Source organism: Haemaphysalis longicornis, unplaced genomic scaffold (assembly GCF_048455015.1).
Source record: "Haemaphysalis longicornis isolate Haplotype H1 unplaced genomic scaffold, Haemaphysalis longicornis Haplotype H1 scaffold_5, whole genome shotgun sequence".
NCBI classification, from domain to species: domain Eukaryota; kingdom Metazoa; phylum Arthropoda; class Arachnida; order Ixodida; family Ixodidae; genus Haemaphysalis; species Haemaphysalis longicornis.
In genome coordinates, this window is record NW_027526385.1 from 205,597,738 (window position 1) to 205,669,826 (window position 72,089).

Here is a 72,089-nt window from a genome sequence, read left to right on the forward strand (position 1 = left end):
GTCTCTGTGCCACCGCAGCGGGTTTAGGGCTAAAGTCGCACACCCCGATTAAGTGCCAGGAGGTTCCTACTTCTGAGGGAATTTACAATCAGCGTAGTAGCCATTCTGGTGCAATGAGTGAAGACGCATCGGGTGTGAGAAGAAGTCGGATTCTATCACCCGTAGAGTAGATAGTTGTTCTATAGAAATGTCAGGGTAAGAAAAAGATATGGTCTGTCTTAGAAGTGGAAAATTTGTGGTTATGTCCCTGAACGCGGCAAGCGGTTGACTGTCCTCGTGAAGCTCCAAAGCACGAGGGGTGAAAATGCAGGCTTGGTGGGCGTATTCGCTGACCTTCATGGAAGCGTAAGCGGGTGTTAAGACGAGCGGAATAGAACGATTTTGGGAGTGGTTTTTAGCACACGCAGTGCAGGTCGGGACACCAAACCCGACTTGTAATTTTGGTAGGCTTGTTGGGAATTGGTGACTATCTTACGAAACCCTGGTGGAGTGAAAGGCAAGGTGATGTCTCGCTCTGCTGCTTACATCATGTCTTGGCTCTTCAGTGAGGCACAAGTAAGCAGGTTGGTTCGGAAGGTAGCCACGATGATGGCGTACAGCTGCCCTCGGTATTGGGAGGCCTCTGTGTAGATAACTCCAATGCCACACCGAGCCTGGTGTTGAGCGCTTGATCACGTGCTTGTCAGAAACAGTCGTTGTCTGAGGGGTACGGAGCATCTTCATTTCTTTTCACCAAAAGTCCAGGAGTACATCAAGCGGAGTGGACTTCGGTGCTGCCTGCTCAGTCAATGTGTTGAAAGATGCGGTGACGTACCTCAATTCTGCTTATTCGGAGCTTCTGGGTAGATAGATGTACCTCTATGCACTCTTTCACCGTGTTGTAGAGCCCTGTGCTAAGCAGGCTTTCTGTGGACGCAGTCATGGGAAGACGAATGGCTTGCTGAACCACCTTTCTAAACATTATATAAATCATGTTTATGTACTCGTTGCCGAGAAGGAGACATAGTGTTGACGTAAGTGATTCTCGTGAGAGAAAAAGCGTAACTAATTGAATGGTATCGGGTTCCTTGAGGCCACGCTTCTTCCTATCAACTCGCCTGATTATGTGTATGATTTATTCAGGCTGTGTATAAGACGCTGCAAGGATACATTACTCTTGGTGTTGGCCTGAAGACGTAGGCCCAGGATCTTGATGCTGCGGCTTGGAGTGATGGCCTGGCCATCAAGGAGTATTATAATATGTTCTTGAGTTATCGTCTGGCGTGACGGCCTACGACAAAGAGCTGAGATTTTTTAGGTGAAGATGAAATCCACAGGCCCATTGGCATACTAGAAGTGAGATGCCAACTGTGGGGTGAGATTTGTTTATTCGCTAACGCGTTGTAGTTAGCGACAATTAAGGCGTTAAACCCGTAGATGTGCTTCATGAGGGCACCACTTGTCTCCTCCGTCTTCACGTGGGCTCGTAGTAAATCGGTAAGACAATGCGCTCTTGCTTTGTTACACGGTTGGTTCCAGGGTCGATTCCTGGCGGTGCAGTAATTTTTTTTATTTGTTCGAGGAAGTTTTCTGGTCACCAACGGTCGCGAAAAAATCCTTACGGGGTAGAGGTACAAAGCTTTCTTTTATAAAATATTTAAACCGAAAATGTGTACGCACGCCCCCCGTTAACGCCCCCCCGGTGTCAAGCAGTCTGGCAGCCGCGGTAACGAGCAGCGGACGTCGATCTGAATCACCCATACCGTTTTCAGAGTTTTTTCACGAAGTTATGATCACTTACCTTTTCTATCCTTTTTTCGCTCACGTCACTGTTGCTGCCAGACTTGTCACTTCTTTGAACTGTGCATGAATTGTGATGTCATGCTGAAGCAGAAATCTGTCTTGCCTGCAATAAGCCCATAGACGAAACCAACAGTTTGATAACGTGCAAAGAATGCAAGTACCCATACCATCTAGCAGGCTTTTCCGGTCTGCCAGATCACTGGGGAAAAGAAGTGCAGGCGCTCGCAAAGCATATACGTGCCCTTCGTGTAAAGTGGCGTCTTCCCGCCCAGGCTCAATGTCCGAGGCCAAGGATACCTTCAATGTAGCTGCGGCATTTGCGGAATTGAGTAATATGGTGGACTACTTGTTGCCCCTGAGAGAGCAAGTAAATAACATTGAATTACCTGTGCAGACCATGTCCGACCACTTCGATCAAATAATGAGGCGTCTCGACAGCCAGGACAAAGAAATTGCACAGCTTTGCAAACGGGTTGAAAAAATTGAAACCGCGTGACCAAGCGAACAGATTCTTGAGTTGAACGCTGACTTGGATGCGCTTGAATTTCAGAGCCGGAAAAAACCTAGAAATTCATAGCGTGTTTTCTCGGAAAAAGAAGACTTCATTACCAAGGCTAATGAATTGGCCCACGTGATTGGCGTAGACGAGGGCAGTGACTGTGACATCGCGGCTTGTCACAGGCTGCCGGCAAAGCCTAACAAAGTTCCAGGTATCCTAATTCGGTTCCAAAGGCAGGCGGTGAGAGACGGATGGCTCCGTAAGAAAAGCGTACGCAAAGAAAATAAAACGGATACATATATCTGTAAAAATCTGACCCGCGGAGCGAAATACCTGTTGTACAAGACTAAAGAATGGGCCCAAGTCAATGGCTGGAAATACGCCTGGCGTGCAAACGGAAAGGTTTGGCTTTGCAAGAAGCAAGGTGACCGTGCGTGTGTGATTAAAGACGTGAGCGACTTAGTGAGACTAGCATCGTAACCATTAAATTTACTATAAAAAAGGCAAGCCTTCACCTTCTTATGACTTCACAGCGATACCCCTTACCTCGTAAACTTAAACAAACTGAACCCAAAGAATGGTTGTGTCCTTCAATATTCAAGTGTTTTAATTAAAATGCCCACTCATCAAACAACAACTACGATTATTTAGGTATCCTCATTTAAGTTTCGGATTTTCGTTTGATGCAGTAAGGGTATCTGAAGCATGGTTAGATTCTGTGGTTGATTTTCAGCTAACCTTGTTTTCTACTTTTACAGTTATTCGAAGTTCATGTCGCGGTGGAGGTGTGTGTTTTCTGCTTAGCAATGAGTTTAAATGGGAAATGATAGAACAGTTTTCCTAAATCGATCCCAATGTTGAAGTTGTATCGGTAGTAACCAACAACACAGTGATGTCAGTTTTCTATAGACCCCCCAGGGGTGATACATCTTGTTTCTTGGGGTTTATAGAATCATATTTGAGCTTCATTACTAAGCACAAATATGAAGTCATCATAATTGCTTATTTCAATATTGGTATGTTACATAGTACCCCGGTCAGTACTAATTTGGATGTGCTATTGAAATGTTATGATATCCAGATTATATCTAAGAATCTCACACGTAGCACTTTGACTACGGAAACACTCATTGATTTATTTATTACAAACATTGACCTCTCCCTTGCAAGGTCTGGTGTCACATGCTGCGATCTCAGTGACCACAAGGGTATTTATCTCTTATTGAACAAAATTATCCCTAAGAGTAAACAACGTAATGTATACAGAAGAACGCCTCGACAACTTTCGTGCGGAACTTTGCTCAGTGGACTGGAATGACGTGTACAATGAATCCGACGCAAAATAATCTTATAAAATATTCATGTCAATTTTGATCAAGATATGCAGCAAGCACTTTCCCAACGAACACAAATAATGTTGATGAAAAGTAAAAAAACCATAGATTTCATGCGATTTATATAGCCGCATAAAAAAGAGGTTATATCAATCATTCATTAAACCGAGAGATGCCAAAACATTAAAAGAATTCAGAAAACAATAAAACAAATTACCTAACGACATAAGTAATGCAGGGAATCGTTTTTATAAAAAACAATTTGAATCACTCGACCGACCTTATCAACTGAGGAGGAAGACGCGTGCGTTAGATGGGAAATCGTCTCACAACGTACTTACTGATAACAATATGTGTGATAGGGTTGAATACACTAGTGTAAGCTCGATGATGCCTTCAATATCTCCTTCACTCCAGAATCTACCCCTGTCGCAAACCAGTTTAGCTGTTCTTTACAAAGTTGCTCCGATAATATATTTCTAACTTCTGTTTTCGAAACCGAAATTATATCAGTACTATTAGACGTTAATAATAGTTGCTGTCGTGATGCCCACAATTTTCAAGTCTGGCCTGTTAAGCACGTAAATGACTCAATTGTCACTCTACTTACTTATATATTCAAATCTATGTATAGAGACCACCACAGTAAAGATGCTTGGGGTTCGTTTCCCCAAAGTTCGGTGTCGATCAAGAACCCAATCGCCTGGGCTCCAGTTGATTTGGCAGGAGGCTGGCAGGGCGATAATGTTGAAGTTCTTGGAGATGGTGGTCGAATAGACGAACTCCAGGCGTTGAGGTTGATTAAATAAAACGAAGAGTTTATATAGACCTATTTACAGTAGGAAAACCTGATACATGAGTAGAAAAAGAAAAAACTTCAAACTTTAGCTATACGCTCGCACCGAAGTGCGCACAAGTCACTCGAGCTCCTCAACTTCGTGTACCTCTCCTATTCTCGGAGCGTACAGAAACAGCTCGAGAACCGATGGCCGAGACCCAGTCTCGCCGCAGCATTCGTTTAGGTGCCCGGTACGGCGCTGCACCTTAAACTTCCGACGCGATCCTAACCTTTCCCCTAGGGGGCTCACAAATCCCAACCTAGCCTACACTATCGAGACTCCTTGTCCCGCCGGGAACTGCCCAGCTCGGCGCTCAGACAAGAATCATTTCCAACAGCCAAGTTCGGCCTTATAAATCCTCGAGATCACGTTCTCTCGGGAACGCCCCTGTAGCGTTCCTACAGGCGTAGGGCAGTGCCCAAATTCACCTAGACAGCTGTGACTCAGCATGCCACGGAATATTCAATGAGTCGCCGCCATCTTTGGGTCAACGGACTGCTCGCGGGCCAGCAGCCCCTGGGCGTACAACCGCGAGGGGTGAGAGCGAATGGTGGCGACATTGCACTGCGCCGGCCGGGGCGCGTTGACAATGGTGTCTTGCGCGGCGCGCGCTTCGACGCCGGTAATCCCACCACCTGCGCACTTCACGCCGACGGTGCCCGAAACCCGGAGGCGCCGTCGGCTTTCTCAATGGGGGATTATCCCTGTGGTATGGGGTGGGCCAGACAATCTATCCCCCGTGCACGCCGTGACGAATTGGCGACGACTGCAGCGTAGAGTCCGCCGTGCAACTGGGCCCCTGGACAGAGTGGCAGGTTCTCACGCGGAGCCCGGGCGCCTGGCCGCTAATCTCATAAGTGGACCTTACAACTCCCCCTTTTAAGAGGATTACTGGACCTATTGGTTCACGGATCCGAAAAGAATTTAAAAGGGCCACTCGTTTCATCTCTCCTTTAGCAATAACAGCGGAACAAAAAAAAAAAAACACGTGGAAGGAGCTAGGTATAACCACAAAGGAGCACACTTCCATTTCTGCAGCTGATCCGAACCCGGTCTCACCTAACCTACAAACACAACCTATTCACTAGCCGTTCAAAGGGGACGGAATACTCTAGCAAACCAAAAACACAAAAAATGCTGAAAACACTAAATGCAAGTAAAAAAATTCCCTCGCACTTCCCCGATGGTGAGAGTGTGTAAGTGCGAATGCACGGTTGTTGATTGCGCGATTACGGTGGATATCGTGATCTTGGAGTGGAGAGGAGGCGCCCAACACCCGCAATCACTGAGCGGAGAGAGGAGGAGGAGAGTAGCGCCCGCCGTTACGGCGAGGGCTACGCGAGCGCCCTCACGCGTTGGAATGCGGAGCGCCCGCTACGCGAGCTAGAGCTCTCCCGTCCGAAGTGGAGAGGAGGCGCCCAACACCCGCAGTCACTGAGCGGAGAGAGGAGGAGAGTAGCGCGCGCCTAGATCCCCCCGTTGCTAGGGAAGACGAGGAGGAAGACGAGGAGCGCGCGCACACGCAGCTGTTGCTATGCGGACGACGACGGCGGATGATTCAGGCTCGGTTAAGAAGTGCATTCGCACTTAAAAGAAATTGGGTCGTGTCTCCGGGGCGCGTAAACGCCACGAAGAACGAGACAACTCAAACTATAGCACCGATGCGCTCTATAACAGCAACCACTCATTCCGGTACTCCACAACAAGGACAAAAGGAATAAGGACTGGCAAATAACTCGACAAATATGCAGTAAACAAAAATAAAACGTTAAGAAAGTTTGCGTTGTCGATGTGCGGACGCGCGCAAATCTCCTCCTTGAAGGCGTAGCTTGATAACGTTCCTTCAAGAATGTTCGGCTTTGCTTTCGCTCACTTGCGCTGCAGAGGAACTTCGGTTAGGTGCGGGAATCGGTTAATTCGGTGCACGGATCAAGCACCGAAGGCATCTCGTCGCGCACAACCACGGCACACACACACACACACACCACCGACGAAAAAGGACGGGTGAACGAGAACCTTCACGTCCGTCGTGGCGGTGTTAAGGCTGGAAGCAATTCAATGTTGGCCTCCCGAAGCAACATTCTGAAAAAGGGTAGTACATTCGAGTATGTCCAACCCTTCTGCAGAACATCCGGACCGTGTAGCGTTGCACTGTCAACGCAAGCCTCGACAATTTAGCCCCATGAGGCGAACACAACTCCGGAGAAGACGGAGGGTTATCACAAAATTGCGACTTCGCTTCCTGTCCCATAAGCCAAGTGGCCATGCTTCTCCAATACACCAACGTAAGGAAATGCTGCGCGCTTGCAGCGTGAGCGCAGGGTTGATGCTGGAGCGGAATGGTGGCCTGCGAACGCAACAACCTTCTCGTGATCATTCTTTTCTTACGCACAGACTGCCCCACATCAACAACCTAACAAAGCTCTGTTATTACCAAAATTTGCTCGTGCACGCTAGGTGCATTGTGAGCAGCGCCCTGACAAAGACTGTTTTTCGGCTGTCCCAGCATGCACTCATCCTGGCACAACTCAGAACTAGGGCCTGTGACACACTGCCAGGTCGCAGAACTTAGTTAATCAACCCATCCAGCACGGCGCCCGAATAAATCTCGGTAATGGCCGCAACAAACACTAAAGCTACGAAGCTCTATCTCAGACACCGGTTTCGCGAGATCGCCGATTGTGTCTCGTTCCTCAGTTTCAACTGTATCTGCCTCCTCACATGGTTTTTATTTCTCCTTCGCAACCTCCTCGGGAGCTCTCATTCTTGGTTTCACAGTATCCTCGCATGCGTGTTCGTGTTCTCCATCAGCCTCCTCGGTTACACAGTCGCCGTCAAGGCTACCAAACCCACGCGACATACTCGTATCATTCCTAACCTCTTCAAATGCTCTCAGCTCCTCATCCTCCGTCTTCTCGCGTTCTCTCTCACTTTCTCTTCCATTTTCTACATGTTCTACCCAGTCTACGTTCTCAGCTCCCTTATCCGCCTTTAACTCCTGCTTTTCCTCAGCCTGATCGTCAACTCCGTCCCTTTTTCCCCCCCGTCTCGTCACTTGCTTTCTCGTCTTCTATCTCTTTTCTCTTCTTGGCGAGCTCCTGTACGCCCGACACGGAGTTCGTTTTCTCGTGCAACTTTCGAGCATAATTCGGAGCACGGCGGGCCCACGACTTTCCTGCGCGACACCAGTCTCCTCCGGTCCACCGATTAGAATTTGGGTGCTGCCCGTGCCAGCACGTTCAGCATGCATTTGGGGTGCGTCCGGTGCAAAAGTGGCTGACGGCTCCACACCCGCGACAACGGGGCTACCCCTTGACTTTGCTCCCATACCGGACGCGCTCGCTGGGATGCTCCGCGTGCTTGCTTCCCTTTCCATGCAGCTGTTCCCGGCTAAGCCACTCGCTTCCTGTGTGCAGGCACGGCCGCATATCTCGTTCTCACACGGCATCAAATTGAAAAACAGGCTTCACCCGTTCCACTTTGCTGTCAGTGCATAACTGGGCCTGTACGAAGGGTTCTGTCTCATGCGCTGCAGCTCCATAGCCGAACTTTGCCAGCGAGGCTGCATGTCATGTTCGAGCATCGCCTCGTTACCCCGCTCTACGGCATCACCGGACGCACTTACCTCGTCACACCGCATCCCAATGTCCATCTCCACCCGTTCTACACCGGCTGAAATGCTAGCCTCGTGTAGGGAGTCACGGCTGATTGCTTTGTCATCGCAATGTTCAACTTGCAAACACTGGCGGGAACAATTGAACTTCGCTGTCGCCACACAACCAGCTGGGTCTGTGCCTCATTGTTTCTGCTCGCGGGTGTCTGAGCTCAAGGGCTCCTTTGATTCCCGCGCCTCTCTTCTCTCTCGCTCCACCGCCTCGCGCGCTCTTTCCTCCTCTTCGCGCGCTGTTTTTATCTATCGCTCCTCCGCTTTGCGTGCTACTTTTCTCTCCCGTTCATGAAACTCCAATTCCATGCGTCTAATAATTATTGTTTCGGACTGTGTTGGCCCACCCCTTCTGCTGCTGTTCCTCCCTTAGGTGCCGCCTCATGCGTCTGCTGGCTATTTCTGTCTCCTTCCGCCATGTCCGCCAGCATGCTCTGCGTGACAACCATGCAAATCCCACTCACCCGCACGTTCGGTGGTCGGCTGCCGCGTCGTTTTCCCCGTGTGCTTCCTTGGCTCTGCTGCTCCACTCCGCGCGGAGTTCGGCTGATGCCGGTTAGGGTGGGCTTGCCTCTGCTTGCTTCCACTGGTCGTGGCCTGGGGATTTCTTCAGCCAAATCCTGCCGACTTCGGCAGTAAATATGGCTGGGGTTCATTTCCTCGAAGACCGGTGTCGATCAGGAACCCCATCGCCCGGGCTCCGGTTGATTTCGAAGGAGGCTGGCAGGGCGATGGTGTTGAAGTTCTTGGAGATGGCGGTAGAATTCACAAACTCGATGCGTTGAGTTTGAATAAATGAAACGAGGAGTTTATATACAGCTTTTTACAGTAGGAAAACTGGGTACATGAGTGGAAAAAGGAGAAACTTCAAACTTCAGCTATACGCTAGCTGCGAGTGCGCACAAATCACTCGAGCTCCTCAACTGCGTCTAACTCTCCAATTCTCGGAGCGAACACAAACCGCTCGAGAAACGACGGCCGAGACCCCGTCTCGCCGCAGGATCCGTCTTTTTGCCGGGTACGGCGCTGCACCTTGAAAAATGTATGCTTAGAAACAATATGAAATGTACTTTCTGCGTGTATGTGATTTTTTTTTAAGCGTCTCGATGGAAGAATGTGAACTGTGTACGGAAATGCTAACTGTGATTTTCGAGTTTAGTTATGCTTTGTAAATGCGATAAGTATAACAGGATATCAATGACAGGTGCTTCATTTGTCAACAAGTTTATTGATCTGCATTATGTACAGCTGTGAGATATTTTGAGTATTGTTATTCACCGCTGTAGGTAATTTTCACACAATGCTTATTGTGTTGCATTCTTTTTTATGTGTTTTTGAGGCAGATGTTGAATTTTTTTTGGGCTTTCAAATATTTATTTGTTCAAATGTTTCGAACTTTATTATGTACGTGAGTGATCGCGTTTTGTTGCACTGCTGTTAACTATGCCGGCTGCCTGTGCCGCACTCAAGCATGCTAGTGCTTAAGCGGCGCAGAATTAACAATGTCTGTAATTTACAGTCACAAATTAACTTACTTACTTACTTACTTACCCTAAACTTCCGAAACGGTCCTAACCTTTCCCCTAGGGGGCTCACAAATCGAAACATAGCTTCAACTGTCGAGACTCCTTGTCCCGCAAGGAACTGCCCAGCTCGGCGCTCAGACAAGAACCATTTCCAACGTTGCCAAGTTCGGTCTTATAAAACCTTGAGATCACCCTCTCTCGGGAACGCCCCTGTAGCGTTCGTACACGCGTAAGGGAGTGCCCAAACTCACGTAGACAGCTGTCACTCAGCACGCCACACAATAATAAATCAGTCGCCACCATCTTTGGGTCAACGGACCGCTCGCGGGCCATCAGGCGCGTAGAATCCCGAGGGGCGAGAGCGAATGGCGGAGACAGTGCATTGCGCCGGCCGTGTCGCGTTAACAATGGTGTCTTGCGCGGTGCGCGCTTCGACGCCGTTAATCCCACCACCTCCGCACTTCACGCTGACGGTTCCCAAAACATGGCGGTGTGGTCTGTTTTCTCAATGGGGGGTTATCCCGGTGGTATCGGGTGGGCCAGACAATCCGTCTCCCGAGCGCGCCGTGACGAATTGACGACGGCTGCTGCGTAGAGTCCACCGTGCTGGGCCCCCAGAGTGGCGGGTTCTCACGCGCAGACAGGGCGCCTGGCCGAAACTCTCATAAGTGGACCTTACAGCCACCTTTCCATCGAGAATGCAACTAGCAAAAGTAACGGTTCTTTATAAAAACGTGATAAAAATGATTTCGGGAATTATAGACCCGTTAGCATTCTACGAGTATTTTCAAAAATTTTTGAAAAGATTATACTTAGGAGATTCGATGCATGACTGAGCTCGCACTGTGTGATTACTGATTGTGAATACGGGTTTAGGACGGGTAGGTGCACGGAGCTGGCACTTATCAACCGAAAAGTATACATACTAAACAATTTCGAACAGAGAAATTCGGTAATCGGAACTTTTATAGATTTTAGTAAAGCGTTCGACCGTATTAACTGTGAATTTTTGTTTTATAAGTTAGAACATGTGGCGTAAGGCGCCAAGCTTTAATGCTAATTAAGTCCTATTTGTGATGTAGAAAGCCGTACGACCAAAAGAATAACTTTAAGCCTACTATAAGACCTACTGTTTGTGGTGTTCCTCAGGGAAGTATTTTAGGCCTATTAATATGTAACCTGTATAATAATGACATAGTAAACGTGAACTTAGCGCACGTTCTATAATATACGCGCAAGATACCAGTATTTATTTGTCTGCTGAATCCAGAGATTTATTTTCCCATGCGAACGCATTATTAGAAAAACTAGTAGGCTTGTCAGGTACTAACATGCTTGAAGTAAACATCTTGAAGTCAAAAGCTGTAATTTTCCGGCCGAAACATAAACCAATAGATATTCCACAATGCTATAAATCAAAAACCATCGAAATAGTCTATCCTTTCAAAACGTTGGGTGTTTTTTCAGAAAAGATGTTGTGGGATGATCACGTACCAAATATAACGCTAAAAGCTTCAAGGTCCATGGGATTTATTCTCCGCCACAAATACATACGGCCACAAAAAGTCAAACTACTACTGTACCGGGCTCTTCTCTGCCCTTACTTCAATAACTGCCCACTTGTATGGGCAACAACTACAACCTCAAATCTAGAAAAACCAGCTATTCTTGAAAAACGGATGCTTCGTATTGTTTTTCACTTGCCATACAGGCATACAACACAACATTTATTTCGAAAAGATGACATAGTAAACATATTCAACCTATACAAATACCGCTTGTTCCGGAACTACAAACGCGACAGAAAAAGAGGTCTAAATTTGCTTCCCAGTCTAGCAAACCTACAATTGTACGAGACTCCATATCCAAAGCGCCATAAACTTCATTGGGCATCACCCCCTGTCTGTACAAGCTATCTTCGTCAACTAAGATCATATCAACTACCCACAATAATAAACACACTCACTAATCAGAGTATCAATATCGATAATTTTTCAGTGTCATTTTTACGCAATTATCTTGCCGAAAATCCACGTTCTAAATAAGCATGTTAAGAATAATTGGTAATGTTGGTTCATTTTTAATATTGAGATCAGTGCTGTGTAACTTTGAATGAATGTCTGTTTGAAAAAAAAGGGCTTGATTTGTGTTATGAATTTATTATAGAGTAGTCTTGAATTGTTTTTTCGTATGGTTTTGTTTGTTTTATTGCTATTTTTGTCCACTATGCAGAGCGCCGTGGAATGTCATTTATCTATTTCTTTTTCTTTTTTTTAATTGCGCAGAGCGTAGTTGAATGTCATTTCTTTTCCTTTTATTTTTATTTCTTTATGTTACTACGCAAAGCGTAGAAGCATGTGATGTTTTTCTTCTTTTTTTCCACTACGCAGACCGTACTAGAATGTCAAACTTTGCCCTCTATAGCGGTTTGCTGTCGCTGCCAGCTGTAAGGGTGGTGAGAGCTTCGTCAAGCAATTTTTTTTTCGCTTTTACTCCCACCTCCTCCATCACTTGTATTGATGGAAATAAAGATTAATATTATGTAAATACACGATGCTAGCTTTCGAAAATCTACGGCCCATTGTGGCGGCCGCAAGATTGACAACAAACAGAGGTAAACAATGCAAAAACTCAGGTCTGTTCAGTATGGTCGCAGGTTGAGCATTTGATTAGTAGCCTTGCGTCAGGCACCTCAAATACCATTGTTCTCTGACACGTCCCAAACCCATGCGGAGCGCCACACCACAGGGGGGTATATGTGGGAAGCAAAGTTACCTGTGGCGATGTAAGGTCATTAAGGTCTAAGAGAAGCAGGAAGAAAAGGCGAGTGCAAAAACTATAACAATACTGGGCTTCGTGCTGTGTTGTGAGAAAAACGCGTTTAGGTCATGGGCCTATACGATGGTCTTTTAAAATTAGGATTGCAGTGCCCCACGTATAAGGTGTAGGTTCGGCACCAATGCAAAAAAAAAGATAAAAAAATACAGCAAACATGTACCTCTGGTTATGGCTGTACCTCTGCTGGCGAAAGCAAGAGCGAGAAACGGCGCAAAATCAGAACCAAAACGAATAACTCTTATCGTTGTCAACAAGACATGGCTTTGTTTTTGTACCTTTACCAGAAACTACAGCGTGGACATGGTTGCGTTTAAACACGTATTAAAAATACGTGCAAGGCGATAACAGAAATTGATATAGTAAACAATGTTACCTGTGGCAATACCATGTTCTTTTTTGAGTGAAGGTAAAGCGAGCGAAACTGCCCCAAGTAAGTGGAATGATAAAGATGACACTGTAGCAACCATACAATATTTTTAATTACTGGCTTTAATGCGCGTCCTTGATGAATATGGATAGGTTTTTCACATATACTATGAACATGGGCGTGAATAAGATAGATGCGTATATTTACATGGAGTAAAAACGTTAGTTGGGTAAATTTTATGTCTTCTCAGGAAAGGAAGTGCAAAAAAGCAGCATTGATAGGTGCATCAATGAACCACTGTCCACTGAGGTGGGGCAAAAACACGTTGTATTTATTTTCTTAGTAAATATTTTCTTACGCATAGTAAAAGGTGTATTGCCAGTGACGAAAAAAAATACAGTACACAAAGTACCTAATGAAATTTTCTGATCCTCTTTTATGGCAGGAAGTCCAGGAAAAGCGGCATTCATAGCTGAACGAATGCAGCGCTGGCATTCCTGGCATCACGAGAATGCATTTTTTTTCGCGTTACTGCAAGTATTTAAAAAAAGCCATGCTCACAGACGTATTAGGCATACGTGCTAAACAAATAAAGAGAGCGATAACGAATACAGTAAAGCAAGTTAGCTAAGGGATTATATTATCGTCTGATGCGGAAGCATGAGCAAGAAAAGGCGACAGCGATTACAAGAAGTATGAATTCCGAGCAACTTAGGCACTAGAACTCTTTGTGTGCGACTGTTCTAACAACAAATCTATGCTGGGCTGGGCCTCGCCGCGGTGACGTACCACCATTTTCTTTTTTTCACGGTCTCTCTCTCTCTTTCTCTGCTTGAAGGCGCGGTCAGTGTCTTGGCGCTGACTTCACATGAGAGACAAGTTTTCCGGGGTTTCATATTCACAGCGTCCAATGTCTTGTTATGTGGCCGAAAAATTGGAAGGCAACAACGAGCGAGCCTCGTGACAGGCAGAAGGTGATCGAAAGATATACCCAAGGATTACGTCATGACCACGGCTACTTCCATGGCTACCTGAAGTCAAACGATGAGGTAAAGCTTTTTGGGAGGTTCCTGGCTGCCGTCAACGAGAGGTATGCTGTGCGGACATTAAAGACCTGAACAAGTCGTCAAAATGGCAGGATGTCTCCATTGCTTTGTAATGTATTGCTCTGCGCGAATATTTAGCAGAAACATGCAGTCGTAATTTAAACCAGGGACTCAACTCGGTAGTACGACTTGTTTTCAGTTACGGTTAGTTCAACACTATACAATTGATTGGTTGTCGCCTTTTTGAAGATGGTATTATTATTGTTTGGCTATTCGTTCACAGTACCCCTGGCACTGATTTATTTGGTTTTGAGTGGAGTATTGTCGTGGTTACCAGGATCCGGGCCATGACCCGATCTTCAGAGATTCTGATAAACGTAAGTGGAACTGAACTGTTATTTTTCGGTTTCAGTTTCAGAGGATGACCGCGCATGCAAACCAATCGTGATACAGGCATGTGTGCCATTCGTGCTTCTCCAAGAAGTTAGAATTAGGCGTCTAGAGCAAAGCGGGCCTGATGTTTCTCAGTATATGAGAAGCTGAAGTGTCAGCGTCTGGCTTTTTCGTCGTAACATATAAAATCCCAAGGTCCAACCAAACTGTAACCAGTTGGTTTGTTGGGCTGCTAGTAAGAAGTAACTTCTTAACACCACACAAAAAGTATGGGAAATTATTATTACAATTGTTTATTGCTTGCTTGCGTATTACTTGCTCTATACAAATTGCTAGCTAATTACAAATTAGGTTAAGTATTTGGAGAGACGGGGTTTCGTGATTCGGAAGGACGAGTTTTATTAGTCAGTGGAACACAGGCCACCCTAGGAACGAACCCGCCTGGATGATGATAATGGTTCACAAGTGATAGTGGCGATACGTTTAGGTGGGTAGCAGTAACACGGCAGTTCTCCTGCTGTCATCCACGCTACTAATGTTCATCATCAGGCCGCTGCCACATGGAAATATCAGAACAGCACACTTCCAATAAACTTTCCCTCGTGGCTGAAGGCTGGCGGATGGATCGACATAGTTGCGGTTCGGGATGGTTGTTGTGTTTCAAAACTGAGACTTGCAGTACATCGCCTCCGCAGCGAAGACGGTCAACTAAAATATCCTTCGGGTACACGAAACAATTCTCTAGCGCTACATGTTCGATGATAATGGAGGGAACTAGGTATCAGTTAAAACGTTTTAAAATGTCTCAGGGCACGGAAAGGGGTACAAACAAGGACCTCGCCCCCTGGGGTAATTACACACATCTTTGTGTTGAATCGTGCCACGATTTCCCTTCTTTCTCCCTCGATTTCGGAACGGTCTCTGGCCACACGTTACAGCTAAGCAATTCTTAAGCGAAGTGTTTGTGAAATGCTTAAATAGCAGGCACCAGAGCATAGAAAACGGCGGTGTCTATGGCGAACGAGGATGAATAGTCTTAACCTGGAAAAAAGTGCAAGTAACAGGCGTTTTGCTGGCCAGCCTAAATCTGTGCGAATCTCATCAAGGCTAGGATGCTGTCCCAGTTGCTATGATGCCTGGTGATACACTTATAAATGATATCGCACAGAGTGTGGTATAAAGCTTCGTGATGCGTATACCGTGTGTGTGATTGAAGCAGCAGTAATCAAGACAACCAACCTAATCCTAGACAAACCGGGAACCTAAGAATAACCAGCTGAACCTTAACTCATGTTTTATATTTATGCATACCCGAGCTACGCCACTGCTTTTTTTTGGAATCCCGTAACACCGCGAGAGCCCATGCGCGTCCCTGAACGACTTCGGGCGCTTTTCGCAAAACACAAGCTCAGGTGTTTTCGACATTTTCTGGTGTTTTTTCTGTACCCTGGCAGCGCAAGCAAGAGCTTAAACAGCTCTGCTGGATAAAGTTTCGAAATATTTTGTGAACATTATCTAAAGGCTATTGTAAAGTTCATAACTATTTTCTGTAAGCAACGCAATGGAATATTTTAAAAGATATTCTAGCAACACTCAACCCAACCTATGGGCTCGAAGGCACCTGCAGTACCCTGTTTGAAAAACACATGGATGAATTTAGAAACCTTTTGTCCTTTAAAGTTGGCAGTTACTTTTGTATTTTTTTAGTTTAGAGGATTTTGATACTGTCCAGGGTAACTTCAGCCCTCAACGTTACCATGCTGCTTGGCTGGAGCATCATAGCACAACTATGGAATGCTCATTTTGCTTGAAATTGTTTCATGTGAGGTTTTATGTTTTCAGACTGTGGTCCACTGTTCAGCTTCGTAGTAATATTACAAATATTTTGCAATAAAAACAGCCATGGTCGCTCATTCAAGAGTTGAATAAAACATTACATGCTAAGCGACGCCAAGAAAACATGCACTCTATGAACTGTGGTGAGATGTTGGACATAAATACAAAAGTGTTAATGTTCTTCGCCAAAATGTTAGTGCTTTTTTTTTTAGCCTGAATTGTCAGTAGAAGAAAAAACTGCGTTCTTCAGCGTAATACATCTGTATTTAACAAATTCTGAATCAAACAAGCCGATAATGACACGAGCGCTCTGCCATTCAAAAAAATTGTTTGCTAATTTTCGGATCGCTCGCGAGGCTTATTGAGCTGCTGGGACTGCAACTGCACATGCCTTTAAGTGTTATATGAAAAAAGGCGTTCGCTTTTTACGTTATCTTTTGTATTTAAATTTACAGACATATATTATTCTTGGGGTCAAAACATTAAAAAAATGAAGATAAGAACGAGGTAATCAATGTTACCTGTTGAAGGTCTAAAACTTTCATTGTGATTGATGTGACATTGGCACATGCCATTTTTGCGGAACGGAAGCGGGTTTTAGTAAATAACATTACCCACACGTATTTAATGAAGATAGTATTGTGGCCACGCATCATATATCTGAGGGAAACAATCTTTGAAAAAGTCAGAAAAATAGCCACACAAAGTTACAAAGTTCATGATCTTGTGTTTAGGAAGACAGAGTGGAGGTGGCTTTGATTCGTGGTAACTGTGGCGAAGCGACAAGGGGTTGTACTTCATAGCCTTAGCCACAGGTCATCTAGAAATAGGAGTGCGCTCTCACATGTCTTAAGTCTAGGTGAACTACGAATGCAAAAATGTTTAAGAGGCACGCAAAGGCAACCGTGTAAATTAAACGATTTTTTTGGGGACAATTGGACCTATGAGAAGACGTGACGATGAGCAGTTAAACAAAGCGGTAAATATTGTGGGTAAACTTTGTTCTTACTTATTAGGCTTAGCCAAATATCTTCTACGAATATAAAGTTGTACGCGACTTCGTAAGTACATACCAAGCGCCAAAGCAAAAAGGGATGAGAAATATGTTTACAAAGACAATTGCGGAAATTATGGCATCCCTTTCCCCAGAAATATGAACAAGTGGCTGCAATAGGAAGTGAAAGAACACACACCTTATTGTGGCAACACCACAAGGTGCTTCATTTATAAGGCTGTGCTACACGTAACATGTGATTGTAGTTGCAACTACAGGTCGAATGTACACAAGAAACCCTAATGAAAAAGTGGTAATAATTGGCGCACAAGTTATCACCGGAAATTATATGACACACTAAGGTAGAAGCTAGGTGTTGAAAAGTGGCTGAAGTGGGTAGTAAAAACAAATTACGCCATCTTCCCGTACGGGAACCCGGAGTAGTATGCAAAGCAGCCATAGGGTCGATTCAAATGCCAATTAGTTTTCAGTGTGTCATTTCCGTTAGGTAGAGTTACGTAGCTACCGTAATATTTACAGTTTGGTTTCCATCATGACTACCACACTTTTGACTTACCGGAAGTACGAAATGGGAAATTGCGTTGAGCTCATGGCTGTTTCGCATACTACGCTAGGTTCCCCTATGGGAAGATGGTGTAATTTTATTAGATGCGACGGGGCTATGTGCCTCCCTTGTCGTTGTTGCACCATCCACACCCCACTGCGCATGCTTATCTTGCTGAATGCCCGGTGGTGTCTTACCCTTTATTGGCTCCTGGCGTTTGTCTTACGGGTGTATTCCTGGGCCGTCCCTACATGAGCCGAGCATATGCAGTGGGGGTGTGGACGGCGCCAAAACAAGGAAGGGACATAGCCCCGACCATGAGAAGCGGGAGCGAGAGTGTTGCTGGTGTCTTCCTGGTCTGGAACGAGACGAGCACGCTTCCCCTTAAAGGGCTCGTGGAGCGGCAGTGTTGCTGGTGTCTTCCTGGGCTGGCGGATGGACGGACAACGGACAACTGAGCCGAGAGCTAGAGATGCTTTGCATGTAAAAGACTGAACATTGTAGCGTCACGATTACGGCATCTGCTTATTAGGCACAGTCATAGGTCCTCAATGAATATGGTAGCACTCGCAGACTTAGTAAACATAAGCGACACGCTAATGGATTAGGAAAAAGGTACGCAGTTATGAGTGGAAAGTCTAGGATGCCAAGTCGATAGTCAAGAAGCGGCTGTTATTGGTCCTAACCAGTTATCCTGCCACCATTGGCAATTATGGGGACAGGATAACGGGTTTTACTTAAAATGCTTAGCCAACGGTGCTTCACAAATATGCGTGCACTTCCACAGAAAAGCATATTAGATACCTTAAAGTAAAAAGTTATATCCATCAGACATGTAAAATTTCACACCAAATTGCATGAACAGTTGTGGAGAACGAGGAATGATAAGAAACGGTGGTGACCAGCAGTACAATGCGACGTGGCCAATTGTGGTGACATGACACGCGATTTACTGTGTAGGCTGATCTACAGTTCCGTTGTGAACAAGGAGCCTATTCACACGTTGTAAGTATACGAGATATGTAATGCAAAAATTTATAAGAATTGTGTAACCAAATCTACCACTAGAAAGTGTGTGATCTCCTATGAGTGAAATATTGCGATGATGCGCAGGTAGAACCAAAGCACTGGCCTTGTGGCGGCACAATAACGACCTTTATACACTTTGATAATCTACAAGCCCACTAGAAATATGATTTTCCTTCCACAGGTCGTAAGCGTCGGATGTACGCCATTGGAGAAAGTGGTACAAATAAGGTTCTCAGTTACCACTGAAAATTTTAACATCACTTGTAGGTAAAGCAGAGCGATAAGAAGAGGCTGCGATTGGAGGGAGAGGGAAAGACGAGACATTGTGAAGACATGATTTGGGTTTTCTTAGTAGCCTAAGCCAGGCTCTTTTAGATTATAATACAGTGCCACACGTCTTCACTGTATGCCAAACGCAAATAGAAAAATGGATCAGGAACGAATACACCAGGTTAGCAGTGGGTATAAGTTGATCCCCAGGTGGAAACAGCGGGACGAGAAGCGGCTGCAATCGGCAGTAGAACAAAGTACTCGCAATAGTCACGGAACGAAATCCTGTTTTAAGCTGGCTTATCCATGGGTGCTCTATAAATTGGGTTGGCTTCCTGACTTTTTAATCATCTGAACATGTAAATAAATAGGAAATGAAAAATAGATACGCAAAACTATCAGCCGAATATTCCTGACAGTGTTTACAAGAAGAAGAGCAAGGAGAAGTGGCTGTTTTGGTATTAAAACGAAGCAATGGCAAGTGTGGCGACACGACTACGGCTTGAACTCAATAGGCTTAGCCTCAGGTCCTTTAGGATAGTGGTAGCTTTCAAATGCAGTATGTATATATGAAAATCGTTAGTACAAGATGTAAGAACTAGGCCCGCAAAGTTACCAGTGAAAATTTTGAATCTTTCTGGGGGAAGAAGAAAGATGACAAATAGCTCCGATAGGCAGCAAACCGAAGTACTGGGAATTGTGGAGACATAACGGATATACTTGGTAGGCTAGGCGCCTGGTCCTCAATTAAAACGGCTTCAAAGAGGTCTAGCGGTGTTACTTCTTACGCTAAGTGACATTGTGAAGATTATGACGCTGTAACACGTCGTAAGTATAGGTACGCAAAGTTACCAGTAGAACTTCCTTGATTCCTTATGGGAAAGAACGACGCGAAGCGGCTGCAACAGATGGTACAACAAACACTGGCAGTTGTAGCAACACGGCAACGCATTTTATGTATTAGGCCTAACTACAGGTTCTCTACAAATTTGATTGTGCAATCACACGTAGTAAGTATTTGTGGAACACTGATGCAAGCACTGATAATAAATACGTGCGCAAAGCTACCAGTGTAAATTAAACTCTCCCCTTGGGCGAAATTCGAGTAATAAGAAATGGCGGCTTAAAAAATGTAATGAAGTCGTGCATATTGTGGCGACATTACAAAGGGATTTGTTCCATGCTAATGGGATAGACTTCCCAACAACTTGATAATGTTCCTATACCAACAGTTCCTCTATGATAATGGTAACGCTACCACACGTTTCCAGAATTTGTGCAATGCAATGCAGATAGCGTTAAGACTTGGGTACAAAATAATTCTAGCGCAAATTTTCAAATCTTTTGTGGCAGAGGTAGAGCGGTGAAAAAAGGCGGCAATAGGTATGAAGCAAAGCACGGTTGTGCGTTGAAAGAAAATGGGTTTGTAGGATAACCTCAGCTGCAGGTCCTCGTTGATTGGGCTGTTTTACAAAACATCTTAAAAATATCTCCAAGGCTGCTTCAGAAAGTGTAATGAAGTCGAAATTGTTTCTTGAATGAATTCTGCTATTTCTTGAAAGTGCAGGAAGAACTCAGAACTGGCGGCAAAAGGCTACACAACGGTACAAAAGCAGGAGGTGTAGAGATAGGCTGTAGAATGGAAATATTAAGATATGTTGATAGGTATATACAGAAAATGTATTGTATGAAATATAGTAATTCGTGCTACGATGATACAGAATAAGCCGAATCATAGTTGAGATTGTTAACATTTCATTTAAACAATGTCAGGCATAAGTGATCTGGTGTCCCACAACGTGCCGCACCCTTATTTGTCTTCGTGATAGCTTAGACCTGCTGGGGTATTCTTGGTTGTGTCTTCGGCTTAGATTGTAACATTCCATGACCGTTGAAGGTGACCGAACCGGTGGAGGACACAAGGCATTTATGGGTGCGTGAACGTAAACTGTGAGGGCTACCTGAAGTGAACTGGTATAGGCTTGTTATCACAACGAAAACAAACAAAAAGATAGGTGAGCACTGATCCCTGAATTGCAGTGGCTGCCGAAAAAACGACGTATCATCCGAAACCCTAATTGACGCGCCATCAGTCTCCGTAGTGGAACATCGTCCAGCTTACTTCGATGTGGGCAGTTTATCCGGAACATGTCCATGGTGCATTACAGGCAGGGGACCCGGGGCTTCATAAACTCTCGTCCGTTGTACACCAGAGCTTGGAGTCCCGATGTAATCCAGGAGCTTCGTAGCTGTCTCTACGGAAGAAAGTACTAGATGAGATCTTGTGGAGGCTTGGGGATATGCCGAGCACCTTACCAAATATAATAAAAGGCACCGTGATGAATTACGAACTATGATTGAGAGTCATGGGATGTAGTTACACCATATCGGCCATGATAGTTCGTGTTCTCGACTACGGGCCACCTACATGTTTGTATTGGCGCGTGGTTTGGCACAAACCGGTATGCTTCATTTTGTCTTGGTCCTCGTCTTGTTAACTAATTATTAGCCGTCGCGAATTTCAGGCTGGGCCTAATGTTCATGACTTGCTCTGACATCAGAACCCAGCGAATTGACTTTTTGGAATGTTTTTGGGTAACGTGCACGCCGTGGTTTGTCCTTTAACCATCTCAGTCTTTAGAACTGCCCTATTCAATGGCTTTATTGGTGGTTATTGCATTTTTTCGGCATTTCTTTAGGGCCAGACCCAATTTTTATTTTCGGTGCAAACGAAGGGAAGTGCACTTCCTGTTGACGCTTAAAACTGGGCTCAGAAGCTTGTCAGCCTGGACAGGTGACCATGAAGCTCTTCATCATGGCTAGGTGACAAGCGGCACTTCCTCGTTGAGCTCTGCCAGGCAACGCAGGAGCGCCACGACAGCGAACCGCGGCGTGCCTTTGCAAGTGCACGTCCTTTTATTTGTGTTTACCCATTATCCCATTATGTATTCTTCGCCCTTGGGCGCCCGATACCTGGATCTCTATGGGGTCGGTATGCGTTTATATTGCCATAACCGAGTGAGCGAACTAAAAAGCTAAGGCGGAAAGAAAACGCAAAAGAGCTCCTGTGAAAGGGGTACGAGGAGGGTGGCATGCTGGGCTATGGCGTCATCTTTGTCGCTGCCTCACCCTCAGACTTTTGCCATACTTCGCTGCCAAAGAGATCCCCTCAGCCAGCACTTTCCCCAGTATGTGCTCCGTTCGCTTCTTATCCAAACACATCGACATTTGCACAGTAGGGCCAAACACGATTTGCAACAACAAGCTCACCGTTCCTCCTTGCTTGGCTCATCCGAACTGGGTCACATTTCCGCCCGAGGTACAATCAGAATTTGCAACACGCTCTCCAGTGTGGTCGACACCCAGCGAGATAACAGCCGAGTAGCGTGCGACCACGCGCGTCTGCGCGATGAGGCGATCACTTCCTGAGACCCAGCAGATACATGCCGTGACCGAGAAGACTTTAGTTCACTCTGAGGACAAATTAACCATTATAGTGTGTGAAAATTGGTAGTGCATTTTCACATAACATTAATGTATCACCCACCGTTACGGGTATTGCAAGACTGAGTAATTTGGTGTTCCATGAAGCAATGTATGTCAATTTTTATAATTGCTCTGAATTAACCCTTTGCAATGCATTTTCAGCGCCATAAGCCAGTAAGTACTCGCCAGAAAAATGAATATTCCTGAACACTATATAAGAACACGTTGAAATCTCAGACAGCTATATTTTCGGGGGCTTTAAAAAGCCGTGCACCACTTTCATCAAATTTTGAAGTGGCGCAAGAAAGAGAATATAAGTTATGGTGTTGGGATAATAGAAAACCTAATGAGGCGCAAACCTTTAAAAAGTTATATATGTATAAAAAAGATTGGTCTACTACAAAAATATTAGTAACTACTGTAGAAGGCATTAGCCAGTCCGTTTGCATTTAACGGTGCAGATAACCTTAGACCAAATGCCAAACACATAATAAATGATGAATTACCCCGCCACTGTAAACGACGTTTTCTTTTCAGTTTATGCCCAAGTTTTCCTTGTTATTTAATTCCCAAATATGCATTGGATCAACAGAGAAGCTGGGATTGAAACTCATTTGTATTGTTTTTATCAACTCTGAAGTTGGAGGTGGGAAACTTGTCTGCCTCGATATGAATTTTTTAAAATACTGCGAACTCCCGTTAAGATAAAATCGAAGGGACCATGATAACTTACTTGTCTTATCAGAAGTAAGTCTTATCAGAAGACCTGAGAAAAAGTCATGCACATACCTTGCATCAAAACAGTGAAAGAAGTAGGCTTACAATAGCGCAAAAAAAAGAGATTTATTTTATTTCACAACTGCAAAGAACACTTTCTTCAAGTGCTCCTTCCTGGTTTTTATTCAGTCAAGCAGTGACGGAGAGCTTACACCCGCCACCTAAAGCCATAACGCAGTACAGACCGAGCCGAAACTCCTGGTAATCTTGGTGGTGAGAAGGTGAGAGTCGTGACGCAAACCGTCGCGAACACACATGCTCCCGCTGAGAGCGGTATTGGTCGGTGGAGCTTCTGCGTTCGCGAAGAGGAAGTCTGCATTGTCGCTTTTTCACTTGTGTTATCCTTCTAGTTTTTTTGCATGATCCCTCCAGAGGAACGCTGCCAAAAAACTCACCCCTCTCCCTTTTTTTAGCTTTTTTCCTAGTCCCGCGGTTTAAAGGATGACAGAAGTGGAAGCTTTGTCCAAGTGGTTTTTGCGCCCCTTCTTTTACCCGTGGCTCGAATTCACTTCGCGTGGTCGGTTTCTTTTAATTTCTTTTACTCTGGTCGCATGATTCCCGCGCCGCACACCACAAAGAGTGCCGTGTTCACTACTCACAATCGCAAGCAGTGGTTGTCACACCTGAAATTGTTCGTCTGAACGGAAGAGTACGTGCAAGGCTGTTCGTCTCAAGTAGATTTTTTTGGGTGCGCCTCTAAGGAAAACCAAGCAAACGTTATCACACTGTTCGGCAAAATTGAGAATTCATCTTAACCGAGTTCGACTTAATGCGAGTTGAATGTATTGTCATAATTTGGTTTGCTTCAACGAGAAATCTAACTAAATGTATTTCTTTTTTCAAATACATTTACATAAGGTTACAACCCTCAAGGCAATATTAGGAACTAGTTATCTGCACCACGATGTTTACACAAATAGCTACCGGTTACATCAAACACTGTTAAAGTGTGTTGCTTTTAGAAAACACAAATTTGTGTGGAATTGAAGTTCATTTTTTTATCATATAACGCACCTGAAATGAAAAAAAAATGTGAATAATTTTAGATCTCAGAATCATCATGGCCATTCTTTTTAACTAAGCTACAAACAGCGTAACAACAAGATGGTTCGAGGATCCCACAAACAAGGCGCTGTGATCCGCCTATCGTTCTGTTCCTGCAGTGCTTGTAACTCAAATATGCAACAACTGGCCTGCCTACAATATGTGTTGCATTCTTTTTAGTTTCCTTTCAGGGAATGCCTCTTCCAGTTTAAAAAGATTTTGGCACTTTTCACCAACTCGAATATACTCTCCCACACAAAGTACTTCATATATTATTATCATAAAAATAATATTATTCTGTATATGTAGCCTTGTCCTCCTTAACAAGCATTTTAAACTGGCGATTCTTCACTTGTCTTCACTTCACTTCACATGCCTTTGCAGGCATGTTCGCATATGATGCGGCGCATTAGTGCTTCGTCGGGTTCCTCTTTTTTAATTTTTAAAATGGAATAAACTTGGCGGTTCCTTCGTGCAGACCCTAGTTTTATTCAGATAAACGTGACTGTGCCTTGCATTATCGATGTCGCGTCCGAAGGGCACGCGTAAGAAGAGCGCGCGAGCAGACGGTGTCGCAGAAATAGGCTACGCGGACCGCCGGGTGGCTAACAACGGCCCACGAGCGTGATTCTATGCTTCACGTTCGCAGCGCACCGCTATCGCTACGGAGAACCATACCCCCGCTTATTGGCAACCGGAAGCAGCAAGCCAACAGGTAAGACGCTCTCATTCCCGTGGCACACCACAATGCAACACCTAGCTTCCACGGGCATTCTTGGACGGTGCTGCCTGTACTGCAGGCCACGCGCTCCCAGTGCCGCGTTTCAATCCGTGATCACTGTACGTCCTGCTCTTTTTTGTCCTTCCTTTTCCCTCACTCCTGTTTCTCTCGCCCTGGCTAAGGTGATCTTGGCTATGGAGACCGACGCGGTCGACGTCGTTTATTGCAGTGAAATAAACAACGGAGTTGGCGAATTCTGTGTCCTGCGTTCCTTGCTCTTCGCTGCCACTACGCCAAGTTGTCGATCCGAGGCGGCGTTAGCGGAGCTAGCCTTGCGACTGATTCTCGAGGCTCCAGCTAGTCCAGCGTCAGAACCCTGGTTCCCGCAGCAGGTTTTCCTTTTTTTCTCTTTCTTATAATTACATTATTTCCCACCTATCCATTCTATGGTAACGTCAGCGAATTGTGCCTAGCACCTCAACCTGGTGCACAATACCCAGAATATAACACAAAATGAAGACAGAAAACAGCGTATCAAAGACGAACACAGAGAATGGAAAATACAAACAAAGCACTGAGTTTGTGCCACCCCTTGTTTGTGTTTTCCGTTCTCGGTCTTCGTCGTTGATGCCCTGTTTTTGCCTGAAAATTCACCAACTTGCCCCGGGCACCCCACTCACAAAATGAAGGAGATTTCTTCCACGCGTTGGAACTTTTTCCTGTAATTTCCCAATCTTTTGTTTGCTGAACAACGCGCTCAGTACCTTCACGTCATTTTTCCTAGAACTGAAACCGCTGTATCTCATAAATATTTGTTAGCACCTATTTCAAATGTTCCCAAAGACCTTTCTCCTACTTTATTTTGTCCAAATTATGCGTTTATCTCCCATCACAATAGTGAATGAGTTGTTTTCTCATTCTTTGCTGAATTGACGGCTTTGAAGAAGCTATGTACCGCGCGGTCGTCGTACTGGCTGATACAGCGTCGGCTTGTACAATTCTTCACATAAACTGCTTGTTCAACATAAGCAGAGCGACTTAGACTATATTGGTATTAGTGAGCAATTTTCGGATGTTCTATGCTATGTCTCAGTAGAATAAAAACTCATTCATTGGGTTATTTTTTTTCGGGCATTCGGGAACCTATGTTAGGCCCGCTACTTAAGCTGATGAAGTCTTCTCTTGTTCAATTACCCATACTAAGACCTATATTATCCTACTTATTGTCTAAAAGCTCCTCCTATAGTACTGCTATGCTTTTCTCCTATTAAGATCTAGAACGTTTAACTTGAGCAAGTTCACGTTTTTGAGGTGGCCTGTCCGGATCCTAAGATTCTTCAAAACCCCCGCTAAGAATCTTATTGACCACACTGTGAGCGGGTGCTCCATAGCTGCTGGTGCACGAAGGCTGATGGTTGCATTGCTCAGTCATTGTAGGTGGCCTCCCATGTACTGCTGTACCGTGGCAGCCAGGTCCTCCTGTGGCGACCTAGTGGTGTTTTCGTCCCACCGAGCCTATTTAGTCTGGTTACACCTGCTTTATGTAGTTTTCTTCCTTCCTATCAGGCCCGTTAAACACGTAGAAGACGCTTGTAGCTGTTTCTACCTTGGTACTTTCATGTTGGTCTACAAAGCATTGCGGTTGTTTTGAGCGTGTCGCCATTAGGGTCGCGCATTCTCACAGAGCTGGGACAAATTGAACGATTTGTACTAGGCACACCAGAAGTGCTTACCGCATGGCTCCGAAACAACCCGTATTTCTGTTGCAGGTTTTACTTCCTGCCTTCTTCATCGCCGCGATATTGGTTTCGCTTGTGGAACCCGAACTGATTTCTACGCCTCTCATCACGCCTTGCCCGGAACGTCTCTGCCATGACTGCGCGCCACCGGTGGACGAAACCGCTACTGCACACCTAGTCTACGCATCACCAGCCCAATCGACCACCTCCACGCCCACTGCTTCGAACTTAAAACGCCAGCTCAGCGAATGGAACTTCAGTGGCCACGGGATGAGTGTTGACGGCATGGCTTCAAAAACAGCCCGTTTTTCTGCTGCAGCTGTGTAACCAATAGTCCCTACATATTTAAAGACTAATGGCATGTGTTTGCTGGTGTTCCTGTGGCCACGGACATTGCGTAACATTATGTGTGTAAGCAGAATCATTGCAGAATACTCACAGCGACCCAACAAAAGTTATTTTTGAATTGTTGAAAGGTCTGCATGCACGTTCTCTGCAACATTAGAAGTGTCAGACGGACCTTGTTGCCTACGTAAAGGAAAATAACGCTTGTTAGATAATCATTGAAGTTGAAATGGCCAGTGTAATCAACAGACGTGATGCACTAAAAAAATTGAACACTTCGGTCACGAGCTTTTACGTATGGAAGACTCTGTCGAACAACTTGACCTTGCGAATACCATTATAACTGCGTGCTTGGACAAACTCGAGGACAGATCGTGGCGTGAAAACTTAATCTTGCGTGGTATTGCTGATTTTAAAAAGGTCGGGAACCAACTAAAAAAAGCTACTTAAAGAACTGACACAAATTATTGATTCATTTCCTGCAGGTTCTAGTGAACGCACTCACCGTCTAGGTACATACTCAAAAGGATAATCCCGTCCAATATTAGCTAATGTTTTTTACTACAAAGGTAATAAGAAAACCCTATCATTTCGTACTAAGCTGATAATTAGGATTACTGTGAGCGAATATTTTTTTCTCACTCACCACCATGACCAAAAAATTTACTTAACTTCTGTAAAAGTGTAACTGGATCACGCAAATTTAAACTCTTCGTCAACAAAAAAATGTATCATATACGACGCAACCACCGATAGTGCACAACAGATCGCCCACAGCGAGGAACCTATAAACCAGAGCACAGAGCCTCCGCAGCCCATGACTACCTGGGACAGCGGGTAGGGAAGTGCCAAGTATTGCAATCAACTTCTTCACACGATGTATTTGTTCTCTTTCCCAATGTACAAAATGTGCTCAACAAACGTAATAGTATTATCTGCGTGGCATTAACTGAAATCTGGCTTTACGAGCATGTCTGTGACCACGCAATTTTTGAAACGTCATCTCAGTTCAATGTATAACGTTGCGACGGACTGCGCGTCAAAGCGGCGCATTCTTGTTAGGCATTTCGAAAACCATCTGGTCCTCGCCAATGCACGTGCGCGGTGATCTAGACAATATGTGGTTTTCCCTAACTCTCACTCATCATACAACAATTCTTGGCGTCTGCTACCGGCGCTCGTTCTCCTCGCATGATTGTGTTAATGAATTGCACAACTCATCTAATCTGGTTTACACTTTTTTTCCTACTTCGAAGGAAATCTAATGGGTTGTTTAAATTTTCAAATATCATGGTGAACACCCAGCCACTATATTTGTGACCGCCTCAAAGCTAGCAAATGATTTCATTAGCTTTTCTACATGTTTTCATTTTCCCGATTAGTAACAGAGCCAACGAGATGAACATCTAACGTACGAATATTCTAGACGTAATTTTCTCAAGCAAGCGCGGCTTCATTTCGTACATTTCCCAACTCCCACAGAGAAGTGATTTTTGCTTGAGGTGGTTTTGCCAATATGTAGCCATGGCGAGAGCGAGCGTAACCAGAAAAACAATTCATGAATACGGGAAATCTGACTTTGCTGCCACAAATAACGATTTGTCATCATTTATTGACCGTATTTTTCTAGGATTTGGTAAAGTATCAGTGGATAAAACTTAACAATTTTTGCAAGTAAACTTCGCGAGCTATTTGACAAGATCATACCAAGCCGAACCGTCACCTCCAAAGTACACGCGCAATGGTATGCTCCTATAAAACGTTTATCTAAAAAAAACTTACGTATCATCTTGCGAAACTTGCCTTTAGTAAATCACGCTGGACAGCTTGCAAATTTGCCTCAAACATACGTATAGGCATTCAAGGGTGCAAAAAATAAATCCTTAACTACTGTGCTACCTTGTATACTTTCAACCAATACTTGAAAACATGGGCGCCTACTACAGCTCCCAACAAACAATTTCTTTACGCTTTTTGACTCAATTAGAAACGCTGTTCCTGCCAGCGAATGTGCCCCTATTCTTAATGACACCTTTATAAGCATTTTTTTGAACTTCTGACTTCGTTCTGCCTATCACGCATCATTATGATTACGTTATCATGCCTCTCATGATCGTTGATGTACCTGGCATTGCTAAACTCATTGAAACTCTGCCTAATCACTCCTCATCTTGTTATGATGGTATCAATAGAAAAATTTTAAATACCAGTGCGTTAATTTCAGTAATATTAAGAAGAATTTTTCGATAATCTACACTCGTCTTCACAACCGTCTATGTGGCAGATTCGTAAGAGAGTCCCAGTCTATAAAAAGCTGACAATACTAACCCAAATAAATACAGACCTATTTCCCTTACAAAAGTGCGGTGGAAACTACTACAACACGTTCTTTTTAAAAACGTAGGTCATTTTCTTAAAACTAACTGTTTCTTCACGCCAACTCAACATGGTTTTCGGAAATCGTGATTCTGCGAGACCCAGCTCATACCATTCACGTAAACTGCTTTGCATTTTCGATCGTTCTTCGTCTGTTGACTGTATTTTTTAGATTTTTTCATAGCTTTCGACTAATTGTATCATAAATTACCTCCACAAGCTTCAGCAAGTAAATATTCAATGCAATTTGTTGAAGTATATTGAATGTTTTCTAACTAGCCGATTACAGTTCGTTTCAGCAAGCGATCATAACTCTCTACCATCGCAGGTTCATTAGGCGTACCCCAGGAATCGTTTCTTGGTCCCATCTTACTTCTTGTCAACATTGTTGGCTTCCCCTTTTCTTGTAAATTCTACGTACACCTTTTTGCCTGTGATTGCGTAATATTTCGTGAAGTACTGCTGATTATGAACAAACCACTCTCCAAACAGGACTCCATGTTGTCGCTAACTGTCGTACTTCGTGGAGTATGTATTTAGATATTACCAAATGAAAAACTATGCGATGCATTTTGTTGCTATCAAACCGACACTGCATTAGAAGCTGTAGAGGCGTATAAGTATTTATTTCTCCACATATCAATGAACCAGAACTGGTGTCGTTATATTCAAAGCATACAAAACAATGCTAACCGCATGCTAGGTTACTTACGACAAATCTTCTATAACGCAACGTAGAGCCTAAATGACTGATGTTCAAAACAATATTTCAACCAAATTGGAATACACTACGAGTATGTGGGACTGTCACCACGCCAATATAATTAACGCACTTCAAGACGTCCAGAATAACTGTGTTCTTTTAAGCTATTTAATTATAACCGAGGGTCAAGTATAATTGCCAGGTCATCAAAAATTAGGTTTCCATCATTAACATCTCGCCGAAGTTCTTCCCGCTTAACTTTATGGCATAGGCTTTATCCCCACGTTGCTCTTGATGATGAACTATTCCCCCGGCCTGTGTACTTTTCTTCTCGCATTGTTCATCGTCCCAAAGTGGGTTTTGAGCAAACCAACACGTAGAAGTTTCACCAGTCTTTTGTTCCCGCTTACATCTCGTGACTGGAACCACCTTCCTGAAGAAGATATTACAATTCCCGATCACCTTCTGTTTCGCGCATGCGTAACAAAGATTGTATAATTAGAAGCAAAATCATGTACGTTTCTCATTACAATTTCACTGCATTTGTGTTTTCCATTTTTTACTGATAACCACTACCCTCGGTAATACCTCTGGCCCTTAGAGAAGAATAACTAATAAATAAATAGACAAAAATAGGAGCTGCCGGGGCAGTTGTCCGCGAAACAGATAATCGTATATGTATCGCTTTAAAAAATGTAATCGCTTAGCAGCGCTTGTTAAATAAACAGCTATCGCGCAACAAAGCACTTCAAAGCGCGTTAGGAAACTAAAGCAAATTTTTTTTTTTTTGAATACTGACTGAGGCTGAAAAACACCCAATAAATGTTGCTGCCTGGAAGGATTACCGAAAATGTGGAAAATATGAATAATCAAGCGCTTGCGGGACTCAACTTCCGCAAGGGTCACTTATACTCATGCGGAATTGGAGGCAAACATCTCCGTCGCGTGTTTTAATAGGCAGAGTTTAGGCGTTGTATGCGAGCATGCTCTCGATCACTTCTGTTCGCGGCTACCGATTCAGTGGACTAGCCCTACAAACTTGGATTGCTTCCACCACGCCAAAGTTTAGGTCACCCTTGCGATGTCGTGCAGCACTTATGCCGTTGTTTCAATATTTTCTTGCTCATGTCGTATAATCACCCCACAAAGCTTTGTTCAAAGCGTGTCTGTCATCGGTGTCGCCTGTTACAACAACTAAAGTTCAGACGGTGTTCGTAAAAGGGCTTCGAACCGCTTTATACACGGATACCTACGTTATATTCTAGCGCTGCAAAGCTATGAATATGGTTCTCCTCCAACAAACGTAGAATAAATACCCTAGACAAAAAAATGTATTTCCTTTGGTAGCACCTAAATGTGTCAATGAAAATCTACTGTACTTCAGCTGCCCCAATATAGAGTACAAAAAATCAAAACCGTTTAACTGCCCTTCCCAGGAAGACGTATATCATTGAGTTATTTACAGCCCGAAAAACTCCCAAATAAGTAAATTTGTCAAGCTGGCGGATTGCATGTCATTCCCTTGCTTTGTGAGTGAGTAGAGCCACTGAATATAGAATAGAACCCTGGAGTAATATTAATGAAACGACCGTAAACGACCGTAAAAATGACGGCAGCATGCAGCTTCGTAGGCTATGCCACGAAGCCATTGTTACAGCAATCACAGCAACGACAGATGCCATTGTTACAGCAATCACACGATGACAGTGCAGTCGTGCCGTTTAAGTTATTCTTTTCAAGGGCGACAGTATTTTCTGGGCTCCACATGCGAATTAATTTTTGTGCTGGATCCCTTGATTTACCGATCCGGCGAAGATCGAACAATTCAGACTGAGACGTTTATAAACGGTTTCGCCAGCGCTTGCCATTCTTTGCCAACTTTGTGCGTTTACCGGAAACCTATCCTAGAAAGCTTCGTGTTTAGCTTGTTTTAGCATGGTTTTAGCAAACTTTGGTGGCTGTGGCGACTTGTGTTTGATGTTTTCCGCGAATAGAATTACTCCGATGAAGAGATCGCGACCCAGACACTGCTGTGTTATTAAAGGATGCACTCTGACTTCCAGAAATAATAGCTATCGCAAATCAGAACGTTCTAATTCTCGACAGTTGAAGGCAGAAAAAAGGTTTGGATTTCCCTATCAGGCGAGAAAACTTCAGCCTTACAAAGATCTCGCACAATGGTTGTGCCCATTTTATGAAATGCAAGGGAAGCCCAACGCATAGTCCAATGTAATTGAGCCGCTGCCCTGACGTTAGTCTAAGTTTCCCAAGTGCTATGAACAAGTCGAACGCTGCCATCTTCCAGCCAAGCCAGATAACTGCGCTGACGCCTGAAGTAAATATAAAAGCTGGCTAACACCCAAACTCATTCGTAAAGATGTTTCTTGTTCTTGGAGAGCTTTTGGTTGACCGAGTACATATAAGTGAATAGCGTCTACGAAAGATGGTACCAGTCATAAATGAACCGTTCTGTTGGCTGATCGTCGATCTGGAAAGCCACTGCCGTACTGCGAGAACGGCTCTCGATACATTCAAAGTGTCCTGTGGGAAGCGAGTAAGCTTCCGAAAGCTGCTCCACTCATAAAGCTGCATTCTCTTCAGATCGTTGATGTATTTGTTTCGATACTCGCTGGTGTGAGATTTCCTGCTAAACTTTGGCGCGACAACCATAGGGCCTTCCGTAGCTGCCTGACCTGTACCTTTCTGGGTAGGTGTTCAATAAAATTGGTGCACAGCTCTATCTCCCTCAATCTAACCGATTGGATCCGATGCCCTCAGTGTTTGTTTATTTATTTTTTTGTAATACTGTTAACCCTCTAATAAGGGTCTTTACAGGGAGGGAACACAACATTGCAATCACACACAGTCATGAACAAAACCCTGCAAAATACTGAAAGGGAACAAAACACGGGAAAAAATACGGCAAGTGGACAAAACTATGAACCAAAAAACTGTAACAGCAACAGTCATGAGCAGATTTGGGGTGACCCACTATTTTAAAAAACCTATCTATAGCTAATTCAAATTGTTGCGCACCCGAGGACCCCACGACATCGTTCGGTAGTTTATATCATATTTTAATGACATCTAAAAAAACCTATACCGATAAAAGTCAATATGCGTGTAAACAGTACAAATTGATCTGCTGTGATTTTTCCTGGAGCCAAGTTTCGGTGGCGCTTTCACCTGGCGTTCCTTATCTAGTTTTACTGTTACATACAATATCTGGAAAAGATATTTCAGCCGTTGCTTTGTTCTTCTGCTTTCCAGAAGTTCCAACCCACACTGCTGAAACATATATGTAACTGAGTCTGTGTGGCGATACCTATAACCTAAAAAAGTGCTGCGATTCACGGTAATCTTCTACCATCTTTTTAAATCTTTTTCGTGTGGGCTAGATACAATTTTGCATATTCTGAAACGGGCCGTATGAAAGTCTTTTAGGCAACTGATGTTTCATTAATAGCGTTTGGTAGCTTCCGCCTAAGAAAGCAAAGCTTTTTATATGCTTTGGTGTAGGTATTAACATGAATGCGCAAGTCGAGATTATGCGCCCCCGTCACCTCCAATTACCGGGAACTCTGTACCTCGGTCAAGGCATATTCCACTATAATATATTCAAATCTTAGAACGTCCTGCTTTCTTGTTACATCCGTATTTCTTTTTAGTTGATTCTTATTCCCCAACGTTGGCACAATAATTTATTGCTTCCAGGCATTTTTTAGTTCAATCTCATCGTTGGGGCATAGAACACGAAAAACAAAATAGTCCTAGAAAAGTTTATACTTAACAGGTGGGTTGACAATGGCAAGGATAATATTAAAGTACAGTTGGAACAGTTCCGGTCCTAAAACGGAGCCATAAGGCATTCCAAACAAAACTTGCACTAACTGATACGCTTTTCCCAATTTTGACCTTTTGAACACGATTTTCTACGTACTCATCGATCCACGAAACAATACCCTGAATAATTCCTAGCCCTCCCAATTTTGACAGCAGTTTATTAAGCTGAACCTTGTCGAATGCCTTCGGAAAGCCTAAACATACAACGTATACCTGTTTGCATTCATCTATAGCCTCAGAAAGGTCAAGGGCAGTTTCAAATATTTGAGTGACTGTCCAAAAGTAAGATCGGAAGCCTTACTGAAATAGAGATACCAAATCATTCTTTTTCAAAATTCAAGAATGTGTTTGGCTCTCTTATGCTCTAATGCTTTACAACACACCAATATTAACCAGGCGGGTCAATGGTTTGTTACAGAAGTTTATTTTCTCCTTTATGTATAAAGCAACGTTCGCATCACGGGAGTACTGAGGTACTAAATTCTGCCCTAATAATTTTTCAAACAGAAACTGCAGGTAATAGAATATCCACTCACCGTAGCGTTGAAGGAATGCAATCGGTGTTTCGTCAGCGTCACATACTTTTCTTTAGTCGAACATTCGAAAATGCTCAAGCACACCCTCCCTCCTAATTTGCAGGGCTTTTATTTGGTACTGTATTGAATAAATTAGGCTGTCGCTGTAATTCTCACTGCTTTGCTTAGGGAAAACTGGTTTTAAGAAACGATTAAATAGGTTCGCGATATTTTTTTTGTCAGCACTACTTCCCCATTCATTGTCTGTTCGATTGCGTCCTTTTTATTTGTATGGGTACGCCAAAACGTTTGTGGCGATCATTTGATGAAACCTGTGAGCGTTTTATTAAAGAACATTGTCGTACATTCTACTAATTCGGATTTCACACTTTTTTAGCTAATGAAATTTCCGTAGGGTAGTTTTTCCTTTTTCCTTATATTTTTAGCTTGCACTTGAAGTGAATTATGTCTCTGTTTTTCTAAAGATTTTTCTATTTTGATTTCTTCGTTCGTGAGGGAACAAATTCGCTGATGCAGAGTTTATTATTACCTTTAGGATGCTGCCATAGTTCTACTACACCTCCTTTGTGGGATGCTATTTTAAATTAGTCAGATCTCTTCTCCTAAACAGCTAGGGTGAACTTGTCATCCGCACGGCCATAATCTTTAACGTGTACCAATTTACATGGTTTTGCAGAGACCCTTGCGCTCACCGGTGTATTCAAGCAGACCATCCTATGATCAGATAAACCTTCGTCAATTGATACAGTATATAACGCCACCCCACAAGATATGAAATTCAAGTCCAACGCTTACTGCGACTTTGCGGTAACGCTTGTGAATTCTTTACTATTTCATTATGTTATGCGAAAACATATTCTGCGTCAATTTGTTCGTAATATTTACATCTACCGGACCCGTTGAAAGATTTCTTCAATTATTACGTGGCAACTTAGTCACCAGCCATATTTAGCCTTTTAATTTCATTTACATGCGAGTTTACAAGACAATTCAAGTCATTGAAAAATTTTGGTGAAGTGAAGGGTGGCCTATATTCAGCCCCTATCAAATATACCTTATTTGCATTGGTATTGTGGCACCATACCATTTCGGTTAGAATGAAGTGCAAATGCATGGTACTTAGAGTTTTTTCTCAATAACAGCCACTCCCTCACCTCTAGTACATCGGTCCCATCTAAACAATTTGTAAGCGATTGAAAAAATGCTACTGTGACTAATTTTATTCTGCAACCACGTCTCAGGTAAGAACAATACCTCAAGGTATTTGTGAAATTAATAATTTTTTCAGATCAGTTGTTTTGTTAGCTATTCCTGCCTGTCCTCAAAAGTTTTATTCTGAGCTATGCATGCGACGAATCACTTTTCGTGCCCGAATTCTTAATTGAAGTAAGCGGGCGTTGCTGGTTCTGGCTGGCAGATGTGCCCTTTCGTCCCATTGGATAAGCCGTATTTTGTTCCGTCCGGAAAAGGCAAAGTTTATTTTTTTGTAGATCCTAGATCTAGATGCCATTACTTAACTTGAGTTTGTCGTGTAGCAGTTTTACATTGCCAACGATTGCGCTTTTAGATGGGCTGCTTTGCCAAAGCTTTTTTCTGATTTTCAACGGTATCTTTTGCGTAGTCTTGACTTATGCTTGTCAAACTTCCTTTCAGTTTGCCACAATTCTGCAAGACACGCTCTCATTCTCGCGAGTCACAAAAAATGCACGAGTACCGAACTATTATCCCCCGTTCTTGTCGCCAAGTCGATACATTTTGTCAGTTGTGTTCACTTGTACTCCCAAGGTTTCTTTAAAATATTCTCGATTACAGCTTTTTTTCAGGTGTCCGTCCGATTTGTCCTCGTCGTCATCGATAACATAAACGCATAGAATTGTGGATCGGCTTCTGCTTTCATATTCTGCAGAATTATCTGCCTGTTGCCCTACAAGAGATTCTAAATTTGGTACTGTAGCAAACACTCATGTCTTGAATAACATCCAGCACGGAGTTAATTTTTTCACGTGTAGCATTCACTTCGGTCATATTAGCTCTTAGTCCGTCTTTTTTACCTTCTGGTAAAGAATCGTTATCAATAATTTCCCTCAAAACTTCCTGCGTCATGGGTCCAGGATTTCCTCAACATTTCTCGACATCAGCATTGACATAACCAAAGACCACTAATCAACAACACAAGTCAAGTTACTGCAGACGTCTGCGGACTCACTGATGAGTATACTCTCATTCGCATTTCGACTGAAACTCACACGTGATTGTGAGTGAGCGCGTGGCCAGTGCAGCATGCTGAGTTGGAGCGTGACAGTTTGAGCCCGACTGAGTTTGTGTACGCCTGAGACCGAGTGAGTTCTGAGTCAATTGTGAGATTTGAGTACATTTTGTGTTTAACTACATTTTGAGTTTTGAGTACATTTTGAGTAGTGAGTACATGTTGAGTTAGAGTACATTTTGAGTTTACGTACATTTTGAGTACTGAGTGCATTTTGAGTTTGAGCGAATTTTGAGTTTTTAGTACAATTTCATTTTGAGTACAATTTGAGTACTCATTTTGAGTTTGAGCGAATTTTGAGTTTTTAGTACAATTTCATTTTGAGTACAATTTGAGTACTCATTTTGAGTTTGAGTACATTTTCAGTTCTGAGTACATTGTGAGTTTAAGTACATATCGAGTACTCACTACATTTTGAGTTTGATTTGAATTTTGGTACTGAGTACATTTTGACTACTGAGTACATTTGGTTCGATTACATTTTGAGTTCTGAGTACATTTTCAGTTTGAGTATATTTTGAGTACTGAGAAGATTTTGAGTTTCAGTAAATTTTGAGTTTTGAGTACATTTTGATTTTGAGTACAATTTCAGTACTGATACATTTTGGGTTTGAGTACATTTTGAGCACTGAGTACATATTGGTTTGAGTACATTTTCAGTTCTGAGTATATTTTCAGTTTGCGTATATCTTGAGTAGTGAGTACATCTTGAGTTTTGCTTCCCATGAGAGGCCTCGCCTGGCAACCTCAGCCGCCCTTTTAGGAAGCCAACAGGCAGTGGAGCAAACAGTTACACTGGCCGCTGCCGGCAGAGCACCAGGGGCTGGTGGTACACGCGCCACTTTGGCGCCACTTGCAGGCCTGGTGCCACCTTGAGTAAATTTTGAGTGGCAATATGAGTTTGAGTAAATTTTGAGTTCTCGGTGCATATGAGTAGCCTAGGGGGCAGATATCGTTGGCGGTTATGTTTCAAGTGCTGCTTTGGACTCGCAAGTCAGGTTAGCTGCCGGTACGGCCGCATTCGCGATGCGCATGATCGGTTGGTGCGGGGGGAGGGTTGTTATTTGGCTGCTGGGCGTGTGAATAATATTCGACTGGTGCGATCATAAAGAAGCGTTATCGCCAATTTTCTTCTTGATTGACTCTGTAAGAAGGTGGGTGTGGGTGGTGGGAAAGCACACGGCGGCGCTATCTTGCTAATTGTCAAAGGAGTGGTCGAAACTCGCAAGCTTTGCGAGCGAGAGGTGGTCTTGACGCGGCGGCGCCCGGTTTCAAACCCACGACTCTGGCCGCGACAGGAGGTACGTGGCGCTCTTCTCACTGCACTACAAGCGGAGACGCGAGCGTGGCTACGAACGCGCCTGGTGGTATTCCCTCATTCATATTATGAGCGCCGTCAAGAAATCTCGGGCAGTATTCTGCTATTCGATGCCTACCTGATGCGGGTCGGATGATCATGACGTCAAAATGACTTAAGCAATCGCCACCGCCCCGCCCTCGGAGAGCGCGGGTAGTGCCTGATGTCCCGGAAGTGCGTGTCAAGCGCCTTCGGGGACATTCTCATAACTTTGAAATGCTGCTAGATCGAAATTAATAAAATTGTTTGGATATAACAAAGCCTTTTCTGTTTGTGTGTTTTCACGGGCACTGCCGTTGCTGTTAATGCTAGCTGAACATGTTTCCACGCATTTATGTTTTTACTTTGTTTAGCTACGAGGCGCCAGGAAGCCCTGCTCGTGGTACAGCTGTTTTTAAAGGAGGAAAATTTGAACGCCGAGTGCAGGCACTGGACAACGATTTCGTCCCACCAGAGTGTTCTCTTGGGATGAAGAGCAACGTAAACGGCAGTTAATTTTCTTGTGCAGCTTACAGAGGACCATTCTATTTTTTTTAGACGTGAGCCCCCACTCTAGAGTGGGAGACAAAACTGTTTCCAAAGTGGCAGTATTTATGAGGACTGTTACGGGAGTATGATATTTTCATCAATTTTCTAACACCATGTCATTGTTCAGCCATCCTCGCTTCTGCAGTGAAATAAAACCGTTTTTCATAGTTATACGTGCGTGTTTTCCACACGATCAGATTGAGAACTTATATTGTCACGAAGCCGAGATGACGCAGTTGTCTTGAAGGAGAAACAAGTTTATTGGAGCAAACTTGTGCTCCCCTAACAACACAAAAGAATACAGAGGCAGCGAAGCAGCGGTCAACAAAGGGACTTGCGCAGGCTTGCGGAGGCGACTGCCGTCGAATCGAATGCCGCGGCGTCTGCTCTGCAGGCTTTTATCTTTAGGCGAAAGTGTTTCTCGAACCGTTCATTGAAATCGACAACATTGTATATCAGAGAAGATTATTAATCCAGGCAAGTGCCGTTAGGACGAAACAGTCTGCTTATCTGGAAGAGATAGTCCGTGTGGCATAAAAATAAAGAATGGAAGACGCGCTTCACGGACACAGATAACCGACCCAGGCGTGGCCGGACGGTAAAAACAAACAAATAAACAAACCCATATATTGTTCGCGGCAATATTACGGCAAGCTTCTTTTAATCTTTTAATGAAAGCAGGGCTGCAAGTGCAACATCAATGAAAATCAGGACTGACCTCCAATCTTTAGCGTCCCAAGGTTACGTTTCCCGCTTAGCTTTGTTTCATAAGCTATATTAAGATGCTATTCTGCGGGACTAACTGCTCTAACAGCCTCAGCATGTATCACGTCACAATAACCAAGCCCACAAATTTGTTGTCTAATCGTGCAACATGAACTAGTTTGCTCACTTTTTTCCTTGAAACACTCCGAGAATCAAACCACCTTCTCGCAAGAATTGTTTCCATCCGTGATAATTACTTGTTTCTACAATATAGGTACGACTGTTCAATGAGGTGTAATTTTTGAAATTGAGCACCTGCAGTGTATCCTTATATTAGCATATTTTGTAATTTCATTTCCCCATTTTTTGCCCTATCCTGGAGGTTTAAATAGGTAAAGTATATCGCAATACGCTTCGTTAAGTAAGATAGAGATCGAATTTTCAACCCTTTGTTGTTTTGCGGCCGTTACTCATAATGTACACAATTTCAGACACACTGGGTCTGAAGAGTTCTGGACGTGGAAAGCCCTGAACGAACAAGCAGTACTGTGGGCCTCAAAAAGAATAGGTGCCACCAATGAGCACTTTAAACAAGCTGAAGTAGAAAAGAAGTTTTGGCATTGCATCACAAACATAAACTTGCCCTTCTTTATTTTTGCAATGAAGATAGCATTGGTGTCTGTGCACTTTAAAAAGCTGTGTACATCAGTACAGAAATGCTTTAGTTGATTTTGTCACGATTATTTTTCCCAGAGTTGGTTACTCTTGGACGGTGCTGCGGCATGTAGACGAAAAGGAAACAGTTCAACATAACTTGTCACACTGATAGGAAAAGTTTATTACACCTTTGTAGATACTGCTGTTGGCATGTCAAATATTTTTTTAAAGGAGGTGTCCTTCATGATAGACAAAATCGCAATGCCACTCCTCCAAAATCTAAGCAAGCAGCCATCAAAGCACCGAGTGCTAGAATATAGGCAATGGTGGGGTAAAGAAAACTTTTGTGCCCATTTTTCTACTGATCATGACAATGTCAGAGTGAACCATGACAGTGAACTCTGAGTTAAGAGACAGCCTCCAACTTCTAAAGCATGTTTATTTTTTTTGCATCAACAGTGGAGATACACACTTGCCTATCGTGCTCTCTTAATAAATATGATCTGTCTGAGATCGCCAAACAAAGTCACCGTGCAATGGTTGTGCATTGTCATAATATAACTCTTGACAGGACGGAACTAAATGTGTCCAGAAGATTCCGCAGTATACTGAGTACGTTTTGTGTTTGTGGTACATGCATCATCATTCTTTGCTTGACTGCAGAATGACGGTTACAGTGTAATAAACAGAATTTTCTGAAGAGAATCTTGAAAGGTCTCTATAATCAGAACAAGGCCTCACGCCCCATCGAAACAGTTTTCACTGGCTATTCCAGATCAAGCAACACCATGTCAAGACATAGTATATAGTGGCCAAAGGCAAACCGACTTTCTGCGTTAACCTCACACAACCATGTCAAACACAAAATGACAAGAAGCTTCTCTACAGAAAACAATGCCGTGTAAGGGCATATTATATGCTACTTCAAAACAACAAAAAACAACTTTCTCCGGGAAAAACAAACACCGCACACCCCACACAATCAGAAAAGAAAGTTCAAAATGACATGTTCAGTGCCACTAAGCTGTCTGAAGATGCGTTGGTTGCCCTGCTCTGAACCTGCCTGCCCTTCAGGAGTAAGAATCATCGTGCTGGGAGGAGGCACCTCCTCAGCCACGTCGTCTGTATTGCTGCCCTCGTCCACTTGCCGCTGCTACAGCTATTGTCGTCAGTCGTTCCAACAGGTAGCCACCCAACACACTCTGACAATCTTTGCTGTCAGAAGAGGCCTATGACGAAAAGCTGGTGCTACTGCAGGAAAAGAAAACGGCTCTTGAGAACTGCAATGTTGCACTTCCCGGCAGACCACATCGAAGCATGTACGGCTTCGTACTTTTCTTCAGGTGTCTGGGGCATAGATGACGAGCAGGGGGTTTCATGAGCCACGACTCGAGCAGGTGGTCATCATCAACCACACAACTCGCCAGGCTTTACACATCGACAAAAGGGCGGGCAACAGTTAACAGCCAGTCACACAAAGGCACTGTAGTTTGCAGTCGCGGCCAGGGCCTTCATATTTGCGTGGCACACCTGAAAAAAATACACAACACAAATATGTACTAAAGCTTTAAACAAGTACATAGTTTGAAAAAAGAACAGGTAATAAACAAGAGCAAGAACACAAAGAACTGGTTACTTCGAACTGATTCATTCCGAAACTGCATGCAACAATGAACGACATCGCCGTGTTTATGTGTCTTCTCTTTAATCTTCGTTGTTTCACGTAGCAGGCGAATTAGAGCATGCAGGCGACATGACAGGAAAATTGGTTACTTACAACTATCGATAAGGGCCCTCCTACCCATCTATGCGGTACAACTGCGGAACACAACCCCCCCTCTCCACCCTGCATTTCGATATCGATAAACCCTTAAAACGAGCCGACAAGCTGAACTTGTCACATTTTCACTATGTGTCATGGAGGGGAAAACATGTCAGCCGAAGTGACAAGGCGCCGAAGCAGTTGACACACGATGAGGGCGGGGCGAGGGCGATATAGGTTACGCATATATTACACAGTTCATTATGAAGTCAGTTACACGCCAAACACAATAAATCTGTTTATCTTCCTTTATAAGTTTTTTTCTTTCAAGACGCTACCCTATTCGATACCTCTGAACGTGTTCATTTCAGCTACATTTATTGACATACTTTTTTGATAATATTTCACTTAAACGAACATAGGCCGGAGAGGTAAAAGAATATTTACCCATGCATCTGCTAAGTTTTTTTTTTCTTGACACACTATTGGATCATCCAAAATTGCAAATATTATGGGAGATCACTGCCACCACACGGCACCGCTAAAGACAAACGCATTTCAGTGACAGCTTTTCAGACATCGTGCTCCTTTTGCCTTCGATGCAAAACAATGGAGCTACATACTTTTTTTCTTGCGGAACAAACGTAGCCAGAAACACGAAGTACTTACCACCGTCCTTACGTCGCCGGGGTATCCAAACCCCTCGTGTGTAGGAGCTCCGTCAGTGCCGACACCACAGTGTGAACGCTGCGACTGGCGGCGGGGTGCGACAGTGTTCCATGGTGGCAGAAAACGCTTTGCAAACTGTCAGTTGCGAAGAGGAACACATCACGCAGGACCTTCGTATCTGTTGACACTTCGCTGCCCCTCGATGGCCGATAAAGGCTTCCAATTTCGCCGCCTTTGCAACGGCGTGAATGCGGCGGCTGACCGACGGCTGCGACACACCGAGAGTATCACCACCGAATGTAGAAAGCTGCCGGTGGCGAAGAACCTTAGCGCGCACATGACCTTCGCTTCCAGCCCCGTCGCACCTCGAGGCCTAACGTGCTCGCCGAGTGCGTCCCACAGCATGCGCGCCGTGTCCTTGTTGACGCGGAAACGGTGCTGAAAGTCGCCGTCACTCAGCCGACGTTCAGGTACGGGATCCTCTTCCAGCAGCTACGACAAAAGTGCAAACACAGGCGGCATAAACGCAGCCACCTTACAATCCGATGTGCTCTCAACCGCGCCGGATTTGCCCCCTCGTGCGCAGAAGAATAACCGGGAGACTTTGGCTACGTGACGTCACCCAAAACATAGCCAGCGTGACGCAGGCCGGCTGACATTTTCCGCTCCGAGCCATTCGCGTGAGACCCACCGGAGAGCAACCCCACCGGATTTCCACCGGATCTAATCCGAGGCGCGTGGCACGCCTAGCAGAATTCGGCCCCTATAAAAACGTGTCGAGCGCCATTGAAGCGACGGCACCCGGTTTCGCTTCCAGGACTCTCTGGCCACGACAGGAGGTACGTGGCGCTCTTCCCACGGCGCTACAAACCGAGAAGCGAGCATGGCTACGATAGCGCGTTATGTCCTTCACCCATTCAGATGGTGCACGCCGTCAAGAAGACCTATACAACGTGTCGATCTTTATATGATGTGTGGGCGAATGTTTCATGGTTACCGATAAGCATTTTAGCTTCACCCCTCTCATCATCATTCACTTCGTGGAGATGGCGGGATTTTTTGAAAACGCCTCGAGGACAACCTTACGCATCTGACCAAACATGGCCGACGAAACCAAATTCAAATAGTCTTCATCATACCTGTGCGCTTTGTGCATAATACCGTTTCATTCAACATCAAGCGTTATGTACTCCTTTGCCTGGAAAAAGGTACATAGCACGGGTGCCACCTTAGAGCCAATGCAGACGACTGGTTTCCTTCCACTTGCTTGCGGCAAGGGTGAAATCGGGCAGACTGGTCGGTCACTCAACATCCGACTACGTGAGCACAACAGCTCTTTGAAGGGCACACCTTACAAGCACTTAGAAGGGCATTGTAAGGAGTGCGGAAAGGATGCCTGTCAGCCTCTGTTTGATAAAAGGATAGTCATATACAGACACAAGGAAAGACTTTAAAGAGAGATAATCGAAGCGTACCCTAACAACAGATGGAATCAGTGTGCCTTATTCAGCCTTCACCGACACTGCAGAATGCTGATTTGGAATTTTCGGGACCGCACGTGACGTGACCATGGTGTATACCACGTTCTGTTTTTATTTCTTTGGGATTTTTTTTGCTGTATTTCTTTGTATTTTTGTTTCTATGCACTAGTTTGAGAACATTATTAAGTTTACGTTTTTTAACAGTATAAATATATATTCTTTCCAAAGAAATACCAGTTGCTAGTACCGCATTGTCCTGTGTCCTTTTCTACGTGTAGTCGTTTTCCCCACTTTTTCCCAGAATGGATCACTCACTCACCCAAGTTTCAATTCTGTTAAACGCAACCTGCTAGCCTAACGCACATACATACTACGAAAGGGAAACCAGTACCGGAATCTCTTCCTCCGACGAGAATGGCTCCAACAAAGCAAACAAAAGCAAGTGAAAGCATTAAACTTCAAAGACAGAATGTTCTCGAAGAATTGTTAGACACCATACTAAGACGGTTTGAGAAAAAGAATGAGGACATGCTTAAAAAATTTTTAAGAAGCATAGAACTTAAGTTCAGCTTTCCGGCTCAAGCCCAGTAGTACTGGCTTTGGACACCACGCGCCGTATTTAGTTCAGTGCTTAAAATCCCGGCTTCACCGCCGAGGTTGGTTTATCAAGAATGCATGTAGACAGAAAATAGCCGAATTCTTTCTGGCAACGCGATAGTCGAGCCCCGCTCAGCCGACAGGGAATATTAGGGCAGCTGTAGTGCAGCACTAGGAAATAGTCTGGTCTTTGTCAGGTAGAAGCTCCGCCTCCAGACGCACGTGCAGACCGCCACTGCGTTCTTCCACCCCCATCCTGCCTCCCGGCCTAATTGAGAGTGCTCAGTTATTTATCAATACTTCAAGCCTTGCCAGACTCTTACAGGAAGTGTGCACTCGCGGATCGCTGCATGCATGATTTCAAAATCGGGTGCACTGCGCAAGGGTGAAACAACGATTGCAATGCCCGTCGCTACGTACTGAACACTAAAACGAAAATAGAAAAAAACATCACAAATCGACCGAGTCACTGTTAAAGCACGCAAAAAAGTATATGCGCATTCTAAGATGTGCGGTTTACTGACCACACAGCTGTTGGAAAAACAAGAAGTGAAACACTGAGTTACAACGACAACCAAATAATGCGCAATGGGTCAGATCAACAAACAATGATACACTGATTCAGGCATGATTAGATGGTTCAAACACATGTTCAGGTGGCACCATCGCTTGCACACAAAGACCTCTCCACATTTTTATAAACACAGCTGTAACCAGAGCACATTCTTGACACAAGCTAGCTACACAACCTAACGCCTCTGGGTAATGAGCGCTTCAAACAAACGCAGTTCACGGTTTCACAATGGAGATTTCACCAAGATAAATTCCAAAATAAAAGCTGTAAAAGACCGAAGCGAAAAAATACGCCAAAGTACACAGCGAACCCAAGCACTACGACGGCAAAGTAAGTGCATTGCGACCCGAGTGCTGTGGTAGCGCTATCGAATAAACGCCGATTTCATAGCAGGAGGGACCTTGAATGAAATCCGACTACGGGAGGCTTTTTTTTTTCAACTGGCTGCACATGGTATTCTTCCCTGCCGCTAGTAACCTCGCGCCCATCGGGCCTGCGAAATGGCCCGGTATTATGGTGGACGGTTTGATGGCGTGAAGTTCTCGTGTTCAATTCGCCCGTTCTCCCCAAACACATTTTTTCCCTTGAAGCGCGCGCTTCCAACATCTGCTCACTGGCTGCTTGCCACCTCGCCAAATCTGCACGAGCAGAAGAATGCTTCTGCAGCTCCGCTGTGGGAAAGTAGTGACCAGAGGTTCGCATACCTGCTATGAACATCTAACGGTAACTGCCTAAATGTAGCTGCGGCGAATAAGGCCAATGTTTTTTTTTTATCAGACACTTCTAGTGTTGTAATGTAATTGTGTCGTCCTGCTGGTCTGTGACCATATTATTACATGACTGTGCAACGCTTATGCCATAATCAAGAATTACTAGATCCGCTAATGCTGCGGAGGCACGTACATGGGAGGATATCAAAGAAGAGTGGCAGAGGACATTTCGGTCATTGAGATATATGACGCGATAGCGCTTTATTGACGCAGAGGAAGCGTTTTGTAACGGACCTAATACTGCATTCAGGACTGGTGCTTCACGATCACTACAGCGCGGGCTTCTGGGCGAACCCTCGTAGGGACTTGGACAGTTGTCGTCGCTTGTCATAATTTTAATCATCGGCTCATGTAGTCACAGTATTAAAACACCGGAAAACCCGTTTGCGTCTCGCGCTAGAATGTAAGGCGAACTAAAAACACACCGGGGCACTCTTTTACGCCTCAGGCAAGAGAGCTTCTGGCTTTGAAAACAAAACACTTTTAAAGTGAAACTGTATACCCCTGCCCCCAAATGTTTCATCTCCGTTGGCAAAAGTGCGAATGCACAAAGAATACATTTATACACTGCATGCTTCGCCCCTTCACAAATTTAACGTTAGTGGAGACCGCCCGGTATTTTTAAGCACTGCATCCGGCGAGAGACCGAGGCCTTCTGTCGTTATATGGCTTTAGCTGTGATCCTGAAAGGTTGTAACACGGGGGTGGATGTCAATATTTATAAAAAAGCAGGGTATTGGTCAGTTTGAGCGAGAAAGCTACAACTGTCAAAGTGCTTTGCTATATTGTCTAGGCTGGAGTGAACGATGCAGTTTTGCGTAGGGGGAGAATGAATATGTTTACAGTGGAAGGAGCTGTTGGAGCACAGGAAAATGGGGTAAGCACATGGTAGAAAGCTCAAAGGTGTAACCTTTATTCTCGGGGACAATAAGCGAAAGCTTCTATTTGTGCCCTTTCAGTCAAATCGCGGTGATCTTGAGGTAACGAGATGACACAAGCTGTCTTCCATTTGTGTATAGAATTGGAATATGCTGTATGTCGATATTTCTAAGCACATTTCAATTGTAAACACCTCAGCTAGTTTCGCGGAAAAATTCGAATTGCGTGCGAATCTAAGCACTCGCTTTTATACCCAACCATCGCAAGGCGTATTTTTGACGAGCGGAAGCGGGCTCAATTTTAAGTTGTCGCCAAGTATTTTATAACAGTTTCAATTACAAACCCCTCCAACCGAACAAAAGAAACTTTCCTGGGGGATACTGAAAAAGGCTTCCCAAGCGGCAACACGCAATTACATGGTTTGCTGGTAGCTGGGCATAATACGAAAGCGTTGCACGAGAATTTTGATGTGAGAATTTCTGCTGATGTGAGATGTGAGAATTTCTGCACTCGAAAATGTCCGCTTCAGTGAAGAAGGTAGCGGACAAACAGGTACCATCAAAACAACCAAGCCCTACGCCATGCCACCAGTGACAAACAACCTAGATCAACTTTGATGGCCATTACCCCATCAATGATGACCAGTACTTGCTACAACCGTTACGTTATATGGCAATAGAATTTCAGGTGCTTCCGAAGGAATAGAGTGAACCTAAATCAATTTAAACTTACCCACATCAAAGAAAGAACCGAAAAAATCTACCAGAAAGAAACGCTAAGGCCAGCCAAACTCCCCAATTAGAAAACATTCGGTCAAGAAAATTAACACTCCTCCAGCGATAGCGACAAGGCACCGGTGATCGCCAGCCACATCAGGTGCAATCTACAAGTAATACTACATAACCCAGACCTAGCAAAAATCAACCATGACTTCACGGAAATTACTGCAACCAAAAAAGAGGGAAAGAAAGTCTTTTCATACTCAACGTGTACATCAGCCCCAGTAGTAGCCACGTCTGCCAAGCTACTCTGCGAAATAATTGATATAGCCAAGATACTTGCCCTTACCTTAACAGTACCAGCACGGGGCACCTTGATTAATCTTCGTTACGGTATTGGGGATACCGGGGACCCAGAGCCCCCATAAACCGACCATGGTAATGAGTTCTAGGGTAAACTGCAGAAACCTGAAACGGTGCGAGCCAGAGCCCAGGTCAAGCGCCGGCGGATGGGCTCTCTGTCCTTTTACCAGGCAGGGAACTCTGGGACGTGTCTCGGTATCACGATAACTCGAGCGAAGAAAGTAACTATACACCAGCGTCCCGTGCTTTTATACATATAGTATGTTTATTTTTAAATTACCCAAACCCAATGACAGTCCCCCTAAAAGGGGTAGCACGGAACTATTCTTTCTACCCCTACCGACCATCACAATACAAAAACCTGATAACTACCCCAACTTCTTGGTAACTGAATCTCTTGAACAGGCGAGGCCTATTGCTTCAGAGTCCGCATTCTTCATTTCAAAGTTTCTAGAAAAAGTAATATAGGGGAATCCTATAAAGCTACAAATCAAAGAACCGGCGAGATCTTGGTAAGGTACACAGTCAAAAGCAGGCCCCAAACTCCTGAAGCAGAGCTGAATTGCTGATTGTCACATCAAGGTCCCACCCCACCGCAACCTCACCAGCTCGTAGGGAGTGATCTCGGAGCCAAATCTGGGAAACGACACCGAGGCTGATCTTGAAGGCCTTAGAGTCAAGGTTTTATGGAAGTCAGGCACATTACCATAACGGATGATAAGGTAGTACCCACTAAACATATCATCCAGGCATTTGACCGTTTTATTCTCCCAGAGCACATCAATGCTGGTTTCATATGGTGCTCCGTCCGAGCGTGCATCCCGAACCCGCGGCGCTGTTTCAAATGCCAGCGGTTCGGCCATGATACCTAATCGAGTCGGTGAAAAATAACCTGTGTAGAGTGCGCCTCACATGACAATCCCATATATAATGGTAGTTCACAACAACTTCTCTGCATTACCTGTAAGGTCACACACACGGCCTTCTCAGGGAAATGTTAAAGTTCCAGCTCGAAAAGAAAATAATAAACATATACGTCATGAAAAACATCACCTTCCCGGAGGCGCGAAAAAGGATAACTCCTTCCCCCTGGGGAGGTACGCGAACGCGGCTTGCCGGGCGCGGAGCGGCGTCTGGTTTCAATTGGGACCCACTACCGCGAGACGGACCTGGTCCCGCCCCCGCTCCCCATCAGGTGGCCTCCGCTGGCCGGTCCCACCCCCACACCGCTCGCTGAGCCCGTAGTGCCTGTGGTGGTAACCACGAAGCTTATGGATGCCGATCATCCTCTGCTTCATCTCCACCGGCCCAAAAGCAAACGAGAGGACACGGAGGTAATAGAGACGGAGGCACCCGCATCCCCTCCTTCCGGCCTCACTACCTGTGCCATCTGCGCTGCTCTCAATGCCCTCGAAACTGGCAGTGCTGCACAAAGAACTCCAAAAGGGACCCAAGACTAGGAGCTTTGTCCGCTTGCCTTCAGATGACGACATGGAAGTCAAACCCTTCCAGCTTTTATCACATAGAAAGGAACGGGCTGTGGCGTCCAAGTCAATAGTGAAGGTGAAAGAAACCCTTCCAACAGTTCAAGCCGCTAAAGCAGAGACATAAAACGAAATATACCAGCCTCTCTAAACGTTAATAATAGGAAGAGAAAACATAATCCACAGAACTGCAGAGGCCTCCTTAAAAATCTTGATGATGTCTACTAAATAATCCATCCCAAAGTGCCAACTGTGATGTGCCTCAGGGAAGTGCATTTAAACTCTAAACTAATAAAATTGCTAAACAATGACATGGTATTTAAAAAGGATAGAGGTGGAGGTGGTAAATCCGCAGTTGGTGTGACCATCATTGCCCGAAAGTGAATTTCGCTCCCCACTGTCCAACTACAGAACACTCTTGAGGCTGATCACATCGGGACGATAATCTTCAATGGACTTATAACACTAAGGTCTCTGTACATCCCTCCTGACTTCCAGCTGTAGAGCTCATATTTCGAGGGGGTGATAGATCAGCTACCCTAACTATACACCTTCACCGGCGACCTGAATGCACAAAAATCTCTTTGGGGATCTGCTCTCACGGGTACCACAGGTCCTCTCATACATATGTAAATTCCTATTCTTAACATCGTCGGGAGGATGTCTTTCAAAATAGAAACAGCCTGCATACTATAATACAGGACACAACACGTATTCACACCTTGAATTGGCAATTGGTTCTGAAGTTCTCTTTCCTTGTCTTGTCTTGTGTGGGGCGTGGGCATGAACCCATAAAGCAGTGGCGACTTCCCTATTTGACTAACATATATAGGTAAAGGCATAGGCAGTGCTTCTTCCAGATCAGATTCAATGAAGCCAGAGAAAACTGGAATACACTTACAAAAATATCCTATCTAAACTATACACATTCATAACACACCTACACGTAGACGAAGCCGCCCAACTCGTCACGGCGCACGTCCTTGACGCCACCGAAAAGTCCATTCCATACGCCTCTGGTGCTCTGGGCAGCCAGACGAGGCCGAGCTGGAATACCCCAAGCCCAGAACAAGGCCTGGGTTATCCTCCATTGGTACCCCAAGTCCGAAACCTTTTATTGTGCAAAACGGCAAAGGCGATAGGAAAACTCGCGCGCCGTGAGGCAAAACGACAGAGGTCACACCCATTCATATCATCCATATACATACACCGACACTCACAAAGCCTGGACATGGATACGCAAAAAGGACAACAAAAACACAGCCTGCCTTTGGTCAGCACAACAGGGGACATATTCTAAGACAAGGCTGAAACATTCGCACAACACTTTTAACACATGTCCAGTTCAGCACACTTCATAAACACTTTCATAAAACACAATCATACCAAAAAGAAGCCTTTACTAGATTAGAATACGTCTACATGTTCTTATAACCAAGCGTTTTCACTGCATCAGCTAATTGGTTGCTCCGAGAACCTGTAAACCCTCAGATCCAGGCCCACACATCACATATACTATGATAAAACACCTACACGCAGACACACTTGAAACGCTTTTACATCTATATAGAAGTTGAAGTGTTTTATGTGTGTCTCTGGGGGCACATTCCACACTCTTGGAGGGAGGCCATTCAAGTGGCTTTCCTGAAGGCTGGGAAATGACCCGTCATGCCCCTCAAGTTACCGTCCCATAGCCCCGACAAGCTGCCTGTGCGAGCTACTCGAGAAGATGATAAATCGCAAGATTATATAGTTTATTTATACAACGGTCTTCTCCAGAGCTGCCAGGCTGGCTTCAGGGTGGTGCGATGGACGAACAATCAACTCATCGGAGTTGACTCGTACATCAATAATGCCTCCGTGCATGAACACCGTAACTGTGTTTTTGGCCTCGAGAAATCCTACGACACGGCTTGGCTTTACAGTATTCTTCTAGAACTGAAGTCATTCGGTGTTTCAGGAAACATGTTAAAAACCCTTGTTTCGAGCGAGAGTTGGTTGTGCACTCTCAAAGGTTCACGTTCAAGAAAATAGCGTGCCGCGAGGTGTCGTATTGAGCTCCACTCTCTACATATTAAAAATGAACTCGCTTGAGAAGGCACTGTCACATATAATTACTTATTTCATGTATGGAGGTCACATGCAGATATCTTTTAAATCATGTCATCTGTCAATCTGTGAAAGTCAAGTCCAGCAGGGCGATAAGAAACTGGACGGGTGGGCAGACAATAATGGTTTTACACTTAACACTGGAAAAAGTTCTTTCGTTGTGTTCTCCAGGAAGCGTGAGTTCCCCGTGGAACCAGACATTTTTCTTAATGGTGAGTACGTTCCTGTAAAAAAGGAACACAAGTTTTAAGGTGTTGTGTTTGAACAGAAACTCGCATTAATTCCGCACACCAAGGAGCTTGAGCATAAATATCTCAAAACAATGAATATCATTAGGTTTATCTCCGACCAATCCTATGGGGCTGACAAAGACTTCCTGCGGCACTTCTATACTGCTCTGGTTGGGTCTCGTTTAGAATACGGCAGTGTGGTATGTGGGTCGGTGACTAAAAGAGCATTGCAAATTCTTGACCCAGTGCTACACTTGGGGATCCGTCTTTCGTCGGGTGTTTTCGGACTAGCTCGGTCGAAAGTTTGTTTGTCGAGTGTAACAACTGCACCCTTGAGAACCAACGGACATACATGGATTTGTTTTATGCTTTTAAAATTCCATCACTAAAAAACTATCCTTTTCATCTCGTCTTTAACAACACATCCACACCTCGGCTGATTGTAAATCGCTCATCCATTCCTCTGCCTTTTTCGCTTAGAGTGAGAGAGCGAACGTCGGATCTCAGCGCTTCGTTTCTAGATTTGTACAGATCATCACTTTACGATGTTTTACAGCCTTCGCAAGTTCGCTCTGTGTCCTGTGACCTTCCTTTTATGAAACTTTACAAAAATCGCGTACCACGAATTTCAAAGCAGCCACAACCGTGGTCGTGCAGACTATTTTTTTTTTCAGCAGAAGCATACTGGATTTTGCGCACTGACAACAGATTCTTGAAAACAAATTTTGCGATGCGATTATCTATACAGACTCCTTGAGTGTTGTTCGAGCTTTGTAATCCCACACACCCTGAAAAAAACACATAGGTAATGTCGTTTTCACCACGGTTATGTCTGCCTATGCACAAAAGCATGAACTGGTTCAGTGCTGGGTCCCAGAACACTCTGGGATCGCCGGCAACGAGTTCGCAAACGAGAGGGCCGCTGCTGCACTCAAGAACACTGTAGATATTACAACGGCACCCTATACAGACCTCTTCACAAATAAGGCGACACTTCCATACAGCAGGACAAACACACTTGAGTGAACATACAGACAAGAGACTACTTGTGATAAAGCCACACTTGTGACGGTACGAAGCTGCCTCACACAACAGACACGCGGAAGTAGCCTTGGCTAGGCTACGGAAAGGGTAAACGCATGCAACGCACTCGTATCTGCTCACCGGATCTCCTAGACCTCAGGGCAGGAGGGGCGGGAAGGCCTTATCCCTAGTTCACGTACCCATTCAATGCAAGGCACTCGACACCACAGGACGCAAACATTTTTCTGAACTGTACAGGCAAAACATCCCTCTACACCCATCACACTTCTCGGCCGACAACCCAATGATTTCTAACAGGCGTGTTTTTTTAGTTTTTATCAGACGTCAAGTTTTTACAATTTCTTTCGTGTCATGCATATTCAACCTGACCCTCGACACCAGCCATCTCCAAGCATTCACTTCACTTTTGTTTATTACTAGACCATTTAAACAATTTAATTGATTTGATTGTGGGGTTAACGCGCCGACGCAACGCAGGCGATGAGGCGCGCCGTAGTGGAGGGCACCGGATTAATTTTGACCACCTGGGGATCTTTATCGTGCTCCGAAATCTCGTACACACGGGCGTTTTTGCTTTTCGCCTCCATCAGAAAAGCGGCCGCCGCGGCCGGGAATCGAACCCGCGACCTTGTGCTCAGAAACAATTTAATTGCACCTCTGTCCTCATCAAGTAACTTTGACTTTGTCACTCTTTGCCCTTGTCGGCTTTTTGCCAATAAACTCAAACCATCCCCCGCAGGGGGCACCTTTAGCAATCTTGGTGACGTTGTTGGCGACACCGCGGACCCTGAGCCCACAAACAAAAGCTGGATCCAACCGTGGCGATGTGTTGTATGATGAAGTGTAGAAACCACAAACGGTGGTCGTCAGAGGCCAGGTCAAGCTCGGGCGGATGGGATCTCTGTCGGTTTTTCAGGCAGGGAGCTTCGGGACCTTTTAAGATATCAGGGTAAGGCTGACGAGGAAAGTACACCCGTCACCCTGCTTTCCAATGTATCATATGGCATTTTCCAACCCCCCAAACGTGATCAGCTCCCTGAAAGAGGCCGCACCGAAATTTCGTTCCCACCTCTTTCAACAACTGTTTTGTCAACAACCGTAAATAACTATGCTCGTTTTCTGGTGATCGAGTCGGCTGACTCAGCAAGACCTGTCGCTTCCATGACCGTATTCTTCAGGTTTAAATTTCTGCAAAGCGCAATAGGTGTAAAATATCAAGCTAAAAAGCTCAGGACCAGAGAAATCCTTGTACAACTATACTCCGAACAACGACCCCGCACACTTTTTGCACAAACCCGCATTCATGATCTGGACATCAGGGTAACACCCCACAAGAGCCTAAAAAGCTCCCAGGGTGTGATTTCTGAGGCAGATGTCCGGAAGGAAACAGATGCCCACCTTCTCGGAGGTTTATAGAATCAGGGCGTCACTGCTGTGCGGCGCATCACGATGAGTAGGGACGATAAAATAACCCCTACCACACACATTATCCTTGACTTTGACAGCTCCGACTTCCACAATATATAAATGCAGGCTTCATTCGAATCTATTCGTCCTTACATTCCGAACACCCGCCGCTGTTCTAAGTGCCAGCGGATCGGGCACGGTACAAACTCTTGCCGTATCCGAACGACCTGTGCAAAATGCGCGGCGTACGATCACCCCAGTGACAACTGCCCATCCGACACCCTCACTTGTGTGAACAGCGGGGGCCACAGGCTGCGTACTCCCGCAAATGTGAAAAAGTTCAAACAGAGAAAAAGATCATCAACGTTAAGGTCACTGAAAACAACCCTTTCCCAGAGGCCCGAAAGAGGTTCGCCTCTTTCCCCCCGGGGAGGTACGCCGACGCAGCTGGCCAGGGGGCGGAGCGGCGTCTGCTTTCGGCTGGGACCCAGCACCGCGAGTCGGACGTGGTCCCCCCCGCACCCCGCCGGGTTGCCGCATGCAGCCCAACCCGGCACCATGCCGGTTGCTGAGGCACCAGCTGTTGTGGTGGCAACCGTCTCTGTTGGGACCGGGGCCGCTCCCGACCTTAACTCCCCGTCCTCCAGTGCATTGGAGGGTGCCGAGGGGATGGAAACCGGGAGCACTACATCGGCTCGCACCGTCCGTGCCACCTCTGGATATCCTACCTGTGGCGGTGGCGGCTCAAACGAAGAGCCCCCGAAGGGGGCCAAGTCTGGGGGGCCTGTTTCGACGGGCACACCCAAGGCATAGGACGACGATGTGGACGTCGTGCCATTCTTGCCTGCAACGCAGCGCTAGGAGCGGCCTACGACGTCTAAGCCCGAGAAAGGCCCAAAAAGCCCAATCCAGGAGTCACAGCGCCGAAAGACGACACATAAACATGCACACTCCAGTAGCTCTCACACTTGATATTGGGAAGAGAAAACAAGAAACAATGGAACTGTAGAGGCCTTCTTAAAAATCTTGACGATGTGTACGAGATACTGAACTCTAATCAACGAAGTGTCCTGTGTCTTAAAGAAACGTATTTGAATTCCAAACAAACAAAATTCCTAAATAGGTACATGGTATTCAGAAAGGACAGGGTTGTCTGCACATACTCTTCGGGTGGTGTGGCCATTGTTGCCAAGAAATCATACCATTCCACCCTCTCTCTTTAAACACTGTCCTTGAGGCTCTAGGAATCCGTACGATAATATATAATAGGTTGATAACGGTATGCTTCGTTTACAACCCTCCAGATTTTACACTTCTGAGCTCTGATTTCGAGGCAGTAGTTAAGCGGTTACCCGAACCGTACATTCTGACATGCGACCTTAATGCGCCCAACTCACTTTGCCGCTCTTCCCGAACGGACTCCCGAGGTCGCCTCATGAAGAAGTTTCTTACATCCTCCGAAGCATGCCTTTTTAACAAAAAACAGCCTACATACCATAGGTTAGGACACAATACATACATACATCTTGACTTGGATACTGGTTCCGAAGTTATCTTTCTATGTCTTGAGTGGGGTGTGTACACGGACCCATATGGTAGTGAACATTTCCCCACTTCATTAACATATATAGGTAGGGGCCCAATATGTCCATCTTCCCATAAAAGGTTTATTGAATCAAAAGCAAACTGGGGCACATACACACACATATCTCAACTACACCACACATCCATTAAACACCCACACGTGGAGAAAGCCACCCAACTCATCACGGCGCACATCCTCGACGCCATCGAAAAGTTCATTCCCCAGGCCTGCAATGCGTCCCGCAACCCAAGGAGGCCCTGGTGTAATGAGGACTGCAGGAGGGCGCGAGAGGCCCAGAACAAAGCGTGCGGTGTCCTTCGCCAGTGCCCCACGTGGGATAATCTTATTTTGTTGAAATGGGCAAAAGCCTTTGGAAAGCGTGTGCGTTGTGAGGTGAGAAGGGAGAGTTGGCGCTCTTTTCTCACTTCCATCAACTCATACACAGACATTCACAAGGTATGGACAAGAATACATAAACCTTAAGTTCAACATACAGATATCCTGCCCCGGGTCAGTAGAACAGGGGACACACTCAAAGACCAGGCCAACACACTCGCACAACACTTAAAACACGTGTACAGCTCTGCACATTAAACAAACACTTTCGTGTAACACAAAACATACTGTTAGAAGAAGTCCTTGCGAGATAGTAATAAGTCGACTTCATCTAATAACGCCCCCTCCTTTCTTCAAGAGCTGAAGATCGCACTCAGTACTTGTAAACCTTCAGCTCTAGGCGCGGACATTACATAAACTATACTACAACATTTACACAGAGACGCACCTGAAACGCTCCTTACCTATACAACAAAATGTTCCTTTCGGGGCGCCTTGCAGGGTCTTGGATGCAGGCCATCGTGGTTGCTTTTGTGAAGGAAGGAAAGGATCCGTCTGGCCGTGCTAGTTATCGTCCCATCGCTCTAACAAGCTGCCTGTGCAAGCTGCTCGAGAAGATGATCAATAAAAGACTTGCGTACTTTCTTGAGTACAATGGTCTTCTCGAGAGCTGGCAGGCTGGCTTCAGGGTGGGGCGATCAACAAATGATCAACTGGTTTCTTTAGAGGCTTTCATTTAGGATTCATACACACACAAGCAATACTGCATGACGGTATTTTTCGATATTGAAATCGCATATGATACGGCATGGCGGTACGGCATTCTTAGAGACCTAAAATCCTTTGGTATTTTAGGTAACATACTGAACACTCTTTCTAGTTACTTGTCTACGCGAACATTTTGTGTCAGAGCTGGGTCGGCACTATCAAATGTTTACGTGCAGGAGAATGGCGTGGCTCAAGGTGGTGTTTTGAGCTGCACATTACTTATCGTTATGATGAACTCTCTCTGAAAGACACTGCTGCCCTCTATTTCTTGCCTCGTTTACGTCGACGGCGTTTAAACATCTTTTATATTATGTAACATCTCTATATATGAACGTCAGGTATAGCTTGGGGTAAACAAACTTTCTCGCTGGGCTGACGAAAATTGTTTCAGTCTTAATCATCCGAAAAGTACCTGTGTTGTGTTGAAAAAAAGGTGAGGCATTCTGCCCGATCCTGAAATTAAACTCAATGGTGATTCAATCCCAGTGAAAAAAGAACACACGTTTTAGGGTGTGGTGTTTGACGAAGAACTTACTTTCACCTCTCACATAAAACCACTCACACAAAAACGCCTAAAAAAAGAATATTCGGAAAGTCCTGTCTCACCAATCATACGGTGCAGACAAACAACTTCTGCTTCGCATTAATACCGCGTTGGTAGGGTCACGGTTATACTACGGAAGTGTTGTTTAAGGGTCAGCCACGAAAACAGCACTGAAAATGCTCGACCCAGTGCTTCACTTGGGGCTTCGCTTGTCTTGTGGCGCATTCCGTACTAGTCCTGTTCACAGTCGCTATGCAGAGTGCAACACGTGATTTTTACGGCACCAGCGAATTTATGGTGACATTCTATATGCCTCCAAAATCTCATCAATAGATAACCATACCTTTAAACCATTTTTAATGATATATCCACAACTAAACTCTTTTTAACCGTTCATCAATTTCTGTTCTCTTCTCGCAGAGAGTGAGGGATGAGGTGACCATTCATGAGGTCTTCTTCTTGGATACATCCAAATCATTACACACTGATCTTGTAGCACCATTGCCTCACCATCCTGTGTTTTCTGACTTGTCTTTCGTTCAGTACAATAGGAAGAGGACACCAGGAACTGGGATTTTGCAGCGTTTCTTGTATCAGCAGGACAAATACACCACTGCAGAGTTTTCAGTGATGCATCTAAAACGTTCACTGCAGTGTCTTGTGCTGCGTATGGACCCAATTTTGAAGCATGTAGAAGCATGAACGTAAAGACAAATATATCTACGGCAGAGGCATACGGCATTTTTCTAATTATAAGTCACATAGTTGAACATCATATTTATGAATCCATTATCAATACAGATTCGCTGAGCGTCGTTCGTGCATTATTATCCAGAAAGTCATCGAAAAACCATGTCCTTAATCTTGTCCCCAAATCATTTATGCTAGCTCATTCATCAAACCTTGGGGTGACTGTGTGTTGGGGTGACAGCAGGCATAACAGACATTGATTAACTTGCCGAGCAAATGCAAACACAAGCAGGAACAGCAACGAAGACGATACCCGAAGGACCAGATCTTAAGCGGGTTGACAGCAAACTCTTGCACATGTGGGAGGATAAACAGAGCCTTCACAGACGGTTTAGCAAACAGAAGCTAAGCCGCAACCTACGAAGGCGAATCACGTATTTGAGCAGGGAAATAGAAGGGTATGCTAAAACGTGGCCCGCCCGAATCGGTACAGCACGTGCAAAAAAATTGACTTGCAAATGGGCCTTGGGAAAGCCTTGAATATACTTCGGTATCTAATAGATTCCCGGTAATGCAAAAGCACCCAGAGACACAACCTCAGCAAGATCATACAGGATTATCCAAGATCGACAAGGACCTTATGAAAGAAATAAAAAAAAAACATTGAACGAAACCTGGCGGAGAAGCTCAAACCGTAAAGGCCCGTTCACACTTGCGACGAAACCGAGAAAAGCGATGAAAGTGACGGAAATTTCTGTCGCTTTCGCCACCTTTCATCCCTTTCGTCGCGCGACGAAAGCGATCGTTCTCGACCAAATTTTGTCGCCTCCGTCGCGCCGTCGCTTATGAAGCGGAAGCAGGAGGCGAGACTTCCTGACGTCATATCCTGCCAAAGCACCCGGATGCTGTGTCTCCACAAGCGGCAAAGCTCCCGTGAAGTCTCACTCCGAGCGCGAGACAATAACAAGAAAAGCAAAAAATAGTCGTCGCCCGTCGCTCGATGTCGCGTGCAAGTGTGAACAGGAAGGTGGAGGTCGCTTTTGCCTTTGTCGCTTTATCGCGTCGCTTCGTCGCAAGTGTGAACGAAAGAGGGAAATTGAAACCCCGAACTCGACCGCCCCGTTACAACAGCAGATGTCTGGGAAGTCATTCAGGACTTTGGGACAAAATGTGCACCGGGAAAGAATGGGAATACAAACAAAATTGTAAGAAATCCCAATGACGATTTCGTAGAAGCACTTACACAGTATATGCCAAAAATGAAAAACGGAGAACATCCCGAAGCAATCAAGAACAGCAAGATCATCTTGATTCCCTAAACTGGAAACAAGTTAGGGGTAGAGAACCTACGACCAATTTCCCTGACTTGGTGCAAGGGAAAGATTATAGAGCACGTTGCACTCAGAAGACCTAATGAATATATGAAGAAGAAGAATATATACCTCCCTTATGATCATCTTTAGAACAAAGTTAAGCACTCAAGACGGCCTACTAGAGCTCAAACGTCAGATTGTAGGCGAAAATTGCCCATCATCGAGCAACAAAAAAGCCAAGCAAGGCCAAGACCCAACAAAAGGCCTTCGATAACGGGCGCCACAGCGCTATCCTGGAAAATGTCAGGACATTATAAATTTGGTCTAGGACGTACCATTACGGGAGGGTTTCCTCTCGCGCAGAACGGCAAAAATAAGAATCGGCCGTATTGAATCAAACCAACTCGATCTGGGTGTGAGAGGCACACCGTAAAGGTGCGTAATCTCCCCCTTCTTGTTCAACATAGCCATGATCACAGTGCCTTCGAAATTGAAGAAAATAGAAGGCCTACTGCATAGCATCTACGCGGATGGCCTCACGCTCTGGGTAACCAGAGGCAGTTATGATGCCATACAAGACACCATTCATTCAGGAAGCAATTATTACTATAGAGACGTACGTCGAACCAAAGGGTCTCGTATGTTTTCTAGAAAAATGATAAGTACTACTATATCAGGCGAACAGGGGCACAATCAAAGACTATTTTCAATCTCCGTTATTCAAACTACAAACAAAAGATGGGCTCATTAAAATAGTGCAGATAATAAAAGTCCTGGGTCGGCGAATTTAAGAAATGTCCCAACACCGAAGCCATCAGGCTATTAGAAAATAGCGCATTCCAAACGACCCAATTGATTTCCCGAGTCGCGATTAAAAACCAAGAAATCATAAAAGCCAGTCTGGTCAGACTGATTCAGACTTTTTCCGCTGTAGGGTTGTGTCCAGAGCGCCATTCCTCTCTCAACACAGACGAAAGAAAAAAAGATCAACAATATACTTCTAAAAACAAATAAACAAGTCTTAGGCATACCTATAACAACGCTAACCAACAAATTCGATGCGTAAGGGCTGACAAATTTTTTGACCAGCTAAACGAAGCGAAAAAAATCTCCCCATTGGAGGGGCTCACGAAAGTCAGACTGGAAGACATGTGCGGTGATCCCTAAGCATTGTTATGATTCGCAGCATTCAAATAAAGTTGACGTTCCCCCCCCCCCCCCCCCCGAAGCACAAGAACAATTTCAAATTCCTCGTTTACTCAGGAACATGGACCCATTGCATAACCAACCGCGCAAACAAAAAAGAGCCAAAGCTACCCTAAATCGCTTTGAAGAATCCAAGGTCGCGATATACATCGAAGCGGCTGAACACTGAAACCACACTGCCTAGGCAATAATGGCGCTTTACGAGCACGGCTGCCTTATACTCTCAGAACCACTCTGCGGAAGCACACCTGAGACTGGGGAAGAAGCTGACATTACCACAGCGCTGGCATCAACCGAAGCAATATAGATAATCTGTAGCTCCATGACAGCAGTTATATGCTTGCCGCATATGTCAAATGTCGCATATGTCACATGGTCACTTAGAGGAATTAAATATTTTTAATGATTGCAGAGGCAAACCTACCCAGTGGATCAGAAAACATTACATCAAAAACAATCAAAAAGAAATGTTGGGCGAGTCGTAGGTTCAGCATGATGTGAATTAACAGCGCCATAAACGACGAGGGACCGAGAATTCACAGCGCTCGAATTGTGAATATTATGTTTCAGCGCAGGTCTTGTGAATTACTGCTCTGTCCCTCGTCGGGTAAGTGTCCATTACTTCTGATTATAAAATAAACAATCAGTGTTGTGGAGACTACCACGACGGGGATGTACCCCCAACCCTTTACTGTACAGTCAATATTATCCCGAACTGCACAGCGAATCGCTGACTGCACCGGCCATCTGCCCAGGAAGGGACGACCTGAACGACACACCCTGTGCCAAGCCTGCCACCATCACCACATATAAAACAAGAAGAACGATACCTACAACGGGGAAGTGGGAGGCGATACTGCTCAGCTCGGATGCCGAGTCTTAGTCTTGCGCTGTCCGGATGACCGAGTCCGCCGCCAAGGAGCTGGCGCTGCTGGCCGATGGCTGAAGAGGGAGGGAAGAAAATTCAAGCCTACCCCCCCCCCCGACCCCATCCTGGTCAAACAATGAATTTACTTCTCTCTTGCAATCTGAAATTATGGCCAGACACCATTCCGCAGAAACGACGCTGGGTGAACGGGGCGAAGCAGGTTAAAACTCCTGCAAGCATGTTGGTGTACTTGAGTTACGGGCGCAGGGGGTGGGTCCTGTTTGTAGAAAAGAGCATAGAACCAAGTGGCAGCTGAAACACTGCAGGGAAACCTGTAGAGGTGTCATGCGAAGACGCGGAACACAAAGGCCCAGAGACTGCGGGGGGAGAAAAGACGCGTTGAAAGAATGCGACGACAGAAAGGGAGACGCAAGGCACGCGATGGCAAGGCGTGCCTTGCCCCCCGCTTTAGAGCCGAGTGCTCGAGACTACGGCTCGAGCTCGCGCCGGCCGCAAGGCAATCGGAAGTAGGCAGCGACAGCGGCCAGTGGCAGAGGCGGCCCCGTGAACAAATACGGAGGGATGATCGGCTGGTGGAGGGTGACCGGGATGCACGGCGGTGGGGCTCACCGCACCCGTTATGTACTCGAAAAGCTCATACACAGGTGCCACCTCCTGGACATCTCGACCGCAAGGAAGTCGTCTCACCGCGCATCGGTGAAAGATGGCCGGCGCTTTCAGAGAGCTACGGTGCCCACGGTGGTGATGGCAGGCGGTGCTCGCTGCCCTACCGCAGTCTAGGAGACGCCACATTTATGCTACCAGGCGTGTGATTCAACGACCGGACGTGCTGACATCGTCAAGTCACAATCCCGTACTGTGTGTCTCTTTCCTTCACGCCTCGACTTAGACATCGTCCCCTTTTTTTAAACTCTCGCTACGGTTCTCCCTACGTCTTGATACATTTACCCATTGTTAGCTTGCCGTCTGTGTCTGTTGTATTTTGTTTTGGTTTTGAGTATTATATGGGCTAGTCTCGCTTACATCTTCTGTTTCTATTTACCACCACCCGCGAACCTGACATTACGTCCACGACAGGACGAGTTTAGTTTTTTTGTGTAAAATACTCGTAGACACCCACCGTGGACACAGAAGAGATATTAGAACTTTGGGAGCCTTTATTATTTAGCAGCTAAAAGCTATCAGACCGAGTGCTCGCGGGGCAAAGGAGGTAGCGCGAGGAAGAAGATCTAGACTTAGCAGCCCTGATCGAAATACCCCAGTTGAACCACAAATTACAAAATGAAGATGGCTACTTCATTTACAGCTTCCTGATATTGAGGCGACGCGAAAAGCAGAAAGTCAATCTAAGCATGGCAGGTTTGGTATATAAATCCGAAGGTATCCAATCATGCGGATGGCTTTGTTAATTATTTGTTCAATAGGCAATGACCATGAAAGCTACGAAGGTATGTGAAGCCTTAAGTAGCGATATGATGTCACGGCTTCGTGCAGTACATTGTTGAGATGATAAAGGGCGGGAGAAGTTGAAATCCGTAAGACACGCATAGCTTTGCAGTTCAATGTGCCAGTTCCTACACCATGCGACTACTCCATCAATATCCTACTGAAGAAGAAGAAGAACAAAACATTTATTGAATACAGTAGACAAGTAATATAAAAGTACAAAACTTTTCTGAGAAGGGTCTGCAATTCGAAGCCTGTGCGGGGACCCTCGGTAAGTTAACAACAGGGGTAATCACTGAGTAAACTTCTGTCAGCAAACAATAAGTAGCGACAAGCAATAAATATCCAAAAAAATCAATAATTAGCATAAACAAAATATATTGGAAAGGTATTGGAATTAAAACATAAAAACAACTACAACATTTCGAGTAAACCATAGAAACAGGAAAAGTACGAGGTAGGTGAACAAGGCCATCATATCAATTGCACATTAGGAATGACTAACAAGAACAAAAATAAGCGATAGAAACACAATTAATCAGGTGAGAGATGGTTTTTCAAGGATGATAAAATCAATAAACGCATTTAGCGGATTTAACTGCAGCTGTTAGAGTATTCCAATTTGGTATGGCTGTGAAAGATGAAGTCATCTTGAAGTATTTAGTTGAAACACCTGGTAGTAGACATTTTTTAGGCCAATAATGTGCTGTTCTCGTTTTATACGACTCTGAAGTGAACGAAATTAAACATAAAGACTTAAAAATTTCATGTTTTAATTACGCTGAAACAAGTTCTTGATTGGTTACACATCATAATGGCGCAACAAACCCAGGTAATTGGAATGACGGTGGCTCGTGGTGATAATGCAAATTGATCGATTTTACATATGTCGGGTTCATGATGTAGGACAATAATAGCTGTTGCCCCAGGCTGAAGTTCTGTAATTTAAATGACTACGAAATAAACAAAGTAAAGTGATAAAAGCGCCTTATGAGAAATACGGACGAGCTTTAATTAGGGTTCTTATACCGGCTGGAGTTTTTTTTCTTGATGAGGTTGATATGAGAAATAAACTTCAGGTTAGAGTTCAGTAAAACACCAAGAAAGGACGCAGAGTTACAAACAACAATATTATTCGTATCTAGCGTTAAAGCAGGAACGCAAGGTATTTGCCTTTGGCTAGTTTTAAAGATGTGATGCTTCGTTTTTATAGGGTTAATATATAGGCAAATATTACGGCCCTATTAACCATGTTCACGAGTTCAGTGTTTAACTTATATGTAGGGCCATCGGTGGATTTGCCTGAAGATGTATTGCTGTATCATCCGCACATAAAACACAATGATATAAATTCTGGCAATTAGGAAGATGATTGATGTACAGTTAGAACAGCATGGGTCCCAGTACCGAACCCTGGGGCACACCTTGATTAATAGTTTTCATTCTTAAAATACCCCGTTTATGCACACAACGTATTAACTGTGTAAAAGGTAGTTTCTTTTGAAAAGTTAGGTCGGGGGAGTTACTCCAAAGATGTGAAGCTTTGGTGAAGTCCAGAAATACTTGTCGATGTAAGCATTGCAAGCGAGTTTAGAAGAATCCCATCGCTGAAAGAAAGAAAAGCGCTTATTTTCCCTGAAAGAACGCTTGTTACGATTAGATAGTCCTTTAGGTGGCTGTTGTACCATGGTGCGTTTGGGATAGAACGGAAACTGCGCAGGAGAATGTATTTGGTTACAAGCTCGTGTACTTTGTATCTAATAGTGTTCCAATTCATTCCCATCGCTTTTTCATGAAAGGGCTTTAAGAAAGACCCAAAAAACAGAAAAGACTGGCGTTAAAAATTTAAAAGTTTGCTTTGAAGTTATCGCTTCGTTATGCCATCGTTTTGTGACAAAGGTTCTAACTTCAAATGAGATAAGCAGGTGATCACTAAGTCCTGGTAAGTGTGATACTTTAGGGAGGAGTTTGTGGTTAGTAGTCAGAACTATATCAAGGGTGTTAACAATTGAATTCGAGCCTCTAGTTGCCCCCAACTAGTTAAGACAACAAAAATAAAGAGCGCAGTTCAAAAATACCGTACATTGAGTAGAGGACGGGATGCGATTCGGAGGTGCAGCAGTCAATAAAATTGACGGGAAATTTAAATCGTTTATTAAAAATAGCGCAGCATCGGAGTGTCGTGGTAACAAAATATAGGGCATCGTGCTGTTCGGAAACAAAACTAGGGTGTAAGAGGGAGGGCGGTAGCAGACGGCAAAGATACATATGCGATACCCAATTTCTGCACATGCTCAGACCGCTTTAGGAAGAAACTGAACCTTAATCACAAGTGACGGTATAGATTTTCTTATTTCGAGCAGTACACCACCGCCCTGACGCAAAGTTTGGTGCGTGGATAAAGACTAAAACTCGACTGATTCACTTGAATCGTTGTCGGTTTGCTAAGGTTAATATTGATCGCGACCCGTGTCTGCAGAAAATCCTGTTTAAAAAGCATGTTTGTGTACGAGAAGATTTACGTATCAGAGAGAGAAACGTTTCACCACCTTATATTTCATTACAGGCCATGCATTTCTCGAGAAGAAACCACCTGCCGCGCAAGCTCCGAAGAAGATTCTTTGGCCAGCCTAAGTTGCGTGACAGGGGATCCAAGAAATAAACGCTTAAGGCAGGAAAAAAAAAACAAGCTACAATTCAGCCGTTCGCGCAAAAAAACAAACCTTTGAATGAATTTTTGCCTACACCGCGTTCATGAACTTACCATGAATACATATAGAAGTGTACAGCTGGCACAATTAGAGGAGAACATAATAACCAACATGCCATAAAGGTGTATGAAACAGCCCTGGAGTAGCGCCATAGTCACTGTAGAAAATGAGACTATGTTTGTGCCAGCCTGACATTTCACTTGTTTCAAGTTCGTCTTCGCAGTAAGCGGAAGCCCTGTTTAAATACAGGCACTGAGTTGATGTGTTCGGGCCTTAATGAACCATCGTTCCGTGTTCGAGTTGACGCTTAACTATGTTTCCATGAGAGATAGCTTTATGAATTTTGGGACTGCGGCGTTACTGATGGACAGCAAACAGCTTTTTTTTTAACTCATGCTGAACTCTGCTTTGGGTATGAATATTTTTTGGCAAAAATTCATGAGTGATAGGATGCGTCACGCAAAGAAACGAAAGACAAATACCTATATACGACGAGGAGAAAAACACGCGTTAAAAGAACGCGATGACGAAAAGAGACTCAGGGCACGCCACGGCAAGGTCACTTCCCCGACTACGGCGCCGAGCGCTCGAGACCAGGGCTCGAGATAACGCCCGCCGCCAGCCGATGGGAAGTGGCCCTACGACCATGTTGAGGGATGGTCGTAGGGTGGAGCGTGACCAGATTGCTCGGTGATTGAGCAACCGGACCCGTGCTGTGCTCGAAAAGGTCCTACACAGGTGCAACCTCCAGGGCATCTCCCCCGCAAAGAATTTGTCTCGGCACGCATCGCGGAAACAGGGTGGCGGCTCCAGAGAGCTTACTTCCCCACGGCGGGTGCGGCCGCTCCAGAGAGCTTACTTCCACACGGCAGGTGCGGCCGCTGCGGCCGCTCGCTGGTCGGCCCCGATTTACGAGACGAGACCTGCAAGCTACCAGGCATGCCATCCATGTACCCAATGTGCCAATAGCCTCAAGTCAAAACCATATACGGTGTGTCTGTTTCCTCCTCTCCTGAACTTATACTTAGTCCCTTTTATTTGAAGTCACGCTACTGTTATTTTTACCTGTTCACTGCATCTACCCATTTTTGAGCTTCCAGTCTCTGCTAGTAGTATATTGTGTAGATTTCGGGTAATATATCAAGTAGTCTCGCCCACAGTTCCTTCTTGTATTTATTATTGTCCGCGAACATGACAATATTTGGCTCCCGCGACGGGACCAAACTAGTCTTTTTTATGTAGTAGTCGTAAACACCCATCATTGATTAAGGCAAACTTCTGGGCGAGTTCGTATTTCATTAGAAAAGAGTCTGAAACGCAAAACATACACGAGGTACGACGAGAGAGCAGGGACAAGCGCTACTTCCAAATAAGATTTATCAGAAAAAGAAGGCATATATATACAAAGAAATCATGCGCACACCGGTACATTCTAGAGGTCACGCTGCACACAACCAAGACACACATGATACAATCAAAATAACGATTTAAACGATAAAACAAAATAACGAATACAAAAAACTATTTGTTTGACAGCAGCTTCTGCACACGCGTATTCAGATTCGTATTCCCAGATACGAAACTTCCTTTTGTGATAGAGTCAGAGATGGCTTGCTCACACACGCATCCTCTCCGAGGCGGGCCAGTTTAGAAGATTTCATAAGTTCCCTTATTAACTTGTTTTGATGTCTTGCTATTGTTATAGTCTGATTGCAGGCAGGTTTACATTTTATCACAATCTCGGCAGTGCGGACTCAGGTTCTCTGTGTTTCCACGCTCTACATTCCATTTCTGCTCCCGCAGTCAATGATTTAAACACCGGGATGTCTAGCCTACGCATTTGCGACCACAGAAGAGCGGAATTACTTACACCACATTTTCGGTACACGCAGTGAACTTGGTTTTGTGTTTTACCTTGCTTGTCCTTTTCCGCTTTTGTCCTGGGGAATTTTTTTACAAAGCTTTTGAAGCTCTTCAGGAGCGGAAAAAACTACCTTCACATTGCTGCGGACACGGATCTACTTGAGCCTATGGGAAAGGTGGTGTACGTACGGGACAACTGCGGTTTTCCCCCTGGCCAGCTCCTTCACGGCAACCTCGGGCGGCTCATTTCTGAGGGAACGTTTGACGTCTCGCAGGAGCTTATTAGCCACAAAGGTAAAAACTGCCACTGGGTATCCGGCCAAGCCTAGACGATTCACTTCGCCAACAGACTGTGCTCGCACTTGTGAAAGCAGGAATTATAGCGCGTTTGTCAGGCAAAGGGTAACGATGCAAGGTTCTACGAGGTTTGAGTGGCCCGAAGAGTGGGGAAGCAGCGGCTTCATTGATCCTGGCTCGTTATCCCAGCACACATGTTTGTAAATATCCGAATCCGGAGATCCAAAAACCTAATGCTCTCGCGTTCAGGAATCTCGTGGGTGAATACAAGCGGCTTTAAGGAATCCGTGAACACTTGTAGCGTTGTTGAGACTGCTGTTTCAACATCGCCGACCGCGTCAATGAGATCAAGAAAGTCATCAATGTAACGAAAGACGCGAATGACGTTTGACCCTTCAATGAGTAAGGCGACATTTCCGTTCTTTGCTGTAATATATAGGTCGCTGATAATGGGGGCGATGCATAACCCAATGCACACACCTTGCTTTTGAAGGAAGATGTTGCCGTCCTATTCTGCATAGGTCGACCTAGGGTAAAGCGAAAGCAGCCCCAAGAAACCTTCTACGGTAACGCCTGCGTTGTTTTGAAATGCCACTGCTCCGAAGGCGTCAATGCTGCCTTCAACGCATTTCAAGAGTTCGTTTTGGGAGAAAGAGTAATATAAATCCTTGACATCAATGCTGAGGCCGGTTACAGAGCGTCCACTCTGCTCTTTAAGATAGTTAATCACTCCTGAGAACTCGTTATTAAAAATGGATCCTTAATATTTACCCGCCCAGTTCCTGTTGCAGGAATAAGGCAACAGTTTGTGGCCATGTACCTCGTTCCGAAACAATTACCCGCATGGATCTGTCGGGTTTATGCGTTTTAGCTGAAAGGAACATCCTCAGTCCACAATATTCAGCTTTATCGAGCCTATTTTCCAAATTTTTTAATCCTAGCCGCGCGCAGACCTTCTTAGCCCTGGCCTTCATCTTTCCAAGCTGTACATCTGAACATTGGTTAAACGTCGAGGCAGTCGCCTCGCCAGCTTTTTTTCGATATGAGTCGACTGAGAGAACCATAAACCCTCCCTTTTTGTCCGCGGTAACACACATAAGTTATTGTCTTTCAAGAAACCACTCACACGTCTGACAGGAACGATGGGGCGGGGCTGCTTCAAGCGCGATATAGCGTCTAAACCGGACGCCACACACTGGGTTTCGTCTTCAGCAGAGGCCAACCTGGACACTTGACTCTATCACAAAAGAAACCTTAGTATCTTGGAATACAAATCTGAATACGCGTGTCGCACAAGCTGCTGTCGAACAAAAAGTTTTTTCGTTTTGGTAATTTCGTTTTATCGTATTTATCGTTTTTTTATTGTAACATGTGTGTCTTGGTTGTGTGAGGCCTGACATCAAGAACGTACCGGTGTGCGCATGATTTCTGCGTATATGTATGCCTTCTTTTTGTAATAAATCTTAGGTGGAAGTGAGGCTTGTCCCTGTGCTGTCTTGTCGTCTCTCGTGTATGTTTTGCGCTTCGAACTGTTTTGCTATCCATCATTGACAAAGACGAGTTTTTGGAACTCGGGGAGTGTTTAGCCTTGAACCGCGAAAAGCTTACAGAGTGTTTGGTCGCCGAGCAGAGAAGGTTGCACGAGGACGCAGCGCTATAGTTAGAAACCCGAAAAAGATGTTCCAGTGACAAGACGCGCAAGCACAAATTGGAAACGTAACATCGCTACATTGTCTTCAGCTTGCTAAATTGAGGCGAAGCGAAATGCAGGAAGTCAATTCAAGGATGCGAGAAAAAAGTTTGATCAAGAACTAGCATTCCCACTACCGTGCTCTAGTCACACCAACTTCCGGCAGTCTTGAAGAGGCCCGATTTTCGCATAAACATTGAGGACGATGTAAATAAAAAACATCTAGCGTTGGTTTCGTCTCCTTTTTAGGTTTCTCATTGTCTTAGTGTTCACTAGTACGACGAAATCTTGACATGCAGATATAAGTGCATACAAAAGTTTAATACATACACGAGTTCAAAGATGGTAAGATTTGGGTAATACCAAATCATCCACATGCAAGACGAGTGAATGAAAGAATCAGGTAGTGGCACCATAGTCACTCTATAGAATTGTGTGATCTCTGTGCCAATATGACATTTCGATTGTTTCCAGTTCGGCTTCTCAGTTAGCGCGCGCCCTGTGTAAAAATACGCACTGAGATGATGTGTTGGGACTTTGGTAGACCAGCGTTCCGTGTTCTGAACGATGTCCGTGAGAGGTAGGCTCATGAAGCATGGGAGTGGTCTGTTACTGGTGGACGGCAAACGGTCTTTTTCTTAACTGATGTTGAACTTTGCGTGGGGTATGGACATTTTTTTGGTAAAAAATGGTGATGTGAGGGGATGTGTCATTCAAAAAAACGCGAGCAAAGCCTATGGGCGGCTAAGGAACAAGTCGCGTTTAAAGAAGACGACGACGAAAAGGCACAAGCCGGGTACCCTACGCTAAGTTCATTTTTCCGGGTTTGGCGAGGAGCGCTGGAGGCCACGGCACGAGCTCGTGCTGTCCACCAGCTAAGCGGAAGTAGACAAGACCCTGGCTAGATCTCGCCCCAGTTCAAAAACCAACGACAAATTTTCACCGACATGCCTCGAGCATCACTAAGGAGTAGCCTGCCTCTTTTCTTTTGCGGTGGATGGTGTGGTGCAATCCTGTCGCGCCCCTTTATCGAAGTCGAACCGAAACCAGCGGAAATTTCTGATTAGAGGACTTTGAACTGCTCACGTCTGTGACAGTCCCTTTGTGAAATAGAAGTTTTAGGCCTACAGACTACAGGCTGCAGTCAATGACTTCAATGAGCGGATACGTTCTCTTAACTTTGTGCGAGCCATGTCACGGCCATGGACCTATTGTCAATAAATTGTTGGTTAACTCACCCTCAACTCACGGGATTCATCACTCAGCTCTACTTGGTACAGGAAGAAGAATGAGCAAGGCACTCTTACAACAAAACCTTGACGATGTTATAAGGTTCTCTTAATTGCACATTGGGGCGCACCCCATCCAGCCCCACATACACCAATTTGCAAGGAGGGGCAATGAAACAAAACGAGGGAAGTGCGACAAAGCACCTGGATAAAAAGGTGATTCACTGAATTTCATATGCGAAAACGTTCTGTGGCTTTTTTGACGAGGTGGTCAACTTCTTACCATAATCGTTAACAAATAAAGGCCGGGGTGAACGTGTGCTGCAGGAAAGAAGGTAATTGTACTTTCTTCACCTCGCAGAGTGAAACGTTCTTCCAGATGATGGGGCCCTGGCGGGGAACGCTTTCTCTTAAGCAGAACGCGAGAAATTGTAGTCCTGCCTTACATATAGCTATATACATACCTCTCTCTCTATATATATATACAAAAACTTGGGTGCGACCACTTGGAAAACACTAACAAAGACTTTATTTCGAAAGTTTCGACCAGTGGCCTGGTCTGCTTCAGCGAAAATTACAAGTGACTGAATATTCTCTACGATACACACTTCACGAGAGAGGGGAATTTTGCCCTCTACCTCTCCTTCTTGCCAGAAAAGGAACCAAATAAATGAAAGCAAACATGTACAATAATCTCAGTTGCACATATACACGTCTCTCCCCAGGCGAGCGGTGATACAAAGCAAGGAGAGGGGAAAAGGAAAACAGGAGAAAAGAGGAGTATAAACAAGGAGGCAATTAGAAACGGAGAAAGAGGGGAGAAAAGGAGAGGCAGAAGAAAGGGGGGTTCTCAGAAGCAGACACCGACGAATACGAAGGTCGAACAGCGGAAACTTGAAAGGTAGAGTGACGGACCCCTCAGCGGCTCAGAATGACGTGACGTGCGGTATTCCGCGTACTGTAGAGAGAGAGAGAAGAAGAAAAAAAAAGGGAAGAAAGACTCTAACAATCAGGGTCAGGTGCTTGAAACAAGAGTCACTTGGCTTCTGTTCGTTGGAGAGAAGGGTCGCGCCAAAAAGCAGTAGGACAGGCAGTTTCGACAGGAAATGAGTGTACATTGGTATACAAAAAGCCGAAAAAAAGAGACACCGTCAAAGAAGTCATGAAATGTAAGAAAACAGAAGGCAGGTGCACGAGTGTGACGCGGCACCGGGCGGTATGCATCTGGCCGCCGCATGGTACCAGTACAGGGAACGCCGAGTCGGTAAACAACGAATATTAGAAAACAGCAATACAAAAAAGGGGAGAGGAAAGGAATCATACAGGTTTGCGTGCACAAATTGATTACAAGGTGGGACTTTAATAGCTA